We start from the raw sequence: 72089 nt of genomic DNA, 5'->3' as shown, positions 1-72089 counted from the left end.
CAGGTCTCCGCTGTACCAATCGATGGAGATACTCTCACCTCACTGATCAGTCTCGTCAGTAGCACTACTTAGAGGCAACTTATGTAATCATAGGTTCTATTACCAGTTAAAGCCATCTATCTTCATTTCAACAAAATTCAACATCAAATTTTACTAACTTTCCAATGTTCTGGTCTCGTCAAAGTTAATCTCTTACTTTCAGTATCATTTTAAGTAAAAACCTTTAGGGATATGGTACGCGAACTATTAAGAATTCGAAGGGGCTCGCCTCTGTTATTCTTATGGTAGAACAATTTAAAAAAAAAAACAAAATGTGTGCAATTCACACGTGGTAGAAGTGAAACCTTCCAAAATTAAAATACAATTATCCTAAACGTCTTAAGTAAATGTAAAATTTTGTCATTAGTAAATAATTGTAAGGTAGCGCCCTCTGTGAATTGATATTTTAATTTCACGTATAATCCTAAATTAAAATTCACTACAAGAGCTTTCATACACACGTTAGTATTAAAAAAAATCTCACAGATGGCGCTATATTAAATAGTATGTTGTATATTTATGTCTCATTCTTTGCTGGCTTCATCCTACACATTTTTGTATTTGTGTCTCTTACCTGTAGTTTTTTTTTTTTCGTTGCATCCGGTTTGAAATCACAACGATTCTAAAGAAGTTTTCACTTCAAAAGATGTACGGCTTCTAGCACTTCTTGTCAAGAACAATTCCATGAGCTCATCGCGAGCTTTGTCATCAATAACGCAAGTCTGGGCTTCGAATAAGGACACTAGATTTAAGAGTTCTATTTCGCTGAATGCTCAATCTCACTGAACCGATTAAAACAACTATCAGGTAGTACATGACATACACTGGGTAAGCAATAAACCATCGCATAGGATTTGTTCCGTACAGCTTTGAGTCAAAACAACAGAAACCTTTTATGAGAACCATCGTATAAAATTGCTGAATTATGAAGCTACTACTAATAGATTTCTTGACAAGAGAGCATTCGGCACCAGAATCCAAATAAAAATAATACGACTCACCAGATTGTTCTTATTTACCAAAAATACCGATATTACGCAGCTACCGGCACGTCGCTCCGCTCGGCCGGTGAGTAGTTGACCCATCGAGCGCCGACAGACTGTGCTTGCGTCCCATATCTCGTATTGGCTGCAGCAATCACGTGTTGATTGCGACATGGTCTTCCTGATTGTACATGTCCTCGTGTGATGGTTAACCTACAATCAAAAACATCCACGAGAACACTTGTTCCGCTCGATCACTCCTGACTACACTTTACGACAAGCTTTAAACTGTTTTAATACCATTTTAACCAAATCAAACAATAGGGTATACAAAGTTCACTATTCAGCAGCCAGAGCACGTACCACAGTCGTTCATCAAACTTCAAATTTACTCTGTACAAATCAGGCATAGCTTACAGGAACTCAGATCAAAGAAAACTTCCGAGTAAAAATATCTAACGCCACGGCTCTCCAGCCGACCAGCAATCGCAATTGCCCTCATGATGCGCATCCACCGCGTGAATCGCCCGTGTGCATCACCCGCTGACTACACACGATGGTCTTTACAGACCCCGACCTCCGCCAGAGCCAAACGCGCACCGCGCACCCACGGACTACTTGAGTTGCCTCAAGAGACACCGATTTCTACCGGGCTACGACTACGTAATAGCTACTGGTACGGTCGAACACAATACGGCCGATAGACTATCCTTACTCGAGTTTTCACCACAATTTAAGCTTGCTCTTCATCATCATCATTTACATCAACCTCGACTGGTATGTGTCATGCTGGCATTTTTCTTAGCCTATCATGGGGGTATTTGTAAGTACGTTTTGAATTTAAAGCTTTCAATGTGTAACGGTCACCATCCAATACTTAACGGCCCTTTAAACTTCGTATCTAATTTCGTTTGATTACGCTCTTCATTTTAATGTATGGACGAGCTCACAGCCCACCTTGTGTTAAGTGGTTACTGGAACCCATAGACATCCACAGCGTAAACGCACCACACACCTTGAGATAGAAGTTCTAAGGTCTCAGTATAGTTATAACCGCTGTCCCACCCTTCAAACCGAAATACACCACCGCCTCACGGCAGAAATAGGCAGGGTGATGGTACCCGTGCGGTCGATGGCACTATATGGAGCACCCGTCTGGTGCCACGTCCTTACCCACGAGAACGTCGCCGCGCTGCGACGCCGGCAGCGCGCGATCGCAGTCAGAGTCATTCAAGGATACCTCACAGTCTCCTACGAGGCGGCGCGCCCTAGCGCAAGTGCAGCCGGAGCGCGGGGGCTCCAATCTCGGCAGTCCGTGCTGGAGGCGTGGTCTCGTCGTTTGGCGGACCCGTCGGCCGGCCTCCGTACCGTCGAGGCGATCCGCACGGTTCTCGCGGACTGGGTGGGCCGCGACCGCGGAAGTCTCACCTCCGGCTACCTGTGCAGACTCACAAGACATTTTACCACCATGCAAACTTCTTACCGCGACAAATCTTACCAGCCACCACGCAAACTACAATTTTACGGGTTCCACCTCTCCTACATGATGTTACTCCCACACTGAGGAAGCCAACCGCGAACACTTGTCAAGCACGCACAAGCACGCACTTCACCGGAAAAACCTGCATCCGCCAGCGGAACCCGAACGCCGCCGCATCGCCAGACACGAACGCACCGGACGTCTTATCTTACAGGTCACGACGACTTCAGATGTGTCAATTTTTCTTCCCCACGGAAACTTGCTTGCTTTCTTGTTTGCTTGCTTGCTGGAGCCCGAAGTCATCGAACGTGTAGTGTTATTGGTATTGAATCGAGTAGATTCTAAAATTTCAGCGACAATTCACAGTCTCATGTCCTGGTTTACTGTACTAGTGCCATGTAACTCTAGCAGTAGTCATTAGCTTAAAAACGATTCGTGTCGGAACTACCCACTCGTCATGACAGATCCATTATTGCGATCGAAGTTTCACTTGAGATTTGCACTTGCCTTAATTTCTTGCAATAGCTTGTTACGTGTTGTATTTCCGTTAGTAAATGCCATGTGATGAAGTCGACAGTCAAACTGGGCAACATGAGCCAGAACGTAAGATGTGACGATTTCTTCGTGGCTCAGATCTTCCATCGAGGTAACAGAGACGTTATTACACGACTTACGTATGCTGCATTCACGCTCTTGTGGCGTACCACTACTAGTATTCTGATCTGCATCATGTTTTTTTGCTGTACTTCGAACATGTTCAAACACGTCACGCCAGTGAGAGTAGAGTCCTGATCTCACTTCTGATGTCAGCACACGTCAGGGATGGCTGAGCGGTAGGTTCCGTCATCGCTCGTATTCGATTGAACTCAGTTTAGTCAATAAAACTTTTCAATAATAATTATTGAAACTCAACACACACAACTTTCACAATGACAGGGTAAACCGACAGTTTCGTTGCATATACCGACAGACCGACTGACCGACTGACTGACTGACAGAGACTCACTGACTGAGACGGACGGTATTACTGTCTGACACGGAATGCCACGACTCTGTCCACGTACCGCCATTTTATACTGTGGCGTTACGGAGTCTACCCTTCATTTTGTGATATTTATCAAAAAAACATTTCATCATTTAAAATAATAATCAAAACCACCGTCTTAATATTACTAAAAGTCGTTATCCACGACAACTAAAAGTCGTTATCCACGACATATATATATATATATAATGTTGTTTTGATAAATATCACAAAACGAAGGGTAGACTCCGTAACGCCACAGTATAAAATGGCGGTACGTGGACAGAGTCGTGGCATTCCGTGTCAGACAGTCATTCCGTCCGTCTCAGTCAGTGAGTCTCTGACAGTCAGTCAGTCAGTCAGTCGGTCTGTCGGTATGTGCAACGAAACTGTCGGTTTATCCTGTCATTGTGAAAGTTGTGTGTATTGAGTTTCAATAATTATTATTGAAAAGTTTTATTGACTAAACTGAGTTCAATCGAATACGAGTGATGACGAAACTACCGCTCAGCCATCCCTGAACAAACGGAAAAACAAATTTTTTTTTTTTTTTAATTCCGGGCATTTTCATATTTATCAACCTTTTAAACCTTCTCTGGACTTCCACAAATAATTCAAGACCAAAATTAGCCAAATCGGTCCAGCCGTTCTCGAGTTTCAGCGAGACTAACGAACAGCAATTCATTTTTATATATAGAGATTTCTCCACTATTTAATGGATGTTATTATACATTTTAAGCATACATAAGGACAGACAGATATAGGGACAGAGAAAGCGACTTTGTTTTATATTATGTAGTAGTGATGAATAATCGAATAATTTTCAAAATTAAAACGAACGACACCGCAGGCTGCTACTAGTGCTGAGAATTGTGTCCGAAAGGCCTGTCTTTGACATCGACAAATTGCTTTCGCCGTATGAAGACCATATCGTCAGTACAATAATTATTGTTCGGTACCAAGAGATTGAAACTTGTGATAGTGTGTCAGACTGCTTGGGGCTCTGTTTTGATTTACATTCGCTATGAATATCACAGTATCTCACATTATCCCACATTTTTTGCTGGTGGTAAGAGCTCTTGTGAGTCCGTGCGGGTAGGTACCACCACCCCGCCTATTTCTGCCGTGAAGCAGTAAAGCGTTTCTGTTTGAAGGGTGAATCAGCCGTTGTAACTATACTGAGACCTTAGAACTTATATCTGAAGATGGGTGGCGCATTTACGTTGTAGATGTATATAGGCTTCAGTAACCACTTAACACCAGGTGGGCTGTGAGATCAGCCACCAACCAAAGCAATAAAAAAATATATATATTGCTGCTTTCTTTTTCAGTATATTTTTACGTTTAACTAGTCATATACGAGTATGTCCATACTTCGAAATTCATTGAACAGCTTTATCTCACTCAAACAATACGATCACGCATGACAAACATAGTACAGACAAGTACATAGTGGTCGCGAAACTTGACGAAATCTGTGGACACATATTTTATCTATATATTAATACGTGAAGCAAAAACTTTGTACCCCTTTTTACGAAAATTGCGCGGACGGAGGAGTATGAAATTTTCCACACTTACAGAGAATATAGAGAAGAAGTGCACAATGCTAATATTTTTTTTAAATAATGCATAAAAGATACATTAAATCAATAAAGAAAACATTACACACACTACATACCATGTATTTGACGCACACACGCATGCATACTATTTATTGTCAAACTTTTGTTCTTGACGTCTGTGGTCAAATTGAGAATAGATTAAATATGGTTTGTCTTTGTTAATATTTTTTATAGTGTAGTCTTGGCGAAATTTGTGATTATAGAAGTAAAAAATACACTCATAATAGTGTACAAACTAACAATTCGAATTAATTATAGTCGAATTTCGACTACTGCGGGACCTCTAGTACTCATAAAGGGACAAATAAATATCGCCCACTTTGAAGCTTGCAATTGAAGTAACAAGATAGATGGCAGCACCCATGTTGCGACGTCATCATCATGTTTGACACTTTAGAGCAATAAATTGCCTATTTCTGCGGTGAAGCAGTAATGCGGTTCAGTTTGAAGGGTGGGGCAACCGTTGTGACCAAACTTGAGACCTTAGAACTTATATCTCAAGGTGGGTGGCCCATTTACGTTGTGAATGTCTATGGGCTCCAGTAACCACTTAACATCAGGTGGGCTGTGAGCTCGTCCACCCATCTAAGCAATAAAAAAAATCAATTACGCTTTTTTTATACACAAAAAAAAAAAACCTGTACCTAATTTTTTAGAGAGTAGAGTCTAGAAAGTAGAGTTAATAAGAGCCTAAGCTCTGTTTGGAAAAAAAATATTTATACCCGTGAGCTCGAGAGAAAATATAAAATAACAGCTTCATATTTTTTCATCTATTATTTTATTGACATTCGACATTAATCCGAATTGCTTTTCAAACAGGAAAAAGGCGACAACATTCAGATTAAAGGATTACCATCTTCATTACACCTGCATATACCTAAGCATTTAAAATCTTAATCGTAAAACGAAGAAACCAAAACTCTACTGTCTAAAACTGTCTTCATTTTCAGTAGTTCAATATGACAGTAACCACAAATTATAAGTCCATTAACACAACAGTACAATAGCACGAATAACAAAGATATATAGAACAAAAGCGGTGCTAATAAAGAGCACGATCTGTTGTGGAAAAGCGCTGCTATTGTTAGTGAGAATGACATATTGTAGTATTAAGTTCACATGTAATGTGCTCACGAATTACCTACTCGCTTCCATTCAAGTGAACATACATCATAATTTGGTCATGATTGCAATAATTAGGGCACGTCTAATATTGTTGAGTTGTGTGTTCAAATATTAAGTTAAATAAAGGCATTTTCTGCTAAAGACTTTCGGTCAGTCATAATATTTACAATTAAAGTCGTTGTGACCTATCCGTCCTACCACCAGTAAATTAAGAATATATTTAAAAGCCTATTTGTTCACAGACGTTTTAAATAACTAACCAACAAAACTTATCTAACTTCTTCGACTTAAGAGCCACCGAGTTGAAACTTTAATACTAATCAGCCATAATAACTTCGTATTTTTTTAAAGATTCAAGTTCACTCGCTAAATATTTATGCTCAATAACGTGACACCTTTTAAGAGCTTTAATATATTCATGGACTTCGAAAAACTGACGACGAGAAAGTACGTAAATTCTTCTCTTTCGGAGATAATACTTTTCGGGGAAATTCGGTTGCGACTTAGCAAACAGTAGGCGGCTTTGAAGTTAGTTGCGTTAACGCAAACTTTATTAAAGTACAATGGAATCCGTCAGATTAGATGGTATTACGCAAATCTGATGCGGGTTCGAATTACGCTCGAATAGGGGTGTCACGCGCGCCACACATAACAGTCTCAAGTTCGATGCTTGAAAGTTTTCAATACAGTAAAAGCTCTATGCGCGGGGCTTCATGATATGCAAGTGTAGTGTTCGCTCACGCGGCCCGCACCAACTTGAAACCCCTTCAGGTCATTCAATCCCGTTTTTGCAGGATAACCGTCGGAGCACCATGGTTCTTAAGGAACGTGAATTTTTATTTTTTTTATTGCTTAGTTGGATGGACGAGCTCACAGCCCACCTGGTGTTAAGTGGTTACTGGAGCTCATAGACATCTACAACGTAAATGCGCCACCCACCTTGAGATATAAGTTCTAAGATCTCAGTATAGTTACAACGGTTGCCCTACCCTTCAGACCGAAACGCATTACTGCTTCACGACAGAAATAGGCATGGCTGTGGTACCTACCCGCGCGGACTCACAAGAGGTCCTACCACCAGTCTAAATGAATGTGAATCTCCATGATGACCTGGAGCTTGACTTAGTAAGTATTTACAGTCGGCATCATTTCGCCACTTTAAGACGGCACGACACGAAAACCGAATGTAAAAACGAATTTAGAGGATATGTTCCTAGGTGACAAAATAATGACATACCTTAGGCCTAGTTGTAATAAGGTATATTTTACTTTTTTATTAGTCCATTTGACAACGCGTTTACAAGGATATTAAGTTGGTTACTTACATATTAGAATCCTTTTTTTGTGAATGTGTACGTACCGATGTATCAATTAGATCGGCGAATAAAGAAATCTTTAGCATTTCTTTAGTGCGCGAATAGTTAAAACGCGAATGAAGGAAGCTCGAATAAAGAGCTATTGCTGTATATTTATACAAATTGCGACCAAATGATATACATCTATTAGTATATTTAAAAGACCTGTCGTGAGCTGACTCGGTTATACAAATCTGCCTATTTCTGCCGCAAACAATCGGACATTCCTTTGAAGAGTACAGAGCGACTTGGTGTTAAGTGGTTACTGGAGCCCATAGACATCAATCAAGTAAATACCGCCACCCACTTTTACATATAAGTTCAGTCAATTTTGTGATACAACAGCTGCACTACCTTTCAAACCGAAACGCATTACTGTTTCGCGACAGAAAAAAGCAGGATAGTGGTACCTAGCGGTGCGGACTCTCAAGACGCTTTGCCACCAGGAATACCACCATTTTATACTAGAGCTGTGTGCGTACGGTTTACCACCATTACTTCGCATTCTATTTTTATTTTGCTGGTATAATCTATATATTAATACGTGAAGCAAAAACTTTGTATCCCTTTTTACGAAAATTGCGAGGACGGAGGAGTATGAAATTTTCCACACTTATAGAGAATATAGAGAAGAAGTGCACAATGCTAATATTTTTTTTAAATAATGCATGAAAGATACATTAAATCAATAAAGAAAACATTACACACACTACATACCATGTATTTGACGCACACACGCATGCATACTATTTATTGGCAAACTTTTGTTCTTGACGTCTGTTGTCAAATTGAAATTAAATACCTATTGTTTGTCTTTGGTAATATTTTTTATAGTGTAGTCTTGGCGAAATTTGTGATTATAGAAATATAAAATACAATCATAATACTTACAATTATAATGAATCATAGTCGAATTTCGACTATTGCGGGTCCTCTAGTATTTATTAACACGTGTCGTTTATGTAGAATATTTTCTAAGAAACTTTGCCACACCCACATGCACGCCTTAGAGTTTCCCGTTTTGGTTTGAGGAAAGGTTTCGCTATACTCTTTATGATATGCATTGAATAGCAATGTCTCGGGTAAGCTGCGGCTTTGCTGTGTCGTCCTGATGTCTATGGGCGTATGCACTCACAATCATATGGATCGCATACTCGTCTGCGAACAGTGACAATAACAAAACTTGTGACCGTATCATTGTCAACGAAGAATTAAAGCAAACATGCAATAATTATTTAATAATTTAATATTATTTATAAATTTATTTATAACTAGCGACCCGCCCTCGCTTCGCTTCGGAAACATTAAAACACACATGAAACCAAAAAAATAAAAAATAAAAAAAAAGTAAAAAAAAGTAGCCTATGTTCATCAGGGACAATGTCGGCTTCTAATGGAAAAAGAATTTTTCAAATCGGTCCAGTAGTTTCGGAGCCTATTCGAAACAAACAAACAAACAAATCTTTCCTCTTTATAATATTAGTATAGATATAGATATAGACTAGCTGTACCCGTCCGCTTCGCTGGGCATTTAAAATTAACATTATTATTTCTCACCCCCACGAAGATTCTCTTTATTAACGCCCCCGCAACTGTTGTAGGGAGTCCAACAGTCATATAAATATTAGCCTATCCATTAAGTACATGTATTTTCTACATGGATACCAAGTTTCAAGTCAATCGGATGCATGGTTCAGTAGTTATAACGGAACATACGTAAAAACCACTTTAAATTTATAGTATAGATTTAATATTTAATATTATATATGAAATATTTTTTTTAAAAATCTTTTCAACACATTCGAAAAACGGTTTTTCTCGCTCATTATCTTCAAGCAAATGTTTTCACAAACGTTTCGGAGCGGACCGGTTCACTGTTTGACAAAAACGAGATGGAAAAAACAGTTAAGCGTGTCCGTCTGACTAGCGCAATCAGCGGGTTCCGTACTCAAAAACATTGGTTATTGGCAGCTATACGGCAGTTCATATATTTTTGACATTTTAATCTTCTTGGAGCATATAGTATATAATATGGGACATATAACAAGGCTGGATTGCCCTCGTATTACGTCTATGCGATACGCTAACAACCTAGGATCATAATATTAGGTCCTTACATATGAAATTGGCGTTTCGTACGGGAGGAATATAAAGTAATTTTTTGTTTGTTAAATATAGTTAATTAATTAAAGTATGCACCGTTGTTATCTATGCACGTCTGCCATCTCATAGGCAGTTCATTGATCCCTCTACTAAAAAAAACCATGGGGGCGAGAATCAATAAGCTCTTTGAAGGCGGTTTGGGCTGCCGCATCGGAGTTAAATTTTTTCTTGTAAGAAGTTGTCCAAATTCCGCAAAAAATGGTAATCTGTTGGAGCAAGATCCGGGGACTACGGAGGATGTTGCAGACATTCCAATTGTAGCTCATTTTTTATTTATTTATTTATGATTGAAGTATTACTGGTGGCCCGGAGGCCTTTCCAGTTTCACCTGTCATCTAACTTAGTGGTTGTTTGTTGTGCAGTGTGTGGTCTTGCGTTGTCGTGAAGCAGCAGTGGCCTAGAGCGATTGATTCGGTTGTTTAGCAGCTAGTTCTTCCTTCATGGTTTGCAGTTGCTGTCAATAGATATCTGCCGTAATCGTTGGGCCAGATTTAAGAAAGCTGGAGTGAACTACACCGGTTCTAGTCCACCAAACACTCACAAGTAACTTTTTCTGAGTCAATTTTCGTTTAGCGCAGGATTTGGCTGGGTCTCCAGGATTCAACCATTACGACGGGCGCTTCCGATTATCGTACAGTATCTACTTTTCATCACAAGGGATGAATGATTTAAAATCCCTTCATTATTGTGTCGGTAGAGCAAAGTAACACTACAGTCGACAGTTCGATTTACTTAATTCATAAGGTACCCATCGTTCAAGTTTTTTTACTTTCTCGATTTGCTTCAAGTGGATAAATACAGTTTTATTACTTACTAGCTGACCCAGCAGACTTCGTAGTGCCTCAATCGATAAACAAAAGACCTTAACTTTTGTATAAAATAAACTTAAAACAAACAAAAGGAATCCGTTCGACGGGGGACACATCAAAGGAAAAACAAAATTGTTATTTTTATTTAATTCCGAGCCTTTTCATATTTATCTACCTTTTAAACCTTCTCTGGACTCCCACAAATAATTCAAGACCAACATTAGCCAAATCGGTCCAGCTGTTCTCGAGTTTTAGCGAGACTAACGAACAGCAATTCATTTTTATCTAAATAGAAAATTTCGAAGTGCTTTGTGATGGATCTGCTTCCACAATAGCCTTTAATTCTTAATTTTTCAGTTTGATCTCCGGCCGTTTACGGGATTGGTTCTGAAAGTCGAAATTTCCAGAACGAAAACGTTGAATCCAAAAACGTCCCGTGCTTTCTTTTGCAACACCAGTGCCTTACTCATCATTAATCCTTCGAGCTATTTCTGCAGCACTGGTATCACGGTAAAACTCGTACTCTTAAATATACCGATATTTATTTTCATGTTTTCCATTGTGCAGTAATAAGCGACGTTGAAGAAAAGAATAATGAAGAAAAAACAAATGAATGACTGTTTTCAAAACTCAAATGTACCAGCTAAATGAATTAATAAATTTGATTTTGGAACTCTTAACCAAAGAGATGAGATATTTCAGATCAAAGTGATCAGTACGACAAAACGCTAATTTCACAAGAAAGGACCTATTATAAGTTACATCTGCCCATGATAAACAAGAAATTGTTAAGCATTGTTCCACGGCCCAACGTCATTCAGAACTTGAAGTATTTATATAAAGTAGAGGTCTCCCGGTGGTCGAAATTCGACTATAATTAATTGATATTATAAGTTTGAACATTATTGAGGTTCTATTGTCAAAGACTATAGTTCTACAAAATTATAGTTCTATAATTATTCGGAGATTTCGCAAAGACTACACTATAGACAAATAATTAAAGACAAACAATATTAATCTATTCTCAAATTGACCGCAGACTTTAAGCAATAACAAAAGCTTAACAATTTTCAAAGAGTATATTTATATGTATGTGTTGTGTCAAATACATGGTAGTTTATGTAATTTTTTTATTTATTTAATGTATTTTTAAGCATAATTTTATACAAATATTAACATTCTGCATTCGTTCGGCACGGTCACGGACTGATTTTATATGCGGGCGGAATGTCATCGATGCATCCAGGGTAACGCCCAGGTACTTGACCTTCCTGGCCCAGGGTATGGGTTGTCTAAAGAGAGTAATCGGGGGTGTGAGATTCCTCCTCCTAATCCGGGAGGAAATCCGTGTGGAGCTTCTCCTCTGAAATAGCACCGCAGTACTTTTCGCTGGGTTGATGTCTATGCGCCATTTTCGGAACCACTGTCCTAGGGCTAGGGCTGCGCTCTGAAGCTTCTTCGCGATTAGGGACTTATTTCTACTAGAATAGTAAACAGTCGTGTCGTCGGCGAATAAAGCTAAATGGGTCGGCGGCGACCGGGGAATATCGTTGACGAATAAGCTAAATAGGAGGGGTGAGAGGACAGAGCCTTGCGGGACTCCAGCTGTGAGAGGTCGTGGGGAGGAGCGGGTTCCCTCGACTCGATATCGAAAAGAGCGGTTCGACAAGAAGTCCCGTATGATGAGCACGAGACTATCCGGCACGCCCATGTTGAATAGTTTGAAAATCAAACCATTGTGCCAGACTTTGTCGAACGCTTTTGCGACGTCGAAGAAGAGAGCTCCCGTGTATAACGGTTTTGGTCGATTAAGCCCCACAAGAATGTGCTCCGTGAGGCGGTGCACCTCTTGAACGCATGAGTGATTTGTACGGAATCCGAATTGTTCATCGATGAGAATGCCCTTGGATGAGACGAAGTCTCTGAGGCGTTTGTAGAGCAGACGCTCATATAGTTTGCCTAGAGACATGAGGAGGCTAATCGGGCGGTAGCTCGTCGGATGATTTTTTGGTTTACCGGGTTTATGTATGCCGATAACGTCCGCTTCTTTCCACACCGCGGGAAAGATACAGTTCGCCATAGCGGCATTGAAAATAGATGCCAACATCACGATGAGTTGGACGGGTAGAAGTTTAATAACGCGGTTAGATATACAGTCGGAACCGGGAGCCTTGCGAGGACGTAGGTCTTTGATCAAGTCTTTAACTTCTATCGGGGTGACGGGTGGTAACGCATCCGATGGTGGCAAGGAGGCTCTGCGTTCTACCTCACTGTCTACTAATTCTACATGAACAGGGTCCACGGATTGAGTGCTGGGCGTGCACTGGGTTTGCAATGTATCGGCCAGCAGCTCTGCTTTTTCGTTATCATCGAACGCCGCGAGTCGGCCTGAGGGGCCTACGAGGGGGGGCATAGTTACTACCGTATCCGATTTGAGAGTACGAGCTAAGCTACGGTAGTAAGACCTTTGGGAGGGCGCGAGTCCTTCTAAGAAATCAGACCATCTGGCATCTCGGACTTCGGCGATGCGAGACTTTACGTCGCGTTGTAGGGCACGCATTCGAATACGATTTTCCGCGGTAGGATACCTGTCGTAGGCGCGTATCGAGGCGTTCTTAGCTCTAAGGAGTTCCCTAATATCGTCGGACAATTTGAAGCGGTGAAGGAAGTCCTCCGCTACAACTTGTTTCGATGACCTATCTAATGTCGAGGTGATGTGAGACGTTAAGATGTCTATGGCTTCAGCGGTATCCTGAGGAGACGGGATAGAGTCCGGGTTAAACGGGAGTGATGGTGGATCAGATTCAGCCAGGCTGATGCCCAGCGTGTGCCAATCCACCACAGTCCTCGTGACGGGAACGGAATCGGGAGCGCGACCGAGCTTCATAACGACGGGACGGTGGTCTGAATCTAACTCTGAAACTACTTCGATCGAGTGTAAGCGCAGAGTTACGTTTTTTAATAACGCTATGTCGAGTATATCCGGGCGATGCGCGATATTTAGCGGGTAGTGAGTCGGGGTTAGCGGAGCGACGATATCGAAGGCGAGATCATCGACTAACGCGTCAAGCCGCCTGCCATTCGGGGTTGTGGTGTGTGAGTTCCACCTGATGTGTTAACAATTTAGGTCGCCCGCCAGAATGACAGAGCTCCCCATACCGAGCAGCGCCTCGATATCACTGCTTAGAACGATCTTATCCGGTGGAAGATAAACGGACGCGATAACGATCGGCGCGTGTCCCGTCAGTGAGATTCGGCACACTGATGCTTCGATATTAGCGAGCGCGGGAGGATCGAGCGGGACGCAATGCAGGGCTCTTCTATAGTAAATGACGGTACCACCACCACGGGCAGAGAGCCTGTCGTTCCTGACCATGTTATAGTTCGCGATTTTAGGGTCACGGCGCGCGGGCTTAAGTAGGGTCTCCTGCACTAAAAAGATATCAATTTGATGGTCACGCAAAAAGTCAGAAACCTGATCACGTTGATTTGCGAGACCGTAAGCGTTAAAAAATCCTATCGTTACGGATAGGGGCTTTATTCTACTTATATACGCCATTGATTACCGGCGGAGTGAGGGGAGGACGTACGTATTTAATGACGCGTATACGTCGGCGTATTCCTGCACAACGGCGATAAAGTGTTGTGCAGTGGAGGCAGCGCGAATGGCGTCACCCAAAGCGTTAACGCGCTCAAAGTTGATCGACTGAAAGAAGTCGATCGCTAAAGCGAGATTTTCGGACGCGGTCGGAGGGCAAGTCGCGGGAGAGGGACGAGTCGCGGGGGCGGGACGAATCGCGGAGGAGGGAGTTGTAGCCGTGTTCGTGTACGGCAGCGGTTTTGCCCAGGCCGAGACACTGGGCACCGCCGCCGGAACGAACGCTGGCTTAGCCTGCGACGCAGAGGGTGCCGAGGCTTTGATGTCTGGGCCGGAAGCTCGGAGGCGGTTTTGGCGGGCGACGCGGCGATTTATTTTAGGGGCTCGGGGGCAACCACGGTAATTCGCGGGGTGACCCTGTGTTCGACACAGGACGCAGCTAGGCGGTTCCGTCGCGGTTTTTTGGTCGCGAGCGCAGAGGGCCGTGGCGTGATCGCCCAAACACTTAACACATCGGGGGCGCGCGTGACAGTTACGGGAAGAGTGCCCGTACAATTGACAGTTATGGCACTGGCTAGGAGTGCCTTTTTTATGGGGGGCTTCGACAGCGATACCAGAGAGCCTACAGACGGTCTGTGTGTTAAAGATTTTCTTACCCTCGGGGGTAGGCTGGAGAGCGACTAGAACCATATTATATGGCTCCCTACCGCGACCGGTGTGCATACGGTGCACAGAATTCACTGGTAGGCCTTGTTCTAACAGGTCGGCTTTTACGAGCTCTACATCTAACTCTTTAGGGATTCCGCGTATTACAACGCGGAGTTCGCGCTCCTCCTGGAGCGTATACGTATGGAAACTTATACGCTCCTTACGGAGGTAAGAAGAGAGGGCCCTATGGTCGTCGGGTGTTTGAACCTTAATTTGAATGCCGTTCGCGAGGTTACGGGCATTCGTGAAATTTATATTTTTGGCCTTAAGGGCTAGGCAAACTCGATCCCAAGCTGCCTTCTCCTGAAGGATAACCGGGGGAGGGGTCTGGGTTTTATTTTGTGCCACCGGACTCGGCGACGGAGTGGCAGGGGCGGGGGCGCGACGCGTTCACGGCTTTGCTAATTTTAGCGGCCGCGGGAGCTCGAGACTCCGCGGCACGCTTCTTACCCTTCTGTACCAGGGTGAATCCATCCGTCGATGAGGCGGGGGCGAGGTCGACCTCCATGTCCGAGTCAGAGTCGGAGCACGAGGAGGCGGGTGCAGGCGACCTACGAGCAAGTGTAGGTCTTTTAGAGGGCGCGACGGAGGCCGCGGATGATCGCTCAGCTGAAACGATGGTCACGGCGGACGACGCAGCAGCTTTTCTCGCCAGTATAGGCGACACGGGAGCGGCAGGCACGACAGAGGCTGCGGTGCTCAATGCAGAAGCTCTGCACGCAGGTACAGGCGACGCAGGAGCAGCGAGCGCGGCGGAGTCCTCGAGAGGGCTCGCAGTGTGATTGGCCTTGAAGGCCAGAAACTCCGAGGCGAGCTGTGGGTGGCGAAGTCGGAGGAATTCCGCGAATACAGCGTCCATGATCGCTGAGTACCCAGGTGGGGCGGCCCCGGGTCTTGAAAACACTCGCCTTGCGGCGAGGCCCCAACTTCTCGGACCTGAGCGGTTCTATTGAACACAGGTGGCAATGCGGCGCGATTACTACAGGACAAAGAAAAAGCACAACAAAACAGAAATTACGAAAAGAAACAAAACAAATAAATACTTGCAGGAAACCACTTTGTCGGCAAATTTTCCACGAACACAAAAATAACTAAAACAAAACAAATAAAAGCTTCCAGGAAACACACTTGGTCGGCAGATGTATCACGAACACAGGCCGCGCGAACAATGGCCGGGCTAACAAAAGCCGGGCGAACAAAAACCGGGCGATCGAGTGGACGATGAGCACGTCCGCACGTGACGGGTGCCTCTATCGGAATGAGGAACAAACTACGCACGGTTATCCGGCCCCAATTAAGGATTCCCTGAGTTATGGGCATCAGAGACTAATAAACTTATATATGTTCAAATATATACATATACCTATAGATAATAAACACCCAGATAAATCAACTTGTTGATCACACAATGTTTTCCTGATGTGGAAATCGAACCCACGACCCTTGGCGCAACAGTCAGGCACGCTGTCTACTTCATCACCAAGTCAGTATATCTATATGTTAATAAGTGAAGCAAAAACTTTGTATCCCTTTTTACGAAAATTGCGCGGACGGAGGAGTATGAAATTTCCCACACTTATAGAGAATACTCGTATAGAGAAGGAATGCAGAAAACTAATTTTTTTTTAAATTATGGATTAATAATACATTAAATCCATACATAAAAAACATTACACATACTACCATATATTTGACACACACATCTATGTAGACTCTCTGTATATTGTCAAATTTTTGTTATTGCTTAAAGTCTGTGGCCAAATTGAAAATAGGTTATAATATTGTTTGTCTTTAATATTATTTGTCTATAGTGTAGTCTTAGCGAAATCTGTGATTATAGAAGTTTAATCCTCCTCCTCGAGTCGTGTTCCTCATGTCTGAGGGTCGTGACCACCATCACCCATGAGCTTCAATCTTAGGATCTTTTTCCACTTTCCCCTGTCCACGGCGTCATGCAGCGCGCTGTACACTGTACTGTCCAAAGCGGTGCGGATCTGAAGTGTAATAGTCTTTGATAATAGAACCATAATAATGTACGAACTTATGATATCAATTAATTATAGTCGAATTTCGACTACTGCGGGACCACTAGTAATGTAATTAAAAAAGAGCGAGAATAAACCGTAAAATTGTTTTAATTATGGCGTTCGAAGGTATTATGTTGAGCTTGTAAAGAAAAAGCTCGAATTGGTTACCAAAACCCATCCATAAGCTACAAGCGTATTCTGGAAAAAAACTCTCAGTATGATACTACAAATACAACCCAGAAAGTACTTTAGAAAATTCTAGAACAAAACTACGCCTTGATAGAGTTTGTATAGTGCACTGTAAATAAGAGTACCATAACTGGATATTTAATTGACATACCCGCTCCCAGAAATAAGAAATGGATGGATTGCGTGAAAGACGATACGGGTAAGAAGGGAGTGAGCGAAGAAATGGTAGATGATAGAAGAGTATGTGAATGATGTAATTAAGGTTCAATTTGGTTTGCGTACTATCCGTAAAGAAAAACTGTGTGTGGTTGCAACGACATTTATTGTGCGACTGACTTCACTTTTGACAAGTAAAAATATCGTAATTAGCAAATAGTATAAGGTTAGTAACAACAGTATGGAAGGAGAAAACATGTCGCACTGACCCCAGCTGACTGGGAGAAGAGCAGGATAATGATGATATCCGCTCCCAGTACTGTGTGTATTGTATGTGCATCAATAAAAAACTAACCATTAGACCCAGCAGTTTCTCGCCGGATCTTCTCATTGGGTCGCGGATATGAGCTCGAAGTCTCAAATCGCATTTCAATGAGTTTCCCTGTACAAACATTACGATAAACAAAATAAAACAGATCGATCCATATAAACGAGAAAGTTCCATGATATCTCTTCCCCGCAGGGTACTCTCGATATCCAAAATTGATCACCTGAAACCCCACCGTGCAAACGTAAAAGAAAACCAATCATTCGAAACCCAACCTTGAGTTAATAACGGTAAAGGTAATAGCGCCGGCAAAATATAAGTTTGTTTCGACAGAAGTCTGTTTACCACAGGTGTTCGGAAAGATTGTTAATCGAATGAAAATTGTTAGGCGAGTTTTAGTTTCGTTTCCTTTTTATAAAGAAAATTTGTACGTGTAAGTAATACATATGAGTCGACTATTATCAAAGCCGGCAATGTGACTTTTGGACAATTATTGGTAAATCAGAAAAACGAATTATTGACTTTGTATTCCATTGGCAGTCACAAAACTCTTCTGAACGACATCTTAGATAAATAACAGGTTAAGTATTAACCTTTAATTAATGCAGGTTTTGAACCGTATTCTTTGAAGGAGACGATTATATTCAAATCAATCTGTATTGACATATCAATAACATTTTTTTGTCCAAATGCACAGATTGCCACCTTTGATAATAGACGACTCATATATGTAGTGATAGTAGGACGTACCTTGAGTCTATTGTATGAGTAGGTATAGATTCCCAACGATTAGCGAGAGTGAGAGAGAGAAAGAAGAAAGAGAGAGAGATAGTTTTTTATGTTTATTGCATAGTTAGGTGAACGAGTTCACAGCCCATCTGGTGTTAAGTGGTTACCGGAGCCCATAGACATCTACAACGTAAATGCCGCCACCCACCTTGAGTTATGAGTTCTAAGATCTCAGTATACTTACAACGGCTGCCCCACCCTTCAAATCGAAACGCATTACTGCTTCACGACAGAAATAGGCAGGGTGGTGGTACCTACCCGCGCGGACTCACAAGAGGTCCTGCCACCATGATGGTATGTGGCATGTGGCGTGGTACCTGCCCCTGCAATTTCTGAGCTACATGAGCGACGATAACCACTGACCAGCAGGTGGTCCGTACGATCGTACAAAGTAAATAAAGAATATCTGTCTATATATATAAAAAGGAATTGCTGTTCGTTAGTCTCGCTAAAACTCGAGAACGGCTGGACCGATTTGGCTAATTTTGGTCTTGAGTTATTTGTGGAAGTCGAGAGAATCGAAATTAAATAAAAATAACAATTTTGTTTTTCCTTTTATGTGTCCCCCGTTGGGCGGATCCCTTTTGTTTGTTTAAAGTTTATTTTATATAAAATCTGAGGTCTTTTATTCATCGATTGAGACAATACGAAGTCTTCCGGGTCAACTAGTAATAAATAATAATAAAAAAACTGTTTTTTTGATTTGGCAATGTTCATTGGTGTCCATAGGTTTCATAGGGTCAATTCTGCCCCTCACTTTGTGAGATGAGATCGGGACCTCAATCTTTAACGTTGAGACGGACGTTAAACGCAAGTCTGCTTATATTGCAGGAAACACAGTGCTGGGCAGCCAGTAATTATTCTTCTTCTTCTTTTTCCAGTGCCTCTTCAATCCTGAAGGTTGGCCGTTAGCTTCCTGTATTCCTTTCTGTCAGCAGCCAGCCGGAACAGCACGCTATTTCGAATTTGCAAGTTTCATTTTATTAGAACCATACAAAAGCTTTCCCCTAATAATGGATTCTATCAAATATTTGGTCCACCGAGTAAAATTTGTAAGCGAAAAATGTTTCATTAAATTTTTATATTCGTAAAATATTAAAATCCTTCCGGCGAAATTCCGGAGCTAGTGGACCGCGGTTATTCAAATTTTTACGTCATCATTTCAAGCCAGGCGCCCGATTCTACTAAGCAAACTCACTCTGACGCAGTAAGGAATCCGCGCTGAAAGTACAGACTACATAATAATAGTACTTATAAACATATGTATTGTAATGAAAACTTCTTTAACATAGTTGTTATTTGAAACTGGATGAAACAAAATGGCGACACTAAAAAGAGAAACATATGTCGGAATAGTTTATCTGTGTTTATCTGTTTTTATTCTGACAATTTCAAATGTTTTTTTTTTATTGCCCTTGTAGGCAGACGAGCATACTGCCCACCTGATGGTGAGTGGTTACCGTCGCCCATGGACTTCAGCAATGCCAGGGGTAGAGCCAAGCCGCTGTCTACCGCTAAATGTGTAACTATTATGTCAATGTTGAGCAGTGTGTTGTCAAGAAAAATCAGATGTTAAACATTCCGAAAAATAAATAAAATTCCTTTCTGAAACACTTAAGGAAGTATTATTTCTATCTACTGCGCCATTACACGCTTAATCACTACATAGTATAAAACAAAGTCGCTTTCTCTGTGCCTATATCTGTCCCTATGTGTGCTTAAATCTTTAAAACTACGCAACGGATTTTGATGCGGTTTTTTTCAATAGATAGAGTGATTGAAGAGGAAGGTTTATATGTATAATTCTTCCTATTCGTACACTCTTGACAGAGTGGTCGTGGTCATGCATCAGTCGGATACGACCTGCTCATGACTCTCGTGGGAAATTAGTGCAGTGGTTTCCCGTTGCCTTCTGTACCAGCATTTTAGGGGGTATTTGATCCCCAAGGTTTCTGACGCCTCTTCCGTACAGGTTGTCCTGACGGGTGTGTATGGTTATACCGCCATTGCTCGGTCGCCATTGCCCCGTTGGTTTTCTAGCAGGGAGCACCACAGCAACCTATTGGTCGCCGCCGCCATCCGGCGCGTGCGGGTGGTGTTGACAATAGGGCCGGTGAAGGTAGCATTCCGATCTCCCCTTACTCCCCTATATGTATAATAACATCCATTAAATAGTGGAGAAATCAATAATAAATTACAGTATCCGAAGCGAAGCGAGGGCGGGTCGCTAGTATGTATACCTATATAATTTAGTGAGAGCATGAAATAGAACATTTCCTAAGGTCTTGCTGCCACTACATGTGAAATACAATGTATTTTTCTATTTTTCTGCAATGTTAAACTTCGATTTGTTTATTAAACAAGTCAAGTTGGTTTTGCATCGACCAAAATTCCGAAGACAGCATTACAAGAGCGACGAATTGAAACAACTTATTATTTAAAAAAAAATCAAGTACAATTAATTATCTAAAAAAATTGTGATCTAAGATAAATGACCTCGTAATACTAAGTGTACGTGAGTTTATCAGTATAAATAATACTATAAATACGAACAAATAACATAAAATAGTAGTGGTACTAATTTCGCCTATTTCTGAATTAATAACAGTTATTTAACTAGAGCTCTTAAATCAACGGTTTTCTTTCAAAATTCTCACTGATAATATTGCGATACGAAGAGAGAAAATCATCGCGGGCACTAAGATATTTTTTAATATTATATAGTTATTATTAAAAAAAAAAAGAAGATTAAGAAAGTATCTAATTTTCCTCTTGCAACACCATTAAAGGAAGCGGAAATGAACGCCCGAAGGCGTCCGTGTGATCGCGGTAAAGTCGGACCGTCGCTAATGTACCCGGGAAACGGATTATTATGATTTATACCCCTTCGCTTGATATCTGTTATCGATATTCGTGGTTTTCGCACGATCCTCTACGAATTTAAATAAAATATCGATTCGACCCAGTCTTTTTTCGACCAAGCGTTTCTGAAAATTAGCTCATTTAATGACCTGAGGAGTTTAAGTATTCTGATATGATATCTTTTGATGTATATTTTTTTTCTTTTTCTTTTTTGCTTAGATGGGTGGATTAGCTCACAGCGCACCTGTTTGTTAAGTGATTACTGGAGCCCATATATATCTACAATGTGAATGCGCCTGTAAAGTAGCTTCCTTGTTTTTTGTACGTTATTACAAAGTGAAGTCGTAAACTGTGTGCATTACTAATAAAAATCTTACGTTACGGACGTTTTTTTCCGGTTAGGGTACCCCTCCGCATCGTCCCCTAAGGAACTTCGTTCCAAAAAACCTATCAATTTATTCTACGGAAGATAAGGGAATTTCTCTTTAATACGAAAATAAATTCTTAGGCGTCGGCTAAAGGGCGTGTGTAGGTCGATGTTCACCTATAACTAATGCTCTGAATTCTTCACGTTCGCGGTTTGGCATTTAAGGTCTCTTCAACGTATACAGTGCTCGCTTCGGGCATATCAATATTGCAATAATTGTTCCGTTAAAATACTTCTTCTAAAAAAAATTATTAAAATTAAAAATAATAATAATCTAATATTTAAAAAAAAGGCATGCCTGCTAAGTTTCTTGCCAGTTCTTCTCAGCACGAAGGCTAGTTTTTGTGAATTGGCGGTAGTTCTTTTTGACGTTCAACAAGTATGTATGTACTTTACTTTATAGGTATATGATGTACTTTCATTTACGTTGAATAAAAAAATTTGATTAAAAAAATTTTTGACTTAGAACAATTTTTTACTTTGACTTTGTCTTTGACTTTAAATCATAGACCTATTATATACTTCAGTGCTTTAAATACATTCATTTCGTAGGTATCAATAACTGATGCCAGCGAAATAAATGATTCAATTTTTAATCTCGTCCTGAGTATACGTTCTTAGCTTATTATTAAGAATGGTTTTTGTTACGATCCAAGGGCCCCAGCATAGATGGTGTCGCTAATGGTGACGTTAATAAAATCAACATTAATCACATAGGAAATTATTATTTTAAGAACTTTGTTCGCGTATTGTATAATCAAACCTCCCGCTTATCCAGTCATGTTTCTCGTGTCTGAGGGTCGTGACCACCTCCACCCCAGTCTCCGGCTACACGGAGGAAACCGTGGACGGGGGAATAAAGAGTGGTGCGGCTCAGACCAACAAATTAGGCTACTCCCTCGCAAACTTCTTCAATTTGTCAGTAATCAGCAGTTTTTCAAAATTGTCTCCGTCTTTCCTTTTTTCTTTTCCCTGCCTGTGCTGATAGCTTTAAGAGGCTATATCAGCGTTACCCTAGCGTGTAGTTGAGCTCTAGGTGCTCAAACCGGAGGTGTTGCTAACATTAACCCTAGCAAGAGCAGTGCTTCACAGAATTTACCACCGGATCGGAAACGCGACCCACTGAGAAGATCCAGCGAGATACTCAATGGGCTCGTCTTTCCAAACAACGTGTCTAAAGTACTCCAGGATTTGCTTGAAGCAGATACTAGAAAGCCTTGTTTTAATTTTTAACGTCTTGAGTGTAGCTAGCTGCCTTGTTATTAAAATTAATATTTGAACCGAATTCCTATGCGAGAAAGCTAGTTCCTAAATGGAATGTAATAATTACGCGCAATATTCAAGTTTAATATTTGAAGCACTCCGGGGCTTTGTTTTATCGTTCAAGCAGAGTAACTTAATAAACTTACCTCGTTCATGCGTTGTCTATTCCTTTACGAAAATATTTATAGGGCTTCAAATGTTTAGACCCTTATTGTTTTATTTAAAACTAACCGTACTCGCCCACTTTGCTGGGCTTTTAAAATTAACATTATTCTTTATTCTCATTATTATTACGGAGTCCAACATTAGCCTACCCATTAAGCACATGTATTTTTTACATGGATACCAAGTTTCAAGTCAGTCGGATGCATGCTTCAGTAGTTATAACGGAACATCCGTAAAGACCACTGTAGATTTATATATTAATATAGATTAAATATCTTCATTATAGTATCGAAATCTATTCGGATATTCAGCACCGCTTGCTCCTACTGCAACTTTTATTGCTATATGATGCTAATTGTTTTTTTCGGATAAGGAGCCGAATTTCATCCGAAGTGTCCGCGGCTATGGGGTACTTGGGGTGTGTAGGACTAAGGATTTTTAGGGCCCTATTCACCAAACGAATGCCCTCGCACTCTCTCACCTGACATCCGATCTTCTTCTTTTTTTTTATTGCTTAGCTGGGTGGACGAGCTCACAGCCCACCTGGTGTTGAGTGGTTACTGCAGCCTATAGACATCTACAACGTAAATGCGCCACCCAATAAGTTCTAAAGTCTCAAGTATAGTTACAACGGCTGCCACACTCTTCAAACCGAAACACATTATTGCTTCACGGCAGAAATAGGCAGGGTGGTGGTACCTACTCGCGCGGACTCACAAGAAGTCCTACCACCAGTAGCAGATCTCCGCCCGGGGTCAGAACCCGATCAGAGTATAGGGGTTCCCGCGGTCAACACTACAATCAGAGTCATGGGGCCACCCCTAGGACGTCGACCGTGGTAGGGCGGGCGTCCTACGATGCCTGAACCCACGCTATTTGACATTTGTCGGGCGCCGATCAAATGCCATAGTGTGCGATGTAAAATATTTATCGTCATGTACCGTATTAACGAGTGGCAGAGTCGCTTTTTGGATGGATCTTGTAAAAACAAAAACCTTTTATTATTTATTTGCTTTCATGATTAAGTTTCATTTCTAATTTATCGTAACTCAAGTTTTTTTTTTTTCTGTAGTAAATAAAAAGTTTATAGGTAATAACGTTCTAGGGCTTACGTCTTGTGGTAATTTTTACTTGGAATAAACTTTTTCATTTTGAAGCCGCGTGGAATGATTCAATTGTATTTGCTCTCTAATAGGTACGTTCTGGGATGCCCTTGACATTTTTTTAATGAATATCAAAAAAGCCGTCTAGTATTTCGGCCTATTGTAAGCGGTTTTGTTTTTTACTTTTTTTATTGCTTAGATTAGAAAGTGAGCTCACGGCCCTCCTGGTTTTAAGTGAATACGGGAGCTCATAGACTTAAACAACATAAATCCCGTCACCCACCTTGAGATAAGACTTCTAAGGTCACTGTATTTACAATACAACAGCTGCCCCACCCTTCGAACCGAAACGCATTACTGCTTCACGGTAAAAATGGGCAGGGTGGTGGTACCTACCCTATCACAAATTTTACTTATTTCTGCATTAAGGCAATCAGTTTGCGGTGAAATTTAGTTGCTATTCTAATGCGTACTTCTAACTGTATTTAGATAAAAAAAAAGTGGCTACAATAACGTTATGTTACAGGATTGAGTAGCTAGCCAATTAATACAATAGACGCAGTAACGCGTCTGTCTAGAAAAAAAAACACGTGTGGCACTTGAGGACTGTCACGGTAAAGCTATTGCATAGCATTTTTTATCAACTTATGCAATTATCAACTTATGCAATTATAATTAGACAATAATAATTTAATATTAAAACAATAATAAAATAAGAACACGCTATATTTATAAACATTAACTAAAGCAAAACACTAACTGTCCCCTTCACACTCATAAGCTAGACCGCGCGAGAGAGAGATGGGCAGACTTTTCATGTTGCGCACGCAGTGCGACGTCACGCCGCGCGCTTATTCACAAACACTACATAAGCGCAACGTGTGAATATGTTGAACGCGAGCTACATGGTAAGCGGAGAGGTGTTAGGTTGTTTTCGTTACGGAATTTCTTGATTCGGTCGCGGCGCTGAAAGCCCGCGATAAAATCTATGCAATAGCTTAAAACGCGTTAGCTTATTGATGCTTTCGCTCCGAAATCGGAATTATTCAGCCGCTTCTGTGAGTAAAACGATCTCTGGATTAATTACCCAAGTCATTGACTCGCGCGACGATGCGCGAAGAATGCTCGTCGCGGTCGTGTGTGCGTTAAACGAGGGTAGATTATCATCGTAAAATCCAATTGCGTAGGCGTTAATAAATTTAAGTGAGTAACTTTGTGTGTCGACGCGGCAATAGCATCACGCGCTCCCCGTGGATGTTGTAAGCCAAGGTATTCACCGAAGAATAGGTATCAGTGTGCTTAGTGCGAGTTTTTTAACGTTCTCGATAGCGTAAAAGTTAGCTCATATTTGTATGGAATGGGGTCGTTTGCGTGCGTTTGCCGCTAGAACTTTTACGATATCATGAACGTTCAGAAACTCGCACTGAGCACACAGTGTTCTCTAACTATTATACCAGCCTATATTCAAGTCGCCGTGGCCTAAATGATAAGACGCCCGGTGAATGCGTTTCGAGCGATGCGTGGGAGCGGGCGTTCGAATCCCGCGGGCAGGTTTTTTTTATTCCCCGGTGAAGGTCAAGGGGCGACTTGAGGGGGTGAGGCCGCGCGGCGCGCTACCAGCACTCTAGCGCGCTGCCGTGGAGTGAATAGAGCGACCGGTCGACGGTGTATCGCGTCCCGACCCGGCAGGCTGGTTCTGGTCCAGCGGGGTATTCCGGGACACCAGCGGCACCGTCTGGGCGGCCCGACGGGCTGCCGTACCGAGACGGCCGACGTTTCAGAGCCTTCGATTCGCCTCGAAGGCTCCGTCGGCTGGGCGTCCTTGGGGTGAGCCGCGCCGTCTGGTTGTAGTGTTGACCGCGGTAGCCCCCCTACCTCATCCGGGTTCTGACCTCGGAGGGGATCGGACGTCGGGTGTAAGAGTGCAGGGGAGTCGTTTAGTGGGTGGGTCCTAAAATCCTTGGGCCCGCGGTCTGCTCACAACACCATGCAGATCGTTGAGTCTCACATACCCCGCGCGCCCCTTTTGCGCGGGGACCTCGTAGGAGGTTCGGCCCTCTACCCGAAAAAAAAAAAAAAAAAAGGTTTTTTTTATTGCTTTGATGGGTGGACGATCTCACACCACCACCTGGTTGTTACTGGTTACTGGAGCCCATAAACATCTACAACGTAAATGCCCCACCCATCTTGAGATATAAGTTCTAAGATCTCAGTGTAGTTACAACGGCTGCCCCACCCTTCAAACCGAAACGCGCTACTGCTTCACGGCAGAAATAGGCAGGACGGTGGTACCTACCCGTGCGGACTCACAAAAGGTCCTAACACCAGTAATTACACAAATTATAATTTTGCGTGTTTTATTTTTATTACACGATGTTATTCCTTTGCCGTGGAAGTCAATCGTGAACATTTGTTAAGTACGTATTTCATTAGAAAAATTGGTACCCGCCTGCGGGATTCGAACACCGTTGCATCGCTAGATACGAATGCACCGGACGTCTTATCCTTTAGGCCACGACGACTTCATTCACGTGTAAGGAAAAACACTCAATTCTCAAACTTTAATAATAGTTACGCGAACGAAACATTTGTTCTAAAAGTAAATGATCTAAAACAGGCGCTCTTTATCAGAAGAATCGATATCACCTAAACAGCTCAAGATAGACCGACTAGTGATGTTCTGTATCGTGAATTTAAGCTTTGATGTTTTATTTTTTTCGTCACTTAACTGATTATGTTAATATTTAAAATACCATCAGGTTAACAGATCGGTGAAGGTTGATGACTCTTCGGCTTTACTTAAATTACTCTAATTACTTACTTACTCTAATTAAATTATCGGACATCACAGACATCACCTTCAGACAGAGTTTTAACTCTAATCTATAAAACTTTCCTACCTGCCTATCTTTCTTCAGAGTGTAACAATACCTCACAATTACACATACAATTGTCTTGTTCGTATATGTGAGTGTCGTTCGCAAACATCTGACTTCGAAGCTCACGACGCTTTTGAACGCATGCGCCTGTTGCGATTGTTAAAGCTTTTTGTAATGTTTAATATACTGTTACGCTCTGGGGTTCGGGATAGATAAAATTGCACTGAAGTATAAATTAAAACTGTATTCAACACTTAGAACACAAAACACTTCACAAAAACTAAAAAATTCTCAATTCGCTTCTTCCGCTTCGTTTCAGGTGGTCCGTTCGCTGTTTCGCTTCTAGTAGTTCCGATTACTAACTGGCTGTGTGCCATCTCTGCAACGCTTGTATAGCCGATACCACATCCCAAGAGTTATCGAGAATATTCCACAGATTTCGAGTATTGTAGTTCCGGTATCTGACAATAGATGGCGTTGTACTTCTCGAGCGCTCTAGATGCTACTAGATCGTTCGGTATTCGTTCGACTATTCGGCGATACTCTTACCGACGTAACAATACCTATGTATACAGCTTATGTCTTCTGTTTCAAGATTTTCTCTGGCTTTTGTTTGAACTATGCTTCTATTTATTCCTCTTGACCATCTGCCCTATACGTATAAGTATTGTGTAATCAATTACGGTGTGCGAAATTTGACGTAGTCAATACGATAACGAACCTGAATCATCGCCTTGAATAGAGCTCCAACGAATGACCCATAAAGAAGTTCCTGGTGGCCCAGATGTCTTTTGAGTTTCAACAGAATAAGTTGGCGAGCACGGGCTCAACCAGGCTTGGCTAACAGCCTTCCGAGCGCCTGCGAACCCCTAACAGCTTAAGGGCTGCCTGCTGCTTCGCGAATGAATTTACTACCGGTTTTTTTTATCTTTGCCGATATGTGATTCACCTTAAAAAGCGAACCCACTGATCCACGTCACTAAAACGAACAATGACTATACAAAATCGCCATCTATTGTTGACATTATCAGTCCGAAGCACTCGTGATCTCCTTACACTGCGACGCTGAACTTCGTTTAGATAAAACGTACTGAACCGATTCGCAGATTAAGCTCCTTGTGTTTATAGAAGTATGGTTTGTTATTTGTTGTACGTATTCGCGGGATATTTTACTCCGATCATATAAAAGTCAAACAGTCCATCTCAACAACAACTATAATGTGTACAATATTAAAATATAAACCATAAGTAAAGTAAGCAACGCTAGGCACTAGAACATACAAAATAAAACTAAAATTACGTTTTTACATTCAACTTAAATCGACGCGCGCGAATCTTGTTGCATGACGTCACGGGACACCTGCGCGTTCGGGAACTCCGATCGCGTCCGATGACGCCCGAGTGCGACCGAACGTTGCACGCTACAGAAGCGATATTCTTTTCAGACTTCTCCGTGTTTTGATGTGCATGTATGTTTAGGCTACGCATGCATATATGAATAATATAATGTATATGTATATAATGCGTTTGAGACGTTTGCGAAGCCGCAAATTATTAGACTAATAATATCGTAGTACAAGTACTAGCAGACACGGCCACACGTTGCTGTGGCAAAGATTTTTGTTTCTAAATAACACGTGGCCGGCTATGCTAAAACCAAAAATTAACAAATTAAGAACAATTGGATTTCACTGTATTGCGTTTACTACGAAATAAATTTCAGTACTTTAGCCTCAGCAACACGTGGTGCTTGTGCCATTAAATTGTAGCTTATGTGAAACGTTGGTATTTTTAACACAGCGCCATCTATGAGATATTAATGTCAGACAGTATTACAATTTTCTGTAAGAACTAATTTAAGGAGCCATCTGTCTTAGACTTATGAAACTCACAATTAATAACAATAATCAACATAAGAAATCATTTTATTGTTAATTAATAAATATTGCAACCATTAATCGAAATAAAAACCATCCTATGGCCTAAGTTGGAACCAACCAGATATTTAAAAAAAAAGAAGTTAAAATCGGTTCAGTAGTTTTGATGTCCATCGCGGACAAACAACGTGACACGTTATTTATATATATTAAATGATATACCATAAATAGACATACCTAGTCAGGTCATAAGTATTGTCACACAGTAAAAACTTTTCTTTTAGAATGCTGGCCACAAAAAAGTTTATTGAATTCGAATTTCGAATTGTTCGTGAAAATAAAAATGTATACTATTAGAATTTTACTCATTTTTAAATATGGAGTGGACGCTTAGAAAAGACCGTGTTGCAGTTATTGCGTTGCATCGTTGCGGTTACGCGCCAATTCAAATTTTTAACATACTGAAAAATTTGAATATAACCAAAAGATTCGTTTATCGTACCATCAAACGATACAATGAAGACTCTAGTGTAGATGACAGATCAAGAAGTGGTCGCCCTCGGTCTGTTAGGACTCCAGCAGTGATAAAAGCTGTGAAGGCGCGAATTCAAAGAAATCCCAAACGTAAGCAGAAACTGTTGGCCTTTCAGATGGGGTTAAGCAGAACCACGGTGAAAAGGGTGTTAAATGAAGACTTAGGGCTTCGGGCATATCGAAGAAAAACAGGACATCGTTTGAATGCTCGTCTAATGGACCTGAGACTGAAGAGATGCCGCGCTTTGTTGAAGCGGTACGCGGGAAAAAAATATCGGGAAATTCTTTTTTCGGATGAAAAAATTTTTACCATAGAAGAGAGCTACAACAAACAAAATGATAAGGTGTACGCACACAGTAGTGAAGAAGCGAGCAACTGTATTCCGCGTGTCCAACGAGGTCATTTTCCATCCTCGCTCATGGTATGGTTGGGAGTTTCTTATTGGGGCTTAACAGAGGTACATTTTTGTGAGAAAGGTGTAAAAACGAATGCAGTTGTTTATCAAAATACAGTCCTGACGAACCTTGTGGAACCTGTTTCTCATACCGTGTTCAATAACAGGCACTGCGTATTCCAAAAAGATTCGGCGCCAGCTCATAGAGCGAAGAGCACACAAGACTGGCTGGCGGCGCGTGAAATCGACTTCATCCGGCACGAAGACTGGCCCTCCTCCAGTCCAGATTTGAATCCGTTAGATTACAAGATATGGCAACACTTGGAGGAAAAGGCGTGCTCAAAGCCTCATCCCAATTTGGAGTCACTCAAGACATCCTTGATTAAGGCAGCTGCCGATATTGACATGGACCTCGTTCGTGCTGCGATAGACGACTGGCCGCGTAGATTGAAGGCCTTATTCAAAATCACGGAGGTCATTTTGAATAAACTTTAGTGTCATAAGAATCTATGTTTTGTTAAGTTCATTTTGGTATATGAATGGTTACATAATGAATAAACTTGTTTCAATTATTTTACATTAAACATGTGACAGAATTTATGACCTGACTAGGTACATATTATAATGATATTGGGTACTTCAGATTAAATAAACAATAAAAGGCTAAATTGCATTTTTTGTTATATGTATAATGAGAAAACAACATTTAAAGCCCTTAATCGAATAAAATTTATGTTTTTAAACAAACTGAACTTTCTTTTTACTGAATGTCAAACTTCACTGAATGATACGTAAGAAAAATCCTTTTTAGAAAACTAAAGAGTTTTAGACTATGAAGGTTTTTCTTTACATAAATATGTGGGTTTAATCTAACCAAACATAGTCAAGTCTTGAGAACACTTTTTTTTCTAATTTATTTTTTATTTTTTTAATGGCTATCGACATGTCATATGAATATAAATCAAGACTATAATGTAATGCCATTGTTAACAACAACATAAACAACGCATAGTTTTAATTATAACTTTAGTCAATAATAAACTAAGAACTTCGTTATTAAGAGGTCCACTGGGGGAAAACATAGCTAGAAACTATTAACAGAAAACCCAATGGATTGAACTCTTAAGACAGTGAAAACTTGTGCAAATGTGTTTTACTATGGAAAGATTTATATACGTGTGACCAGCGAGAATTCCCAAACTGATAAACTTTATAGACTTGTTAATAAGTTAGAAAAGTTGATATGTAATTTGATTAACTTTTTTTTTTGTTAACATCAATAGTGTACTTTGTAAATTGATTTAGGTTATGTGTGCCTGTAATGCCATTGTGTTGGAACTGACCTCTGGTCTGAAGGCGGGCGTTCACATTGTTATTGTCATGATAACATGATGACTGTGAGCTAGTCTATCCATTTATAGCTATATAAAAGAATAAGGATATTAAGTCGAGTACCATAACATAAAATATATACATATTGTTACGCCGGTAAGAGTAACGCCATCTATCGCCGAATAGTCGAACGAATACCGAAGGATCTAGTAGCACCTAGAACGCTCGAGAAGTACAACGACATCTATTGTCAGATAGCGGAAATACACAATACTAGACTTTTGTTGAAAATTCTCGACGATTATAGGGATTACGTCTCGACTATAAAAGCGTTGCAGAGATGGCACGCAGTTAGTAATTGGAACTACTCGAAGCGAAACAGCGAACGGATCACCTGAAGCGAAGCGGAAGAAGCGAATTGAGAATTTTGAAGTGTTTGTGAGTGTTTTATGTGTTCTAAGTGCTAATACAGTGTTAACTTGTACTTTGGTAGATTTTTTTATTTATCCCGAACCCCAGCGTGTAACAATATATTTACACCCTAAAGCGCGGAACGTAAGTAAAACATTCGTCACAGTAAAACTTCAATAATTAACAAGTTCCAAATTAACTTTTCCGTTTTTAATTTTAACAATCCTAATTTAAAGTTACGATGTTGGTAGATTTTTTTATATTTTTTATTGCATAGATGGGTGGACGAGCTCACAGCCCACCTGATGTTAAGTGGTTACTGGAACCCATAGACATCTACAACGTAAATGCCGCCACCCACCTTTAGATATAAGTTCTAAGGTCTCAATATAGTTGCAACGGCTGCCCCACCCTTCAAAACGAAACGCATTACTGTTTCACGGCAGGGTGGTGGTACCTGCCCGTGCGGACTAACAAGAAGTCCTACCACCAGTAATTACGCAAATTATAATTTAAATTAAAACTAAAACTTACGTTGTAGCTATATTAACGTCACGTGTCATTTCGTGGAAGTAAATATTTAAACATTTTCATTGGAACGGCCAAAATACACGCACGAGTGCCCGGATTAGCTGAGTCGGTAGTGCAGTAGTTAGCAGCGTGGACTGCTGCGCTGGGGGTCGTGGGTTCGATTTTGACATCGGGTTAACATTGTATAATAAACCGGTTTGTTTGCTCTTTGTCTGGTTGTTTAAATTACATACCCGATCCTCTGATCCGAATGGTAAACAGTCGACGTCGCCCTAAACACGTCATTACGGATCCTCCCGATCCATTAACGGTGCTTTTAAGTACCACAAGCACCGGTCACCGTTCTCGCCGAACCCGTGGCTAGCGACGAAGGGCTCGACGAACGAATTAACCCATAGACACGGCCTACTGAGTTTCTCGCCGGATCTTCTCAGCGGGTTGCGTGTGCTATTCGGTGGCAGATTCTGCGAAGCACTGCTCTTGCTAGGGCCCGTGTTAGCAACATTGCCGGTTAGAGCCCCGTGAGCTCACCTATACGTCAAAGTGAAGCAAATATTTGCATATTTGCATAGGTAGGAAAAAAACAGGCTGTTTATTATGTATATATTTAAACATGCATAAGTGTATTTATCAGTAATCGGTACCCATAGTACAGGGAATACTAAATTGGGGGCGAATGACCGTGCATGATTTGTTCCAAGTTATTATTATTAGGTATTGTTATTACATGCAAGGCACAACTTTAGTGCTCACTAGTCGCTGGATTTTCGGAAAGTTGTATTATTACACAATCACAAAATTTTGATTTAATAAGAAAAATTTGCACCTTGTAATAAAATTCCCCTGAGAAAGTATTTTGATAGCTGATATTTAATAACACAGGCTTCATCTCGTTTTGTTTTGTATTAAAAGATAAATTCTCTACAATATCACACAAGTGTCAATGGTTTTGCTCGCTCGCACACCGGATATTGAGGCCCGGCTCGGTTGTCGTTTGAATTTAGAACAAAAGGAACACAGGCGCCCCCCGGTGATATTGAACGAAAACTAAAAGGGAGGAGGAGAGGGTATTCTGTGAGCTTTCGATAATTCATTTACGTCACGTTTACAAATTGGCCGTTTGGTGATAAATAATTGCAAAGTTAGACGCCGTCATCGACTGTGAGCGTCTTCCTAAGCCTAAGTACGTAAAAACTGCAAAACTTTAACAGAGTTTTTGAAGTGAAAACTTCTTTAGAATCGTTGTGATTTCAAACCGGATGCAACGGAAAAAACGACAGGTAAGAGACACAAATACAAAAATGTGTAGGATGAAGCCAGCAAAGAATGAGACAGAAATATACATACTATTTAATACAGCGCCATCTGTGAGATTTTTTAATACTAACGTGTGTATGAAAGCTCTTGTAGTGAATTTTAATTTAGGATTATACGTGAAATTAAAATATCAACTCACAGAGGGCGCTACCTTACAATTATTTACTAATGACAAAATTGTACATATACTTTAGACGTTTAGGATAATTGTATTTTAATTTTGGAAGGTTTCACTTCTACCACGTGTGAATTGCACACATGTTTTTTTTTTATTGCCTTTGTAAGCAGACGAGCATACAGCCCACCTGATGGTAAGTGGTCACCGTCGCTCATGGACGTCAGCAATGCCAGGGGCAGAGCCAAGCCGCTGCCTACATAATACACCAAACGTACACAAAATCAAATAAGAGATTTTAAATGTAGTAAAAGTCAATTAAAAATTCAGACTTCGTCGTGGCCTTCGGGCTTGGACGCGTTTGCTAAGCACGTATTTCATTAGGTGAACTGGTCGCCTATCTACGGAATTGGATACGAATGCACCGGACATCTTATCCTTTTGATCAAGGCGAATTCAAATTTAGTATGATCGTTTGTCTACAAAAGCAATCTATCTTCTATTTATATATATAAAAAGGAATTGCTGTTCGTTAGTCTCGCTAAAACTCGGAAACGGCTGGACCGATTTGGCTAATTTTGGTCTTGAATTATTTGTGGAAGTCCAGAGAAGGTTTAAAAGGTAAATAAATATGTAAAATGCTCGGAATTAAATAATTTTTGTTTTTCCTTTGATGTGTCTCCCGTCGGACGGATTCCTTTTGTTTGTTTTAAGTTTACTTTATATAAAAGTTTAAGTATTTTATTTATCGATTGAGGCACTACGAAGTCTGCCGGGTCAGCTAGTAAAATAAAAAAATTCAACTGATTTCTCTAGTGGTAGGACCTCTTGTGGGTCCGCCCGGGTAGGTACCACTACTCTGCCCATTTCTGCCGTAAAGCATTAATGCGTTTCGGTTTGAAGGGTGGGGCAGCCGTTGTAACTATACTTGAGACCTTAGAACTTATATTTCAAGGTGGGTGGCGCATTTACGTTGTACATGTCTATGGGTTCCGATAACCACTTAACACCAGGTGGGCTGTGAGCTCGTCCACTCATCTACGCAACAACAAAAAATTTCCATAAAATGCCCGGTAGCTAGATTAAATAAAGTATATGGAATTTGAGAATAAGTCCTCGAGCAAGGTGTGCACGGGCGACATATCGTAATAAATTTATAGTCACTTTTCGTGTGGAAGTATCTTGTGCTATTCCACGTTTATTTCGAAAGAAAGGTGTTTATATTTCATCGTAGTACTATTTTGATGTTGCCAAATCTAGTTTTTTTTAGGCAACCTACAATAGCTGTATTTGAAAATTGTTGGGATTCACTGTTACCTAAGGAGAGAGCAGCTCCACATGATATGCTAATAATCTTTGTAATTTTCATTATTAACACATTATGGATCAATGATCTATCAAAATAAATCAATATTTTAAACACAATACATATTAAATAAAGAAAAATTAATACACAAAAAATATAATAAAAAATATTGCTATATTACACAACATGTAAAATTAGATCATTTGCATACCATATTAATATACTTAAATACTCACATGCAGACGATAAATCAATGATCTGTATTAGTTAGCATCAGTCCAAAGTAAACTTTAAAATATTTCTTAAAAATAATTCACACCCTTCCTATTTAATCTGATTGACGTTAAGATGATGAAGTATCGTGGAAGAAAGCACATTAATATGTTTTTGCCATGGCGAATGAAGCCTTGAAGCAAACAATTTATGAGATAGAAAATACTTTGTTTTGTACAGCAAAATTGTTTGTTTTGGTTCGATCTGATTATCTTAAGGACCTTAGCCCAATTCATATGAAGGTTAAATAAGGACAAATTTCTTGAAGAATATCTTTCTGATAACAGTATAGTTATAGTAAGTTATCTGTTAAGTCGTCGTGGCTTAAAAGTTAAGACGTCCGGTGCATTCGTGTTGAGCGATGCGCCGGTGTTCGAATCCCAAGCGGGTACCAATTTTTCTGATGTAATACGTACTTAACAAATGTTCACGATTGACTTTCACGGTGAAGGAATAATATCGTGTAATAAAAATCAAATCCGCAAAATTATAATTTCCGTCACTACTGGTGGTAGGACCTCTTGTGAGTCCGCACGGGTAGGTGCCACCGCCCTGCCTATTTCCGCCGTGAAGCAGTAATGCGTTTCGGTTTGAAGTGTGGGACAGTCGTTGTAACTATACTTGAGACCTCAGAACTTATATCTCAAGGTGGGTGGCGCATTTACGTTGTAGATGTCTATGGACTCCATTAACCACTTAACACCAGGTGGGCTGTGAGCTCGTCCATTCATCTAAGCAATAAAAAAAAAAGTTACCTGCCATAAAAGCTCATGAACACATGCTTCACTATTATGTGAATGCGGAGCCTATCCAACTCCAAAATAAACATTTGTTCAAGCACAATACCCAAACGCCGTTTAATGAAGCCCGTGACGGCGAAAACTTAAGTATTTGATACATCGGGAATATTACTACTGCAACTTAAAAAAAACGTGAGATTAAATCGTAAAACAAATTTTAATTCTAGGTGTTGGTTGCACTTGAAACATAAAAAAATTGCCCTTGTAGGCAGACGAGCATACGGCCCACCTGATGGTGAGTGGTTACCGTCGCCAATGGACTTCAGCAATGCCAGGGGCAGAGCCAAGCCGCTGCCTACCGCTTAATACTCTCCACAAGCCTCGTTTGAAGAAGGACATGTCATAGCGCTCGGGAAACACCGTGGAGGGGAGCTCATTCCATAGCCGGATGGTACGTGGCAAAAAAGATCTCTGGAAACGCACTGTGGATTATATATATTGTTGTATTATTTAAGATTTTCTTGATCGTAATTTGGTTTATTTGTTTATTTATTATTATTTCAGCAAAGATGGTGCTTAATATTAATAAATGTATCACTATGTCCTGCTAGTAAAGCCTACAAAAGTATTAGGCATAAGTATAATCTACATAAAAACATTAATCTTAAATTATAATTATTTAACTCTATTCTAGTTTATCATCTAAATTATCTAATGTAAATATTAAATACATTTAAAAACATTTTATTGATTTGGAAGATGAACTACATTTATTGATTACATTTAGTAGTCAATGCATATTAAAAAATCGTCTCTGTCTGCTCGAGGCCATCCTACTGTAGTCATTTAGGGGACCTCCCGCTGTAGTTCTGGTTGTCACGTCATTTATGTGGTTTTGTTTAATTACAAAAGTTTAATTCACAAACAGAAAATAATTGTGTTCAATTCACCCGATTAAACCTTAAGATGTTTTCAACAATAATAAGTTTGTACGCGAAGCGTCTTAGTTGTTATCGTACCGTAGCTTTCAAACAAAAGGAGCCTTGTTCGCGGCGGAAATAGCGTTTCTGGCCTTCTTTGACGTGCCTCAATCTTCCCTATTGACTTACGAAACTAGAACATTCTACGGGTGTTTACGGTGTGTTCCGCGGCTCCAAAGTTGAGTGTTTTCATTTCAGGAAATTAGTTTTAAATTCTGTGTGGTATTGTTGGCATGCAATAGGAGGTTGTTTACTTTATAGTTAGTGTCGAGTTTCTTAGAGCATAGATTATTTTTTACCCTACCTAATCGAGGAGCCTCAAGCCTCGAGAAGGAGCCGCAAGGAGCTATTCCGACATCACCCGACTGGTAGGCGAGCTTGCGGAAGAGATTGTGCTAACATCTGCCCCAGCAAGGACAGTACTGAATCTACCACCAAATCGAAATCGCGACCTACTCAGAAGATCCTGTTGGACGATTTTATTTGAGGGAATAGGGCTCTGGAGGTGAAGGGCTATTTTAAAACACTGACTTCAAGGTTAATATATATTACAAACACTACACTATTACACATTTACAATATTTTATGTTTATTAAGCCCTAGAATGTTTCACTGTCGCTGGGTAGATGAGATGTACATTGTCATCAGAAAACAATCATCTGTTATAACATTTAAATAAACATTCTTAAATTCGAAAACTGTCACTTCACATGTGACAAGTGTTGCCTGCCAGTATTTACACATTCAAACTCCAACAGATCCGGCAAGAAATTCAGTGGGTTATTATCTATGAATTAGTTCGCTGTTAGCAAATTCTTTCAGGTCAAACTCTTGAACTCACCTTCCACGTTCACACGTAGCTAGAATAGCCCTTTAAACTTAGTAGTCTATTCGCTAGTGCGAATGCACAGAGGAAAAAAGTAGAATATAATTTGAAGGTAAAACCTCTATGTACTACTATGCTATTATCCTTCACGTGAAGCTAACAGGCATTTTGGTCCGAAGTGTGGAACAATTGTTTCTTCTAGTAATTGATTTAGTCTGCTATTAACCAATAAACATTTAGAAAGAATTGAAAAAAATAGTTTAACGATTTGATTAGATACTCGAAAGTATTTTCGCCTTTTCCCGGATCGGACCCTTCTAGACCCTCGTTACAGAGTCACGTTTGAAAAGAATTCAACCCGAATCATTCAAACAACAGGGGGGCTATAGAAAAGTAAACGGCGCACGACGCCAACGAATCAAACGCGTCGATTTGAATCGCGCCGCGAAAACAAACGATTGCATTATTTCAGTACAGGTGCGTAGTCAGATATAATTTGATTTAAACCCTACAGAGTTTCTGTGGCGGCATTTATATGTACTAGAGGTCCCGCAGTAGTCGAAATTCGACTATAATTAATTGGAATTGTAAAAATATTATATTAACAAAGATAAACAATGTTTAATCTATTCTCAATTTGACAACAGACGTCAAGAACAAAAGTTTGACAATAAATAGTATACATGCGTGTGTGCGTCAAATACTCGGTATGTAGTGTGTGTAATGTTTTCTTTATTGATTTAATGTATCTTTTATGCATTATTTAAAAAAAATATTAGCATTGTGCACTTCTTCTCTATATTCTCTATAAGTGTGGAAAATTTCATACTCCTCCGTCCGCGCAATTTTCGTAAAAAGGGATACAAAGTTTTTGCTTCACGTATTAATATATAGATGGAATCGGGTAACTACTAAAGAAAAAAAGGATTGTGTGGTTTTATGGAAGGAACCACGGTAAAAGTGAAACTTTTTTCACGTTATAGACATTTAACTCTGACAAACAACATTTACGTTGAACACTGACAAAAAAAACAAAATAGCGTGGATCACTGGCACAAATGAGTAATAGTCTATACACTACACGGTCAGCTGCTGCGAACTATAGGCGCCGCCATATTGGCCTTGGCTGCTCTGACGAGCGCCTTTCACTTTATCCCTACTCCGCGGTCGACCGTCACGCGACATGCAACACACAGACGAAAAAGTTTGAGACGATGTAATGAAAGTTTCGCTTTAAAAAGAGAGATAATGGTAATACTTGAAATTTCAAGCATTTTTTAATGCAGGGCATTCCCATTTCATTGATTTTCGAATCAAAAAGAGGCTTTTTTTATTGCTTAGATGGGTGGACGAGCTCACAGCCCACCTGGCGTTAGGTGGTTAGTGGAGCCCATAGACATCTACAATGTAAATCCACCCACCTTGAGATATAAGATCTAAGGTCTCAATATAGTTACAACGACTGCCCCATCCTTCAAACCGAAACTCATTACTGCTTCACGGCGGAAATAGGCAGGGCGGTGGTACCTACCCATGCGGACTCACAAGAGGTCCTACCACCAGTAAAAGGCTCAATAATAATATTAGTTTCATAGATAACTATTATCGTATGAACTAAAGCGAAATATTTGTGGCTGGCTGTCATTGAATACAATTTTTTTGACAGATGCCTGAATCTCGCTAGCGACCTTTTCAATGTAGACGCTTGCAGCTCTAACACTGGGAGCAGGCTTAGGGACCCCGGTAACCGTACTCGTCGAACTCGACAAAGAGGTCGACGTGCAACCTAACCCATGCATCAGCCCGAGGCGGGAGTTTCTCGTCGGATCTTCTCAGCGGGTCGCGATTCCGATCCGGTAGTAGATTCATTCGCGAAGCAATTGCTCTTGAGTTGTTAGGTCGCTCGGGCAGTTGTTAGCAAATCCCACCCTTCCTGGCTGAGCCTTTACTCGCCCACCTGTCTTGGTGAAACTGGAAAGGCCTTCGGGCCACCATTAATCTTTCAATCATAAAAAAAAACATTCAGACCATCGGTCTATCGAGCAATATCACCCGCTCGTGGAAGAACTTTCCTATGTATTCACAAATACGTCATTCGTTTCAGCTTCCGCTTTATTTAGATTAGAAGCAGCTATGTTTTCCTTAAACTTCAAATGTTATACCACTTCACAGGCTTCAACCATAAACAATATCACTACTTCTACTACTACTTCTACAATAGTATAAAACAAAGTCACTTTGTGTCTATACCTGTCCCTATGTATGCTTAAATCTTTATAGCTACGCATCGGATTTTGATGCGGTTTTTTTAATGGATAGAGTGATTGAAGAGGAAGGTTTATATGTATAATAACATCCATTAAATAGTGGAGAAATCAATAATAAATTAGTTTTCGAAACGAAGCGAGGGCGGGTCGCTAGTACTTTATGTGAGAGAACCTAAATACGTCTCTGCATCGAAGGTTCGTAGATTCAATCACTCGGCCGATTTTCCCCGGTGCGTGAGACGATATCTAAAGTCGAAGCTTTTCCAATTTGTACAATTACCGTATTTGTTACCTTGATAATAATGTTAACAATCGTTTGTCGACGCGATTAATAAAAAATTACGTTTTTACAAAAAGAAATTCAAAAGATGTTTCTTATGATAGTGACCATTGGATTTTTATTACTGTTTAGATGGGTTCGACCACTGATCACTTAGCCCGCCTGATGCTAAGTGTTCATTGGAGCCCATAGACATCAATACGTTAATGCCGCTCCCATCCCTGAGACATGAAGTCTAAATCTTATTTGTTTAATATAAAGGCTGTCCCAAATCGGAAGCATTACTACATCGCAGCAGATATGGGCAGGGCAGTAATAAATACCCGTATATTTGCCTCTCCTCCGAAGCAATACAAAAAAGAACAGGTGGAATCGGTGTTATTATTGAAACCGAATCTAATTCTAAGCTCAATTCTTCCAGTAAAGCCCAGAAGGCTGTTGCTATGCTGAAGAATGAAAGGAGTAGCTTGAGTTTGAATGTCTCTGTCCAATCTCAGACTAAAGATTTAAATGACATTAGTTGGTTGACAGAAAGAGGTTTTTTTCTTAGTCCCGCAGTAATCGAAATTCGACTATAATTAATGATATTATAAGTTTGAACATTATTATGGTTCTATTGTCAAAGACTATTATACTTCTGTAATAACAGATTTCGCTAAAACTACACTATAGACAAATAATATTAAAGACAAACAATATTAATCTATTCCTAATTTGACCACAAACTTTAACAATAAATAAAAAAGTATATATAGGTAAGTGTGTGTGTGTGTGTCAAATACAAGGTAGTGTGTGTAATCTTTTTTGTATTGATTCAATGTACATTTTATGCATAATTTTAAAAAAATATAGCATTGTGCACTCCTTCTCGACATTCTCTATAATTGTGGAAAATTCCATAATCCTCCGTCCGCGCAATTTTCGTAAAAAGTGTTACAAAGTTTTTGCTTCACGTATTAATTTATAGATAAGTTGTTTCTTAATAAGTTGAGTTTGTTAATTTTGACTTTCTTCGATCTATCGTCGTCGGATGTAGCGTAAATTGGAGAGTGGCGAGCGAAAGTAAATCAGCCCAATAACTGAGAAGATTGGTTTACGGCAGAAATAGGAAAAATGCGACACGTTTTTATTGCTTAGATGGGTGGACGAGCCCCATACAAGGCAAGTGATTACCGAAGTCCGTAGATATCTACAACATAAGTTCCGCCATCCACTTTGAGACAAGAGTTCTAAGTTTTTTACAGTACAAAGGCTGCCTCAGCCTTCAAACCAAAACACATTACTGCTTCACAGCAGAAATGGGCAGGGCGCTAGTACCTGTCCGTGCGGACTCACAAGACGTGACGTTACTACACGATGTTATTCCTTCACCGTCGAAGTCAATCGTGAACATTTGTTGAGTACGTATTTCATTAGAAAAATTGGTACCCGCCTGCGAGATTCGAACACCGGTGCATCGCTAGATACAAATGCACCGGAAGTCTTATCCTTTAGGCCACGACCGTTCAAAAATCCATTGCGGTCTTAAAAAATGTCTGTAACAACGCAGATACTTGACCTAGTGTCTCAAGGTATATCTTTTTTTTCCCTACCTAAGCTGATAGCCTTGAGAGGCTATTTCAGCGTAACCTTAACTAGTAGGTGAGCTCACGGGGCTCAAACCTGATGACGTTGCTAATACGAACCCTAGCAAGAGCCGTGCTTCGCAGAATCTACCACGGGATCGAAACGCGACCCACTGAGAAGATCCGGCGAGAAACTCAGTGGGCTTGATCTATGGGCTCTAGTGTCTACTATACAGCAGGTGGACCATAGGCTAATAAGGTAAGGGTTAAAAAAAGACAGTCCAGTTTATTACAAAATATATTCATAAAAAAATACAACATTCAATACATTCACATCACTTAATAATAGCGTAATTTTGTAAATTAAGATTCTTCACAGAGTATATTATGAAAACGACCTTCACTCGTGACCGTAGAGCAGGCTTTTTTTTAAATTCCAACGACAAATCGGCAAACGATTTAACTCTTAAACAGCCATGTAGGTCACCTGTACCCTACGCGGAGCACTAAAGTAATTATATCGATTCCTCTCTCCGATCTTCTTACTAAGGCGCCGGAACATCTAGGATACTAAGACCTAAGAGACTATTTCTCTATTTCTAACCAGACCAGACTATTTCTAAGATACTTAAAACATATATTAAAAACAAAAGAAGGCAAAGTTAGGCAATCCAAGCGCTCAGTAAAAGAAATTGACATAATTACTTCAGGTCACCAATTCCCTACGTGGCGATTCATAATTCAGAAGTTCTCGGAACATTCCCAGCAGTGGCGTAGCGTGGTGGGGGCGGGGGGCAGCCCACCCCGGGCGGCACTTTTTAGGGGGCGGCAAAATTTCACAATAAATAATAAAAATATTTGAACCATTTCATATTTTTATCGCAACTACAAATTTGGACTGATTGAACTGGCAACACCGACTGTGTGTGTGCAAACTTTTTTATTTAAAATCTTACCTGTAGATATAATGGAAAATAATGATGACTGCTCTTGCCAAAAAAAATATAGAATTAATGTATCAAAGTGAAATACCTAAATAAAAGGGCGTCAAAATTGTCTTCCGCCCCGGGCGGCTGACACCCACGCTACGCCACTGATTCCCAGAGCAACGAGCGTGTCAAAATGCAATAATTAACATTGATTTTGATAATGGCACTTCTAGTTAAGAGAGAAAAAAATGCCGCGTGCACGTACAAAAACTTGAAAGCTCGAATCGTATTGAAAGCTTCCCTAAAAACTATACAAGACGGACGTGAGGACGGATTATATTACCCAACTTAATTAGTAGTTTAAAATTATTAAAGATTTTTATTGTCTATATTGGAAGGTATAGGTTTTTTTTTTATCTTAAATATCAATGAGAAAATTTGATAACGAATCATTCGCATCGATGTCATACAATAGTAAGCCTTAGTGTAAACGGGAAGAGCTTTAAATTGAATACATCGTTAAACTTTTAAAAAACTAACACAAAATACACAAGTTTGAAGTTGGCAATTTGGCGAAAATACGTTAAGAATTATTATTTTTAACCTTGCTATTAAATAATGTAAAATAAATTGCATTCAATCGATTGAGTGACATAAGTACTTAAAAGTTTTATTTATTTATTTTGTACTTAATTCTCGACAACATAAGGTTGAAATTTCTTACTGGTAATTTAGCTTTATTCGTCATTTCGAGAGTATTTTTTTTAACGTAGGATTTATTACAAAGAAATCTTAAAATGTTATTAAAAAATATAAAATTGAACATTACATACGATTGAAATTTTACAATTTTAAATCATTGTCTTATTTAATTATGATTTTTACGAACACACGTAATAAACACAATAGTAATTGAGGTGATTTCACAATATAAGAATTCTTAAGTTATCAATTAAGTTCATTAAATACTGACAACACTAGGCCGATGATATTTTTGTGTTGCAAAAATATATTACCTATCATATTAATCTTATTGTGCAGCGCAGATTATTTTTAAATTAGTATAAAAAACGAGTTAAATCTAATAAAAAAATATACAATAATGAGGATACCAGTCTAAAATAAATTTTATATCTTAAAATCGATATTCAGACTTCTATTCATCAAATCATATTTGTATTTTATACGAACGTACGCCTAAGTACTCGTAAACATATACAAAATTAGTGCGTAAATGCAAATAAAAATATAATTCTAATTGCAATACGTTATTTTAATATCTTACTTTACTTGTAAACTGTACTTTTAGTTCATATACTCGGATAAGAGATGGCGGTAGTGTGCAGTTTGAAGTAAACGTTTGCGAGGCTAATTTTGATGGCAGCCAAACGTTTGCCAATTTAATATTCGTTTTTATACTTATTATAATATTCGACGTATCGATACGTGAGATTTGATGAAATTAATATCGCATTCCCAAAGATTTAACTGTAGACACAATAAAAATTACAATAGGTCTCTGTTCGCCTATCTTTTTTTAAAGGAATTTTATGACCTGGTAAATTAGACCTATAAGTCAAGTCTTATTTTTTTTAATTTATATGCTTATTGTTATGTAAAACGATATTACGGAGTGAAATTAAATGAGATGGGATGAAATATAATCTTAGTAAAATGATGGTCATTTACTGAGACTTTTTCAGTGGACTTTTTGGAGGATCTCGAGAAGTTACGTCCAGCGGCTTTGTTTTATTTTCCCACATTTGTGCACTTTCACAGACACTAAATAGTTAATAAACCACCGTTATTACATATTTAAGTCCGAAGAAACACCAAATAGACAAAATAAAACAAATCACACAACTTCACTGCTCGCGTTCCCGCCAAAAAGTATGTCCGCCTACTGAATTGTGTATTGAGGGCTTCTTAATAAAGCATGATGGCTCCGTTGACTTTTTCCTCTAGTGCTGGTGCTATCGTGTCGGCGTCCCGTCCGTCGGCGGTGGCTATCAGTATGCAGACGTCATTGACGAAGGCGGCTATGGCGGCCGCAACGACCAACCTGGAAGACAATGAATTTGCGAGGAATAACATTGTGTAATAAATAAAATACAAACCTGCAAAATTATAATTTGCGTAATTACTTGTGGTAGGACCTCTTGTGAGTCCGCGTGGGTAGGTACCACCACCCCGCCTATTTCTGCCGTGAAGCAGTAATGCGTTTCGGTTTGTAGGGCGCGGCAGCCGTTGTAACTGAGAACTTAGATATCTTAAGGTGAGTGGCGGTATTTACGTTTTAGATATCTACGGGCTCTGGTAACCAATTAACACCAAGTGGGCTGTGAGCTCGTCAACCCATCTACGCAATAAATAAATGATTTTTTTTTATTTCAATCACATTTCATTCATTCGAAATTCTATTGGAATACGTTGATGTAAAATATCTCACCAGAAAGAGATACCCAAGTCCGCCATGCCTTCCGAGGACCAGGTTTGGGCTAGGTCAGCGTCCGACATGACGTTGTGCTGCAGCCTCAGGAAGTATTCCGTCAGCCACACAGCTATGGCTCCGAGGGTGAACACCACTGAAAAGATACAAGGATTGAGTGAAGGAATCAATGAATCAATCATCTTACATTTTTTCTGTTGTAGAAGTCGACCGATTGAACCGGAATTTGAAGGTTTGATTGTGCACCCTTTTCTTTCTATTCCTTACACGATCAACGTTCAATTAGAACATCGGAATAGTTGTATGTAGTTTTAAATTTGTCTACGATTCGCGAAAACCGAAGGAAATGGAATAAATTTAAAATCAATAAAAAAAAAATTAAAGGTGAAAAAGGTCTTTTGTCAGCACTAGTGGTCCCGCAGTAGTCGAAATTCGACTATAATTCATTGAAAATATAAGTTTAAACATTATTATGATTCTATTGTCAAAAACTATCCAATTGTACTTTTTTGTATTTAATGTTTCGCATTGTTTCTTTTGTTGGTGTACAATAAAGAATACTATTACTCTCTCTCTCTCGCATATAGGAATTGACGTTTAATCGAAGCAACATCGTAAGCATTAGTGATCATTGAATAGACTTACCAGCCAACGTGTTCCCAACTAGGAGAGGTTTGGGGGAACATCTCGTGCGGGCCGCAGACCCTAGTGCCGCTAATACACACGACCCGCCCGAACAGAGCAAGGCTGCGCCCAACAAGGCCGCTGTGCCACACCACGCCCAGCGACGAGCTGGATGATTACCGGCTTTCACTGTAATACAAGGAAATGGATAAAAAATTTAACTGGCTCTCCAGTAAGACATTGTATTTTCACTGGTGGTAGGACCTCTTGTGAGTCCGCACGGGTAGGTACCACCGCCCCGCCTATTTCTGTCGTGAAGCAGTAATGCGTTTCAGTTTGAAGGGTGGGGCAGTCGTTGTAACTATCATGAGACCTTAGAGCTTATATCTCGAGGTGGGTGGCGCATTTACGTTGTATGGGCTCCAGTAACCACTTAACACCAGGTGGGCTGTGAGCTCGTCCATCCACCTAAGCAATAAAAATAAAATAAATTGTCACGGAGAATTATCTGAGGAATAGTTTGATGAGCCCGTCATTGTCTTTTACCATCGTGGCGTCAATCACTGGAGCAGAATATATACCTACTAACTGAAAATACTGCGGTTTCTCAAAGTGCGTTTCCAGAGATCATTACATTTTTGGCCTCTACCATAGAACTTCTCTACACAGTAATACTTGAGTGCTATGAAAAGTCATTGAAACTGAGATTGATAAAGAGTCCTTAGCCATACCCACTTACCATAAACCAAGACCATAATCTCATTTGCCTTGGAAATTAATATGCTATAATGTAATGGTAGCTAGGATTTTTTTTAAATACTTCCAGCCGGTTGGAGACTTAAGCAATTATTAGCAGCAAATCAACATATGGACCAATAGATATACACAGGTCTATATGAGGTCCGCGGGTTTCTATTATTTATGGCAATAGAAACATCAAAAAGCTTTTACTTAATTTACTTAAATAGGCCATGATTATATATTATGATTGGAGTCTAGTATAAACAGACTAAAAAAAAAACTTCAGCAATAATAATTTAAGAGTGTTGTACACTATATAAATTATGGTAAATGAGCTAAAAAAGATTCCGTTTTGTGGGGACATCTCTGTTAATTATTTACAATGCAGTCATAAGTTATGTAATTACATTTAAAAAAAAAGCTATTAAATACAGTAACTAAAAACATTAGACATTTAACAATTCCAAGCTAAAATATAAAGACAAGACATACACATACAATAAACTAAATTTATCTTTAACGATTGAACAGAAACGGAAGAGCTTAAAAGTATTTTTTATAGCAAAATAGACGGTAGTTATCCACAATACTAAAATGTCGACGAACAAACCACCTCAATCGTCCTTGACCATAAAAACTGTACAGTATTCAAAACGTGGGAAATAACAACGTGTTATTACAAACAATAATAAACGCGAGTTTAAACCTTACAAATAATTCTAATTAATTAAACTAACTGCGACCTAGAACGTAGCCCAGAACCGAATCGGCCTAGTGTGACCCTGTGTAATATATACACAGGTCGAATCGATCAATATTAATTGTGAAACTTTAATTAAAATATTAGGAGATTAAGGCGTGTAGCTTTAGTCTGCAGTATTGCATATCTGTCATCATGTACTCAGATTTGAAGGTTTTTTTTTATGATTGAAGGATTACTGGTGGCCCGGAGGCCTTTCCAGTTTCAGCAGAACAAGTGGGCGAGCACAGACTCAGCTAGAAGAGGTGGGATTTGCTAACAGCTACCCGAGCGCCTCCGAAGGAGACCTAACAACTCAAGAGCAACTGCTTCGCGAATGAATCTACTACCGGATCGGAAGCGCGACTCGCTGAGAAGATCCGGCGAGAAACTCAGCGAACTGATGCATGGGTTAGGAGATTTGAAGTATACTACAGCCTGTATATGAATGGTATTAAAGCACGTGTCATGGGTTCTAGTTGTTCTGTTGTTCCGACGAGTTTTGAACCTGAGTAAGCTCTACCTGCGATGGTTTTACCTCAAACAATCAACGTGGATAATAGAGGTTCGCCTTTCGAATATAGGCGTCACCTCCAGAATGCTCTGTAATACTCAGTGATGGATTTAGACTTGCCGCCCTAGGCGCTGTTTATAATATTTTAAATAAAAACTTTATAAATATTTTTTATAAATATAAACAATGAACTCATTTTCAAAGGGGACTGTCTTTACTTTTTTCGTCTCTGAAATTTTGGCATTTCAAAAATTTTGCCGCCCCTCAAATCGTGCCACGTTAGGCCCGAGCCTCACGGGCCCAGGCGTAAATCCATCGCCGGTAATACTATACATCACTCACCGCTTATATCATAATTCCTCCGGCCGTAAGTGACGTTCAACTCCCTGTGGCCCTCGAAGAGGCCAAAGTTGATTCTGCCGTCAGTCTTTAGGGGGAAAGAAGTCTTTCTCGCTCTCGCATCGACCCAATGAGTCGTGCCCAACGATCCCACGATCAAAGCTATACACAGACACGAACCGAAAAACGTAGCGAATATCATGGACCTCTTGAATAGATTGAGCTTCATTTTTTTTTTAAATCGATACACTTTTCACCAAACAGTTACTGATACGTTCGCTAGATGGCGTTGTGTCACATATTCTCAACTTTACAAGTCGTTTTTTTTTTCTTTTCTCGTGCTTATTTTCTAGCTATTGAACTTGTGGGATTGTCTCCGAGATCCATTCCATTGTTTAATAGTTCGCTTGCCATCAATTTTTCCTTCGTTCCGACGTTTCACACGACGCAACGCGTAGAAAGATCTGTAACAATTGTATTGTGACATGTAATTGGTATTTTTTTTTAATGACATTTAAACGCGCTGGGTTCACTAGTTTAGAGATCTTTTTTTTTACATTCATTACAAGACGAGTCTTTGGTTAATTTAGATTTGGTTACTGGTGGTAGGACCACTTGTGAGTCCGCGCGGATAGGTACCACCGCCCTGCCTATTTCTGCCGTGAAGCAGTAATGCGTTTCGGTTTGAAGGGTGGGGCAGCCGTTGTAACTATACTGAGACTTTGGAACTTATATCTCAAGGTGGGTAGCGCGTCTACGTTGTAGATATCTATGGGCTCCAGTAACCACTTAAGACCAGGTGGGCTGTGAGCTCGTCTACCCATCTAAGCAATAAATAAAAAAAAAGGATAAAAATAAAAAGATTCCATTTTGATTGCGGATTACGCCGGTGATCAGTCGCGTTTTGACCGACGCTAAATACGCAAATGGAATATACGCTTTTATTGATAAGTCACGTGGGCTAAGAGTTAACAAACCCGAAGTAATCCTTAAATTACCATCAACCACATGAACATTCAACTGAATCGAATAGGCAATGTTAGAACTCGAACAAACAAATATTTCCTATTGTTTATTAACGAAACCTAGTTTTTTTTGGAACGAAGTTCCTTATCGCGCGTTGTGAAAGGGGGCTAGACGGAAAAAATTCATACGAAAAGTTGTCACGACACTTTTTAGATCCGTCATTCTGACCAATCAACGTGTAGGCGCTTATCGCGTGACATTGCTCGTATCCGATTGGTCCGCGTAATGAGTACAGTTTCTCGAGATAGCGTTTCAAAAATAGTAATTTAGTTCATAGTATTGTTTTTTTTTCTTCATAATGCCGTAATTTATTATTATAACTTAAAAAAAAATTACAATTCCTTCACTATTTTTTTTTTTTTTTATTGCCCTTGTAGGCAGACGAGCACACGGCCCACCTGATGGTGAGTGGTTACCGTTGCCCATGGACTTCAGCAATGCCAGGGGCAGAGCCAAGCCGCTGCCTACCGCTTAATACTCTCCACAAGCCTCGTTTGAAGAAGGACATGTCATAGCGCTCGGGAAACACCGTGGAGGGGAGCTCATTCCATAGCCGGATGGTACGTGGCAAAAAAGATCTCTGGAAACGCACTGTGGATGACCGCAGTGGCTCCAGGTAGTACGGATGAACTCTACTCCGATGGCGGGCGGTGCGATGGTAAAAACGAGATGCCGGTATCATCTCGAACAATTCCTCAGAGCACTCCCCATGGAACATACGGTATAAAATACAGAGGGAACCAAAGTCCCTCCGCAGACCCAGAGGCTCCTAATTAATCGAAAGGAACTTCGTTCCATCCGGGTGTCCCTTGACACCTCTGAAGTTTTTTTATTGATTAGATGGGTGGACGAGCTCACAGCCCACCTGGTGTTCAGTGGTTACTAGAGTCCGTAGACAGCTATAACGTAAATGCACTACCCACCTTGAGATACAAGTTCTAAGGTCTTAGTTACAACGGCTGCCCTATCCTTCAAACCGAAACGCATTACTGCTTCACGGCACAAATAGGCAGGGTGGTAGTACCTACCCGTGCGGACTCACAAGAGGTCCTACCACCAGTGAAGATGAAACTATTATGATTTTCGTATTCCACCATTCTGCGTATTTCGGCCGCGACGCAGTAATGCGTTTTGTTTGGACGAATGGAACCGAAGTTATATCAATCAAGTCTCAAAACTTTTTTTTTATTGCCCTTTTATGCAGACGAGGATACGGCCCACCTGATGGTGAGTGGTTACCGTCGCCCATGGACTTCAGCAATGCCAGGGGCAGAGCCAAGCGGCTGCCTACCGCTTAATACTCTCCACAAGCCTCTTTTAAAGAAGGATATGTCATAGCGCTCAGGAAACACCGTGGAGGGCAGCTCATTCCATAGCCGGATAGACCCATAGACCTCAAGGTGGACGTTTATAGTATAATGATCTCCTGGGGTCTGATAGCCACTTAACACCGGCTCAACAGTAAGCTCGTTGACCAATCTAATACACATTCACTCGTATTTTAATACACATTCACTCGGACGCTAAAATAAAATTTGTAAAAAATTACAACGCCTGACGTCAAAGCGTCCTAACGCCGCGACAGAGCGCTGCGTACTTATAGCGCTGGGGCACTGTTTGACGGTATGTTACCATAGTAGTACAACACATCTCGGCGTCATAGCGCGGCGTCAGTTTAGCGCTCTGACGCGCGCTAATTACGCGTTCTGTTTGACGAAGGCTTAAATAGTCTATACAATCTCGTAAACGAAAGTTTCTCGAATTATATTAGTACGTTTACCGAATCTCGCAACTAATTAATTACGTTTTTTTTTTCTTCTTTTTACGTAATAAATTGTCGGGGAAAGCGATATCATTACGCGCGCGTTGTATTCACTCGTTTTCATTATCAATGCTATTCGTTGTTTCTAAATAAAAATAACGCTAATGAAACTTCAAGCATTTGTTATGCATAATAATTAAAAAAAATATATATACACATGTCGTCCGCACAGTAATGCTAATTACTTTACTAAGAATAGTCAGAATTAACTGTTAGAAGTCTAACGGTTATAAAAAACTGTTTAAGAGGGCATTCAGGAGAATTCATAAACAAACTTTTGACGCACAATGCCCTAGACACGTCATTTCGGATCCTCCCGATCCACTAATGATGCTTTTGGGTACCTCAAGCACCAGTCACCGTTCTCGTCGAACCCGTCCCTTGCGACGAAGGGTTCGGCGAGTGAATTAACCCATAGACACGGCCCACTGAGTTTTTCGCCAGATCTTCGGGCAGTGGTGGTAGATTCTGGGAAGCACTGCTTGCTAGGGCCAGTGTTAGTAACGCCTCCTGGTTTCAGCCCCGAGAGCTCACCTACACATTAGGATTACGCTGACATAGCCTCTCAAGGCTATCAGCTTAGATAGGAAAAAGAAAGAAGTACACAACACATTCCGGCTGAAGCAGCCGAACGGGGCGGAGCTATCTGTTGTTATTGTTGTACACTTGAGATTTAATAATTGGAATTATTTTTTTAAAGTGAATCTTAATCACTGTCACTATGGAAGGCAATAAATAACAATGAAGAGACGAGAACTGACAAGACAACAAGAAAGAGAAAAGATAGAAAACAATGGTGATGTACATATATTATGTATATGTTGTTCACGGCTAATATATTTCTTGGGGACGATAAGTTTCTGCATATTACTGCAACAGTAGGACAACTTTTAAGCAATCCAATTGAGAATTCGAATTCATGTCTCAAGGTATCAATGTGCCGCGATCGTAGCTTGCACCAGGTCAGCCGTGAGGTCGCACACTCCTCTAGTTCTACAATTTTTATACATATACTAGCGACCCGCCCTCGCTTCGCTTCTGAAGCATTAAATTATATTATTGATAGGCGAAACCCGCCATGTTGCGCGCGGTACGACAATAACTGCGGGTGACGCCGCGGGGCGAAGCTAGTCTAAAAAAAGTAGCCTAAGTTACTCCTTACATCATCAGCTACCTATTAGTGAGTCTCATCAAAATCAGTCCAGCCGTTCCAGAGATTAGTCGAAACAAACAGACAGACAGACAGACAAAAATTGTAAAAAATGTTATTTTGGTGTATGTACCGTATAAATATTCATAATAATATGCATGTAGTAAAAAGCGGTTATTTCAATATTACAAACAGACACTCCAATTTTATTTATATGTATAGATATAAAGATAAGCATTGACAGTTTGTTTGTTCCAGAAAATCTCTTAAACGACAGAGCTGATTCTGATTACTCTTCATTTATAGGTAGAGTACACAGATCATAGGTAGATAAACGAGACAGGTTAGGAATTACTTAGAGTTGCCGCGTAAAAAGAAAATAACCAGAATAAAGATGAAAAACTTGAAGAAATGTGAATTGTTTTTGTGACACACTTTTGTTAGCTTCTACAGTGGGGTAATGGAATCTTTGAACGTAATTTTCACCACAACTAAACTAATTTAATTTGGTTGCTTAATTAAGAGCATTACTTAATTTTTGAACTGCATATATTTTTTGTTGTTCTATATAACTTGGCTAATATCCTGAACGGTATCAATAGGATGAAAAAAAAAAAGTTGAAATCAATAGTTCGATTTTGCTAATCGAGCTAATTTTTTTTTTGTAAACTACCTACACTTACTGATGTTTTCTTTTCTGTCAAGGTCAAATATACGTTAGAACCATCTCAATTAAAATTCAGGGTCGTTGAATGAATACCAATAGATTGACGTAATCCCCCGACAAGAAAATGGTAATTTCTAACGTAAAATTTTATTGATGCTAAAATAATTTCTAACTGCCTCTGGTTGAATTGAAATTTTTATTGATCTGAAGAAAATAATGATTAAATATCTATTATAGGTATCCTCAGTTTAGAAGTTTAATACGTTTTTTTACAGAATGTTTTAGTGTTTTTTTTTATTGCCGTATAGGCAGACGAGCATACGGCCCACCTGATGGTGAGTGGTTACCGTCGCTCATTGACTTCAGCAATGCCAGGGGCAGAGCCAAGCCACTGCCTACCGTTTAACTCTCCATAAGCCTTGTTTGAAAAAGGACATGTCATAGCCCTCGGGAAACACCGTGGAGGGCATTCGTTCCAAAGCCGGATGGTTCGTGGCATGCCTTCTACTGTTTTTAGTGCTCTCAATGCCCATCTAGTTTATGAAGTGTTTATCGCAGTATATCGGGCATTTTATGTACTTAGCATGTTCTGAGAGCCATGCTTATACCTGAGCTGAAATCCCACAAACAGATTTTCTTAAGAAATACATTATAATTTTTTTCCTACCTAGATTGGTAGCTTTGCGAGGCTATGCCATGGTAACCGAGCGAGTAGGTGAGCTCACGGGGCTCTAACCAGAGGACGTTGCTAACACTAACCCTAGCAAGAGCAGTGCTTCGCAGAATCTACAACCGGATCGGAAACGCGACCCACTGAGAAATTCCGGCGAGAAACTCAGTCGGCTACATTCTTCTTAACACGGGTTCTCGAAGCCATTTCGCAATAAATACAAGTATCGTGTAACAAAAATGACTAGATACTAAAGTTGGCGATAGTCACTGGCACCCGGCCTATCTCTCTATACAACCCAGTTCAATAGTATCTATTTTACAAAACAATTAAAATATCGACTTCAAGTATCAAGTTGGCGGCATAAATGTTGTGATTGTGTCCATTAACCAATTACTAGAGGCCCCGCAGTAGTCGAAATTCGACTATAATTAATTGGAATTGTAAGTTTGTACACTATTATGATTGTATTTTTTACTTCTATAATTACAAATTTCGCCAAGTACACACTATAAAAATTATTAACGAAGACAAACAATATTTAATCTATTCTCAATTTGACAACAGACGTTAAGAACAATAGTTTGACAATAAATAGTATGCATGCGTGTGTGCGTCAAATACATGGTATGTGGTGTGTGTAATGTTTTCTTTATTGATTTAATGTATCTTTTACGCATTATATAAAAAAAATAGCAGTGTGCACTTGTTATCTATATTCCCTATAGGTGTGGAAAATTTCATACTCCTCCGTCCGCGCAATTTTCGTAAAAAGGGATACAAAGTTTTTGCTTCACGGATTAATATATAGATTATTTGATGTTCGTCTGACATAGAGTAACAAAAAAAAACCAATGTTCAGACAATATAATATTGACGTTTGATTGAATATTATAAATGGATCGTAAAGTATCAAATTATTACTGAGAATACCGGTGCAAAGCGATAACGATCGTGACTAATCGAAGACGATTGAAATACTAAATTATACGTTATCGTTAAGAGGAATTCACAATGTACCATGTGTTGCGTTATCCGTGAACAACACTAATGAGGTCTTCGCCATAGTTTCCGCCAAACCGAATAAGTGAAAATCTTTTACGATATTAATCAAAAACGTTTTTAGTACCTACTAATAATATTTTACGGATGATGAGATATTTTAATATAAAATAAATGCCTTTTTTTTTTGTTCATGGAAACACATCACAAGCTTTTGCTGTTTTGCCTGTATTAAATTAAAGAATTAATATGTACATCTCAATATATAGTTTGAGGGGTGAAAGGCTATTTGGTTTAAGCGACACTTTCTCAACTTTACAGAAGACATACATTTCAAGTCTAGGAAAAAATATCATACATAACCTATAACTTCTTTAGCTGTTTGATCGGGGTAAATTTAATTGAAATTCAATTAAAAACATCCAACTGTTGAGTTGGTAATACCAAATAAAACGCATCTTTAATTACAAAGATAAATGTCGCGTATTAAGCAAAATGACGCTTACAACAAATTGCCTTTCACCCCTCGATATATAATAATTCTTCTGTCCGTGTGTATATCAGTGAAATCTTAAACGGCTGGACCGATTTTAATGACATACCCGATCCACTAACAGTGCTTTTAGGTACCTCAAGCACCGGTCAACGTTCTCGTCGAACCCGGCGCTTGCAACGAAGGGCTCGGCGAGTAAATTAACCCACAGACACAGCTCACTGAGTTTCTCGCCGGATCTTCTCAGTGAGTCGCGTTACCGATCCGGTGGTAGATTCTGCGACGCACAGTCCTTGCTAGAGTTATTATTATTAGCAACGTCGTCAGGTTTGAGCCCCGCGAGCTCACTTACTAGTTAGGTGAATCTAGTATAACCCCTCGAGGTAACTAAAATAGGTACGGAGAAAACAAAAGATGAAATTTTTTGTGTGTTCCCCAATTGTGTATTAGTAAAACAAAATACATCTACTGGAGGTTTAATGAAACCTTGACAGTGCTCATCGCGGTTACGGCCCGTGTCAACTGACCCACCAGAATGTTTTTAAAGCAGACTTTTAATTAAACCGCAACTTTTAATAAAGTTACAAGCTTAGTTACGCCTTATATTGTTTTTACAATAATGTATTCCGTCGGACGTGACATGAGCTCGCACGATACGATAAAACTATTCTCACAATTAAAACCAGTTTGCTCAGTGCGAGTTTTTTAACGTTTTCGATAGCGTAAAAGTTAACTAAAATTTGTATGTAGTTGGAACATTTGCCTACGTTTGCCGTTAGGGGCGCTGTTCCAACTGCATACAAATCCAAGTTAACTTTTGCATTATCGAGAACGTTAAAAAACTCACACTAAGCACGCAGATGGGCTTATTCTGGAAGACGTATTTTTGGAACGAAGTTCCTTATGGGGCGATGCGGAGGGGCTTTTTTTTTTTTTTTTCCGGGCCTCGTGCCGAACCTCCTACGAGGTCTCCGCGCCTAGGGGGCACGCGGTGTATGTGAGACTCAACGATCTGCAGGTGTTGAGAGCTGATCGCGGGCCCAAGGATTTTAGGGCCCACCCACTAAACGACTCCCCTGCACTCTTACACCCGACGTCCGATCTCCGTCCGGGGTCAGAACCCGTTCAGAGTAGGGGGGTTCCCGCGGTCAACACTACAACCAGACACGCGGCGCCACCCCGAGCGCGCCCGACCGACGGGTCGTCGAGGCGATAGTCGACGACCAACGACGTCGGTTTCCGCGGTACCGCGGCCCTACCAGGCCTCCCGGGCGGTGCCGCTGGTGTTCCGGAATACCCCGCTGGGCCAGAACCAGCCTGCCGGGTCGGAACGCGATACACCGCCGACCGGGTTGCTCTTCAACAGTATGTTCGGCGACGACAGCGACGACGAAAATGCGGACCGCATCGCAGTCCGCAGCCGTCGACGCGCCATCCCGTCCTCCTGGTGCCAGCGCGCTAGAGTGACGGTAGCGTGCGGCGCAGCCCCAACCCCCTTAGGTCGCCCCGTGACCATCACCGGGAGGAGACTGCCTCCTCATAGGGCTGGAGCTGGACAAACGCCCTCCTCCAACCCCCGGCCCGACGGCGGCGGCACGGCACCGAGAGAGAAGAAGAGCTCTCCCTCTCCCGTTCCGCCGCCTCCTTCTGCGAGATGGTGGACTCGCAGAAGTCGAGCATCGCCTGCCAGGACTCGTCGGTGCCGAGCATCGTAGCCACGACGGTCGGAAGCGACAAGTCCGGTCCTATTTTTGCAACGAGGACGCGGCGCTGCTCCGCGAAAGCGGGGCAGTACGCGAGCGTGTGCTCCGCCGTGTCCTCGTTGCAGCCACTGCAGTGGTGGCACTTCGGCGTCAGCTCCCTCCGGGCGACGAGGTGCAGGTAGCGACCGAAACAGCCGTGTCCCGTGAGCACCTGCGTCGCTCGGAAGGTGAGACGTCCTCAGTCGCGATTCACCCAGTCCGAGAGGACCGGGCGGATCGCCTCGACGGTCCGTCGCCCGTAGGGCGGGTCCGCCAGGCGGCGAGACCACGCCTCGAGCACGGCACGCCGAGATTGAAGCTTCCGCGCTCGAACGCGACGCGGCTTCCCCCCTGGAGCGGAGATCGCATCGCCACGGGTAATCCGCAGCGAGCGCCTCCGCTTCTAGGTCCCAGGGAGGCGTCCCAGCTAGCACGCACGCCGCCTCGAACGAGACGGTGCGGTATCCACGAACCGCCCTGACCGCAATCGCGCGCTGCGGACGTCGCAACGCCGCAACGTTGTCGCGGGTCAAGGCGTGGCACCACACGGGAGCCCCGTACAGTGCCATCGACCGCACCACCCCCGTGTAGAGGCGGCGCACCAGTACGTCAGGCCCCCCGACGTTCGGCAACAGTCGACTCAGCGAGCCGGCGGCCGCCATCAATCGGGGACCTAATCTCTCAAAGTGAGTGCGGAAGCTCCAAATGCGGAGGGGTACCCTAACCGGGAAAAAACGTCCGTAACGTAAGATTTTTTATTAGTAATGCACACAGTGTACGACTTAACTTGGTATTTTTTGTCGTTAATAGTTAAAATCCGAAATTCATTAAATCGTAAAACGTTGTGTTCGAAATTCTCATTTAACATTGCTGTATCGTCACGCAAGGATGCGCTCGGCCGCTCTTAGGACATCTGCATAAGCATGTGGCAGATATGACGGTCCGAAGGTCAATATTAATGGCAGGCACAACATTTTTGTTCGACCCAGAACTTTAAAGTGAAATTTCACATTTCACACACACATACCTAGAATACTTAATTGATAACGTATTGTACGGGTGATGTTGTGTTATAAATTAATTTAGTGGTTATATTATTTCAGAAACGTTTGAAGCACAATAGTTTTCTTTAGGTCATTAGCCAAGTAGTAGGTACGCTAATCCAAATACAGCGGCCTCAGACTTAAATACTTTGTGATGCACAGGTCAGCTTTTTTTTATTGCCGTATAGGCAGACGAGCATACCGCCCACCTGATGGTGAGTGGTCACCGTCGCTCATGGACGTCAGCAATGCCGGGGACAGAGCCAAGCCGCTGCCTACCGTTTAATACTCTCCACAAGCCTCGGTTGAAGAAGGACATAAGCAGCTCCATCGTGCCGGATATTATAAATGCAAAGCTTCAATGGTTATTACAACATCAATCAAATCGAGAATACGAATATTTCTAAATATATCATCATCATCATTTCCTGCCCTTCTCCCAGTCGCCTGGGGTCGGCGCAACATGTTTTCTCCTTCCATACTCTTCTATCATATACCATTTCTTCGCTCACTCCCCTCTTACCCATATCGTCTTTCACACAATCCATCCATTTCTTCTTAGATCTATCTCTTCCTCTATATCCTTCCACATTCATAGTTAACACTCTCTTACCAACCGCATTTTCATTTCGTCTCATCACGTGTCCATACCATCCCAAACGCGCGCAATATTTCTAAATATGTATTAGTGGAAATAACGTCAATACAAGACACTTCGGTATCTTCCCAACACTGTGGTTTAGAAGTTTGTTTTTTCTAACGAAACCGATAACACACAATACATTTAGCACGTTCATATTCAAGTATAAACGGCAGATTTTGCTGACTTTATAATATGTATTATGACGCATGTTTCAAATACGCAGGTTTTCGATTATTGTTCGAGAAATGAACAAATCTGTTCGAGCATCGGTACCTAATTGCTGTTATTTCGTGTAACACGCTTATTAGATTCGCCTGTATGCATGTGTACTTGTTAGTGTCCGTATGTGCGTAATGGAATCTTTGATCTTCGTTTTCGCCTAGTTCTTTTTTTGTCTACCTATTCGCGCTGGTAACCTAAGGGGCTATTCCAGCTAAGGCCAGACGGGTAGGTTAGCTCACGGACTCAACCCTAGAGAATTGCTAACAATGACCCTAGCAAGAACATTGCTTCGCAGTATCTACCACCGGATCGGAATCGCGACCCATTGAGATGATCCAGCGAAAAACTTAGTAAGTTTTTTTTTTTATTGCTTAGATGGGTGAACGAGCTCACAGCCCACCTGGTGTTAAGTGGTTACTGGAGCCCATTGACATCTACGACGTAAATGCGCCACCCACCTTGAGATATAAGTTCTAAGGTCTCAAGTATAGTTACAACGGCTGCCCTACCCTTCAAACCGAAACGCATCACTGCTTCACGGTAGTAATAGGCAGGGTGGTGGTACCTACCCGCGCGGACTCACAAGTGTCAAAATGAGACTTAACAGCTCCTTCGCGACTGCATCTTCAATTAATTATTGGATAGTCGTTGGTAGAAATAGATATTACAAGTTGCACCAACGCGATCTTCCTAATACAACAAAACAAGTTAGGTACATGAAAATAATATTTTCCTTTTCGCATCTCAATACGGATTTGTGTGTCAGTACGACTTACTATCGAGTCTAGTTTAGAAATTACCACATCAACAACAATTTCCTGTTCACTTACAAGTTACTGGTCGATAATGTCGCCTGGTCTACGCAAACTCGTTCTGTAATGCGGGTCGTGTGTATTTAATAGATGCTCGAGGCACATTTAAATGTACCTACATTAGTGAGATTGTGGTCTTATTAATTGTCGTCGATGGCACATTAACCAACCGCTCGTACTGGTTAGTTATCACTTTCGCCATGGAGGTCAGTACCGCTATTGTAAGGGGATAAGCGGTGTAAGAAAATAGCGTAAGAAAATAATTTTACGGTAGGCAGCGGCTTGGCTCTGCCCCTGGCATTGCTGAAGTCCATGAGCGACGGTAATCACTCACCATCAGGTGGGCCGTATGCTCGTCTGCCTATACGGCAATAATTTAAAAAAAAAAAAAAAATTGCGCGTAAATATGGATAACAGACCGCAAAGTGTGTCTCGTGGAACACAATGTGGATAGACGCAGCGATTCTGGGTAGTAGAGATTAAATCGGCCGTAGTAGAGGGTTCTGCGATGCTAAATTGAAGAAGTCTAAAGCTATTTTTCCGTAAATTGCCGGAGGACGATCTTAAGGAGTCATCGGGGCCCAAAGGATAAGACGTCCGGTGCATTCGTATGTAGCGATGCACCGGTGTTCGAATACCAATTTTTCTAATGAAATACGTACTTAACAAATGTTCACGATTGACTTCCACGGTGAAGGAATAACATCGTGTAATAAAAATGAAACCCGCAAAATTATAATTTGCGTAATTACTAGTGGTAGGACCTCTTGTGAGTCCGCACGGGTAGGTACCACCGCTCTGCTTTGTTCTGCTGTGAAGCAGTAATGCGTTTCGGTTTGAAGGGTGGGGCAGCGGTTGTAACTATACTGAGACCTTAGAACTAGATGTCTATGGGCTCCAGTAACCACTTAACACCAGGTGGGATGTGAGCACGTCCACCCATCTAAGCAATAAAAAAAATACAAAGGGAACAAAACGATCCAAGTTACCCTTGAATCCAGTCCCAGAGTCTACTAGTAGTTGAAAGTATGAGCATTGTACCGAATCGAAACGCTAGGAAGAGCTGAGGCGTGGAATCACCGATATTGATATCCACGCAAGATCAAAAGCTTTTATTTTCTCAAATAACCAACGTACACCAAACTGAAACTTTCGTTTCTATGCACCGATTTAGACGCAATGACACCAAGCTATATTTCAAAATGATTAAGACGCTATACAGTGGATTTTTAGACCTTTGCATTTAGCAATATCGAAATGCCAAATTCATCTTCGACAACCTTAAACACGTAAAAGCTCAAGTGATATTATCGTTAGAATTTGAACATGTTTTTCGGTCGGTAACCTTTAGGGGGTATTTAGGTGCGCGATTCGCGTCTGTTTTATTTTCTAACATTCAAAACGAACAGCCTTTTCAATTATGCACGCTTAATATACAATACAATTTCTTAAATCTATACATATAAATAAAACTGGTGTGTCTGTTTTTAATATTGAAATAGCCGCTTTGTACTACATGCATAGGAATATATATACGGTACATACACCAAAATAACATTTTTTACAATTTTTGTCTGTCTGTCTGTCTGTTTGTTCCGGCTAATCTCTGGAACGGCTAGACCGATTTTGACGGGACTTCCACTGATAGGTAGCTGATGATATAAGGAGTAACTTAGGCTACTTTTTTTAGAGTAGCTTCGCCCCGCGGCGTCACCCGCAGTTATTGTCGTTCCGCGCGCAACATGGCGGGCTTCGGCTATCAATAATAAAATTTATTGTTTCCGAAGCGAAGCGAGGGCGGGTCGCTAGTAGAGAATATAATTTATTTAATAGTTTCCAAACTAGCATCAAGAGGAAAAAGCGTATCGGTAAAATTACTTAATGAAACCGAAAAATCGAAAGTCCGGTGAAATTTCTTTTCGTTCTTTGATTAAAGACTCACGACAAATACACCGTTTAAGCTTTGCAATGAGAATTATTTACCTTCGGCCGTCTGGTATAGTGGTAAGTGACATGGTCACTACACAAGGGGGTCGCGGGTTCGAATCCCGCCAAGGGAGGATATTTGTATGATAAATATAAAAATGTCTTTTCCAGGGTTATGGATGTATATTAAAAAATATATTTATGTGTATAATAAAAATATTACATTTATTTCCGTTATCTGGTACCTGTAACACAAGTTCTTTACGAACTTACCACGGGACCAGTTAACGTGGCGTGGTTGTTAGTAAATATTTATTTATTATTATTATTACCTTTAAAATTTCGCCTGACGTTTCAAGACCTCACCAACATCGGCAATTACATAAACACAAGTCATTTATTAATTAACCGGAATAAATGAACACGCACGGTTAACTATAGGCTTGATGTACAGTTAAAACTGTTAGTTTGAGTTCCACAACGATCGTTCTTCAACTGACGGTATTGTTTCTGTTAGGGCAACATTCTGTTAGCGTCGATTAGTAACAGCTACGTAACTGTGTGAATATGATGAAAGTATTCAATTTGGAATACGATGGTATCTCGGTGACCTTCTCTTTGTTCGAGCTGGATAGTCATCTGAATTCTTTATTCGGTCGAATGAATGTGGTATGATATTACCAATGTTACCAGATACATGAATTGGTTTTAAATCAGCGATAATATTGTGATTGGAGATATATTTCTCGAAATAGTAACGTCACCGGCACGGTGGACTCCGACAAAAGCTCAAAAAAACGTTACTGTGATAAAACCGATGCCACTGTTTTTTTAGCCACGCATATTTTAATAAAATGAATTCATCATTAACATGTCAGCCTAATTTAGATTCTTATGACAGTAATCATTTGTATTCATAGATCGGCGTAGTGTGGTGGCGCTTATCGGGGAATTTTCTTTGGAAGGAACTATTACTAGTGACATGGAAGCTTTTCCAGTTTCACCAGGACAGTTGGGCTAGCACGGGCTCAGTCAGAAGGGGTGGGATTACAAGGGATACTGCACGCGTAATCTTTGATTGTAATCATTTTTGAATTCCTTCTAGCTTTATTGTACAATTGTCTGTATTTGACATTGCAAAATCTGCATTGGGCAATCCATATCTAATGCATAATTAATTGTAGCTAAAATTCTCAAGCTATGTTGATTCTGATTGTGCTAACACTGGATAGCAGATTAGATTATCCTTGGCGGATAGTTTGGCCCGCAGTTTCTCCTCTAAAGCTGAAAATTTCAAAACTATCTCTATCTAGCTCTCTTTATCCCCTTAATCCAATAGCTATCAGTATGATTACCGCAATTACTGTATATCACCCAAATTTTTACTCCCGCCTTCGTAAGGTAAACAAATAAGACTTGAAAACGCGTCGTACTTTTCAGTTTTAAGGACGGTGCAGCGGTTTTACATTAAATCTGAGACTACCATATCTTATGATTGTCCACGGGCTCAATCAAACATAAATACGATAAACACGTTTGTCTATTACATCGTTTTCCTCCTTGCGTCGATAATCCTCAATGCTGAGGATCGTGGCATCATCTAACAACTTTCTCCTGCATTATCTTGCGCCATTCCTGCCTATCCTCGGCTGTTTGGATAGCTACATGGACTGAAGTGCTGAGAGTGGAGCCTCTGGGCCTTCTTCCGCATACCTTGCCTGTTACCAGCAGCTTCTCCAAATTGTCACCTCGTACGTCGCCATTACGTCGTAATCTATACTTCTATACTAATATTATAAAGAGGAAAGATTTGTTTGTTTGTTTGTATTGGATAAGCTCCGAAACTACTGAACCGATTTTAAAAAATCTTTCACTTTTGGAAAGCTACGCTATCCCCCAGTGACATAGGCTATATTTATTATATTTTCAAAAAAATTAGGGATCCTTACTGAAACTCCTATAATGTAACTCAATGTTGAAAAAAAATTACCTAAAATTCTTTACATCGCGTGCGCTACTTCCCAAGCGAAGCCGGGGCGGGCCCCTAGTCCATAATTATAAAAGGGCCGATGCGAATTTTCTTAAAGTTATTTATCATCACAACGAAAAGAAATGCAATAGACAAATCCAATCATTTAGAAATTCGATACGAGATCGCTTTCAAACAAGAGCGAGCCGAAATTACACTCGACCGAAACATTAAATTACCGGTTAAGTTTTCACCGGTAATATTTTAAGAGAATACCCACATAATGGCTTGTAATAATGATATTTGAAGAGAGCGCGACTCGACCAAGCCCGATAGAGCGTGGAGTTATGCAACTAGAATCAAAACTGCAGATAGGAGCGCAAACGTGTGCAAAGTTATTTTATATGGAAAATAATTGCAATACTCAGCATTTTTAATACTTGAGAAGAACTTGACGGGCACTATTTTTAATACGCTTTTATTAGCTTCAGACGTATGTATGTTTGTAACGGAATCTTTGAACATGATTTTGACCCCCTTCAAAACGTCGGATTAACTCGAAATTTGGTATACTTATTAAGGACCGATGACAATTTAATATTAAAAACAAATTGAAATTCAACTAAAAAATCGAAAATAAATGTTAATAAATTTGAATAAAAAAAAAATGCAAGAAAAAAATATTTTATTGTAAAAAAAGCGTGGATCAGTACTTCTAAATATTTTATGAACAGATATGAGTAGAAGGGTTATTTTGACCACCCCACGCTTTTTTACAATAAAATCATTTTTTCTTACACTATTTTTAATTCAAATTTATTTTCTATTTTCTAGTTGGATTTTCTATAAAAGCGTATTTTGTTAGTTTTTTTTAAACTATTTATTTTGTTTATTGTATTAGCTTAAATAGACAAGCGTCTAATAAATTACGAGTAAATGCCGCTTTAACGCATAAAACCGGAATCTTGAGTTCGGTTTTATTCTCTTTATAAATTGCTTTTAAGTCAGTAAGCCAGTGATTGCCCGATGTAAATCCGACTATAATATCTAGATTTAGATTAATTATAATACAAACATTCTTTTGTTTTGTAACTGATACATACCAAAGCAAAAAAATTTCTTCCAATACTTTCTTCTTTTTCTCCACCTTATCACACTAGGTGGGGTCGGCACAGCTAATTTTTCTCTTCCATTCTCTTCTATCAGCCGTCATCTCAACACTCACTCCTCTCTCTCTCTTTCATATCGTCATTCACACACTCCATCCATGTCTTCTTCGGTCGACCTCTTTCCCCTCCACCTTGCACTACCATTTCCATACATCTCCTAGTCACATGCATCTTCTCTCTACGCATCACATGTCCATACCACGCTAACCGTCCGCTCCTTAATTTGTTGCTTACCGGGGCCACTTTCACACTTCCTCTGATATACTCATTCATTCATTCATTCACTTCCAAAACTTTGATACACTACATTATACTACATTCATTCATTCACTTCCAAAACTTTGATACACTTAAACGTCGTCTATAGTTAGAAGACAAACAAAAAGTTAATCGATCAACGGACAATGGAGAAAATGGTTGCGTACTGTTTGTTGTTTTTGCCGTTTTGTCTTCTTTTTTTAGGAGGGATGTTGTTAGCTACTACAGGAATGCATCTACTACCGGATCGGAATCGTGGCCCGGCGTAAAACCGGAGGCGGGATGATGTATAGATTAGGTTTCACGTCGTTAAGAGTACCGGTGCCACAGTCCGTGTGTCTTCATCTATGGCTAGAGCTGTAGGTGTTTGATGACAGTGTCAATGGATCTACTTGTACTACTGTCTGTTACGAAGCAGTTTCTCTTATTGGTTGGGATCAGTAGACGAAATAACAATCCATCTAGTATCGGACCTTAGACATCAAAACCACACCAACCACATAAACCAGGCCACAGGGTTTCACGCCTCAATTCTGAAACGACTATCCCACCCTTCGCACTGGAAGGCTTGATTGCGTTACTCCAGAAAAGGAGGATGATGATAGCCCTGGTAATATGGTCTGATAAAGAACCTACCACCCGTAAATTCCGGTTAGCGATCCCAGTATGCTGTTATAATACCCTGATAATATTGTTGCTATCTCCGGCGAATCCTTCGCCTTTGACGGCACCCATAAGCGAAATTTGGGGCGTTGCTAATCTATGGTATTCACAAATGTTTGGAACGGGCGCTGTCAATCGACTGTTCGCAATATACCAACGAAATCGCGTGTAAATCACTATCGAACCGGCAGTCGCCTGGGCGATTCTGATGCAAGTTGCGCAACGTCGCGTAAAACGATTCAGAAGCGTGACCTCTTCCTCGTCCGTACCACTGTTGTTTACAGCCGGTATGAATTACATCTGTCCATTGTAATACGATCTTAGGGCTACCCTAACTATGGAAACTTGTTTAGATTTATTCCTTGAAACAATGTATCATAATTGTAACAATAACATTGTACATATTTGTAATTTACTTTCAAACTGTTAAATTATTAAGTATAATTGTAGGGTAGTCATAGAATATAAAAATATGCTTTTATTGTGTACAATATCGAAAGGGCTGGTAACATTTTTAGGTGTTGCTCGCGGATACTGTCAAATGGATTGGTTTCTGCCACTTTTTGTCGCCTAGATGTTGGAAAATTGGTTAGCATAGACATCACAGTGTGAATTGCGTCACCCATCTTGAATCTTTACGTGTTAGTAATTACACGAATTAATATTTTTGCGGATTCGATTTTTATTACATGATGTTAGTCGTTCATTGTGGAAGTCATTCGTGAACATTTGTAAAATGTGTATTAGATTAAAAATTTTGGTGCATGCCTGCGGGATTTCAATACCAGCAAAGTAGTATCGCTCGAATTACCCACTGAGTTTCTCGCCGGATCTTCTCAGTGGGTCACGTTTCCCATCTGGTGGTAGATTCTGCGAAGCACTGCTCTTGCTAGGGCCAGTGTTGGCAACACTCCGGTTTGAGCCCCGTGAGCTCACCTACACGTTAGGGCGAAGCTGATATAGCCTCTCAAGGCTATCAGCTTAAAAAAAAGTGGGAGCTCGTAGATTTTTACGATGCGAAGTCGCATCGCAGTTTTGTGTACAAGCCCAAAACTCGTGGTAGAATTTTCTTTGAATGCATAAATATCCTCAATGTCGTTGGGCGTGTACAACTACATGTACATTAAAAAAAAGAAAATATTTGAGAAAAAACAAACAAAAAAAAGCCCGCTGAGTTTGTTTCGCCGGTTCTTCTCAGGACTGTGGCTTTTTTTGGAACCGGTGGTAGAGTTAACATTGTTATTTGTATTTTGACATTCAACAAGTGTGTCATACTGACATCTAAGTTGAAATAAATGATTTTGAATTTGAATTTGAATTCTACATTTTTGGGCGAGTTGGTTAACGTACGAGGTAGTATCAGAAACAAAATTCAACTTATGTACATAGTTCTTTTTTTTTTAACATCAATAATCATGGTTAACTTTGCAGTGTGTACACAATCAAAGAACAATCAGACCATTTAGTGGAATTTTAATTTGGGATCTCGACTTTAATATGTGTGAAGGGTACTTTCGACTTTCCAATGCGTTTTGTCTACGCTACACTAGTACAGTAAACAAACTATGCTCATTATGTAGAAAAATATAATCTGTTACGTATTTAACGTGATGTTTTTGGCGTTTTGTGTTTTGGCTATAGGAGCCTATGCCTTAAGAGAGGCGTGCGAAATATCGCCTCACAGACGACTGCCGACTAAACCCCATCGAGCTCCTCTACATTGGCTGCGGGAACCCCAGTATCTCCATGTGTGCATCATGGGTCCACCTTCGCCTGCTCCCCTGAACCCCAAAGTTATGTTGTGCGGTATCTACCACTGGGAACTTTTTTAATTTATCTAGGCTAGAGCTAGCAAATATTTTTCATCCATTCATTTCCAAAAATGTTAACAACCTTGACAACTGCATGAACTTGAATGAGGTTTTCAGTGATATAAGAATTGGCTTATAGGAGAATTTAATTGTTTTAAGCTGAAGAATAAAATAAGAACACTCTTGTTTGACACAAAGGTTTCACAAAAAATTATAAAAACTTTTGTGTGGTATAAGCTTATGTAGTATAAAACTTAATAATTCACTAATGTTAAACTCAATGTGCAAATCTGGAATTTGTTCCCCGCCATTTCATTTTTTTTTTTTTATATTTTCTAGTGTGAATGTGGATTTTTTTAAATATGCTGATTTTGACTAAAGAAGAGTGCCACCAATTAATTTATGTGAGTCCTCTCAGTACTTTGGCTCTTGAATTCTTTAAATTTGTTAAAATCACCCTGAGTCTCAAATAAATAATATACATTATTCCTTTTTCAAAGTAGGTTAAAACAATTTAGTCCAGTATGACTTTACAAAATTGAAATGTATGTCAATAATCAATATAATATGAAATCAATAACAATAAAAAACCAGACAATTTCTGAATGTCGATTTGAAGACCATGAATGATCAAGCGTTAAATTGCTCGAGTTGCATGTCCAAATGACGCAAACGGCACCAAAAGTTGTGCTCTGTTTTAAGTGCCTAAATGAATTTTTCATGTATTTTATTTTTATTTTAGAATTCTATTCTGATGTTTATGTCAAACAATACTTACAATGATGTAAGTAGTGTTGAATATTATTTTAGTTATTGTCTTTTTTTATTTTCCATATTAATCTGTAATAAAAAATTTTATTGCCTTTGTAAGCAGACAGCATACGGCCGACCTAATGTTAAGTGGTCACCGTCACTCATGGACGTCAGCAATGCCAGGGGCAGAGCCAAGCCGCTGCCTACCAAATGATTTTTTATTTATTACTAGGATGGGTGGACGAGCTCACAGCCCACTTGGTGTTAAGTGGTTACTGGAGCCCATAGCCATTTATGATGTACTTAACCGACCTTGAGATATAAGTTCTAAGGTTCAAGTATAGTTACAACGGCTGCCCCACCTTTCAAACCAAAATGCATTACTGCTTCACGGCAGAATTAGGCAGGTCCTACCACCAGTAAAATTATTCAATACAACCGTATATAAACTATTTTCTGAATTTCTCTACATTCTCCTAAATATTAATGTTCTATTAAGTATGTCTTCTCCAAGTTAAGATATTAGTAAAAAAAGAGATTAAGTTTGTAACCGAGGAGATTGTTTTTTAAATTTTTTTTTTTTCAATATTAAAACTTAACCATTTCAATTTTGTTCACGATTTCAGAATAAAGTTAAGCATCACATAATCAATACAATCTTCTTCTGACTATAAGTATTTATTTCGGGTAAAATCATCGTTCAACGTTTTCCAGTTCTGTGTTAAATGCAAATTCAATAAAACTTTTTAGGTCAAAGTAACATATTAAAACAAATCTAGCAATTGTATCGAAAAAAGGATATAATAAAACGTAACAAGCTGTAACTCCTTTCTTTTTATTAATAGGAAAAAATACGCTTACGAATCATTGAATTTCAAAAGCTGTTATCCTTAAATACCAAGTAGGTACTTACCGGGTAGCGGCCTTGTTTCATTCAAACTTTCAATTCAGGATGCTAACTTGTTGACACAAAAAACATCACAAATTCTTTTAGTTCAACAAACAATAAAAACCTAGGTAATTTCAAAATTTATGTGTTATCTTCGGTTTCTGCTGTTGATTATAATTTTTTTTTTTAAAAACAAAAACTAACACAGCACGAACACTCAATCAACCCGCGGCAACGTCATTAAAAATTTAGAGTCGACTCTTGATTCTTGTTTGATCAACAAAGTCAAATGGACAGCCGACATTCAGAGAAACATGACAATTAACAAATTTGAAACGTCAAATAGATATTTTTAAAGGGATTCTATGACCCGGTAACTAAGACCTTTAAGTCATGTCTTAATTTAATTTATATTCACAATCTTATGAAAAATGATAATATGGGAGTGAAATGAAATGAAATGAGATGATTAATGATGAAATTAAGATGATTAAGGTTGAAATATAATCTTAGTAAAATGGTGGTTATTTACTGAGATTGGTTCAGTGGACTTTTTGGACGATCCCGAGAAATTACGTCCAGCGGCTTTGTTTCATTTTCCCACATTTGTGCACTTTCACAGATATTAAACAGTTAATAAACCACTGTTATTACAAATTTAAACCTGAAGAAACTTAAATAGACAAAATAAAACAAATCACACAACTTCACTCCTCGCATTCCCGTCAAAGAGTCTTAAATAGATTAACGCGTCAATTCGCTTATATAATGCACTAAGGTCAATTCGGAAAGCAACTTAAACGAGCTCACTGAAAATACATTAAATTATAGTGAAGGTAACCATTTAGGTTGACGGTTCCATGGGCCAGATATTATAAAGTCATCCTGAATAGACCATACATCTTCACATAAAGTTGGTCTAGGATTGTGTCGTTCATACTTGGCAGGCCCTACCCTCTTAAAGCTGTAAGAATCCTTCAGCTATAAGTTGATGCATTAAAAAACTTGCATACATTCTATCATGAGTTACGAGTTCCGTTTTCGCTCACGCGACCCGTACTTACCATTCCCTCAGAACTTTGGAATCTGGTTCCCTTAGTTTAGCCAACAGACCACCGTGATAGGTCAGGTATATAAAATAATCACAATGGTCTGGATCTCTAACCTATTCGTAAGAACATGAAGACTACGAAACGCTTTTTTAGGACTGCAATGCCAGACGATTGCTCCCATATCAATTCCACTGCCGACTTCACCCTAACCTAGCCCACGCAGCAGCCGGCAAGTGACGTAACCTTGCTCAGACACGTTTGGGTGGTTCCACCTCATTCACCCTTGTTGTCAAATAAACATTTGTAAGTAATGCGAGTGATATTACTCCGGTAATATTACTCTACGATGTAATGCAACATCACACATTACGCGAAGGAAACAAACATCACACTATCACCCAACATGTTTCTTTCTTTGTCGTGTAATGTTGCTTAGTACACGAACGGAACCGAGCGAGCGAGACAGACCGATCGACCAAAATAAATGAGCAAGCGACACGGAATTATTCATAGTGATTTTGAACCGTATGCCCTGGCCGCTAGGTACATTTTTATACCTATGGTACGTCTGAATTTTAATATAGGTATTTGTGTTTATATTTTTCATGCGGCCAGCCAGTAGTTCCCCGCAAGTAGTTACTTAATTTTTAATTCGCAACTTTTGTAAAATCGCTAGTCGCTCGTAATTGTTTAGTAATATTTCATATTAATTTCTGTGTTTGAATTACTTAAGCACTTGTATGAAGATAGTTTTATTATTTGTTTTAATGCGTGTTTAATAAGTGAAAGAAAGAACGGCGTCTAAATGAAAGTACAGTCCTCTTTGAATGCATTTTGAGGAGACAGCGCCGAAACAATGGATATACTGCTCTCGTATATTAACATTATTGTCGAGCTCAATTTGCAGTCTAAGTCGCCATATGAAATCCGTTCATCCCGCAATAAATTATATTAAGTAAAAAATAAAATTATTATATTATTAAGTAAGTCAATCTCTGTCAAGTAATATAACAGTGTATTACAATACAAAGTTCATACTTTGTATTGTAATACACTACTGTAATGACACACCCGAATCATTACCTAAGTGATGTGTATGAACACATCACTTAAGTAATGATTCGGGTGTATAGATACAATGTATTCGTCGTCACAGTATCTATTGAACGCACCGAGTAATGTTAAGAGTGATGTGTAATGTTTTCGAGTAATATCACCTGTCTGTAAAAGTGATGTCATATCACCTTACATTGGCAAGTGATGTTTTGCGCAAGTCTATTGTCAAATAACAATTAATAGGTTCTGCACATAGTAACTAAAATACTTTTTAGCTGCGGTTTTTTTATTGACAAATTAAAAAAATATTCACTCTACATTTTGGTGATGGTCATCTGAGCTAAATTAAAAATTTTATATGTACATATCAACAGGCTAACCATGAAATTCCACAACTCTGATATTTACGGAAGTCGTCGTGGCTTAAAGTACAGGGTGGCCCATAAGTCCTTTGATATGAAAAAAAATTTATTAAAATAAAACTAATTACATTATGAATTAAATTTTTATTTACATAAAAAGCTTAAAAAACGGGAATTATTTTTTGAAAATAACATCTCCTAAATGTAATCCGTTGCGATCACGGCACTCTTGCAAACGACGTCTAAAATTGTCGATGACTGCGCGGCACGTCACTGCTGAAATGCTTGTCATTTCTCTGCGGATGTTTTCTTTTAGGGCCTCAATTGACCGCGGGTTTGTGTCGTATACTTTAGCCTTAAGGTAGCCCCACAAAAAAAAATCCATCGGGGTCAGATCTGGACTACGTGGAGGCCAGGAAATGTCTCCTCTCTTAGAGATAACTTTGCCAGGAAAAAGTTGACGGATAACGGGCATAGCAGTGTTAGAGGTGTGAGAAGTGGCCCCATCCTGTTGAAACCACGTCCTGGCATTAAAGCCTGAAAAGTTTTGCAATTCTGGTATGAAAAACTCTTCGATCATAGCCACATATCGCTCCGACGTAACAGTAACTGCGCGCCCTCTGCCATCCTCAAAGAAGTAAGGCCCTAGGATACCATGGGCTGACATAGCGGCCCAAACAGTCACTTTCGGACTATGTAAGGGCTTCT

General features: G+C 40.1%; 1 protein-coding gene across 1 annotated transcript; it reads right to left on the bottom strand.

The window, feature by feature from the left end:
* Positions 1-42131: 42131 nt before the first annotated feature.
* Positions 42132-69211, bottom strand: LOC101740081 (uncharacterized). The gene is made up of 5 exons (XM_004922034.5): positions 68936-69211; positions 48185-48645; positions 45870-46037; positions 45225-45360; positions 42132-44837 (listed from the first exon to the last, which is right to left on the bottom strand). Exons 2-5 carry the CDS (start codon positions 48408-48410, stop codon positions 44702-44704), a joined length of 666 nt encoding a protein of 221 aa, XP_004922091.1. The 5' UTR covers positions 48411-48645; positions 68936-69211; the 3' UTR covers positions 42132-44701.
* Between the last annotated feature and the right edge of the window lie 2878 nt (positions 69212-72089).

This window comes from Bombyx mori, chromosome 26 (genome assembly GCF_030269925.1).
Source record: "Bombyx mori chromosome 26, ASM3026992v2".
NCBI classification, from domain to species: Eukaryota; Metazoa; Arthropoda; class Insecta; order Lepidoptera; family Bombycidae; genus Bombyx; species Bombyx mori.
This window is presented reverse-complemented; position numbering and strand designations above follow the sequence as displayed.

Coding starts and splice junctions, on each gene's coding strand:
- LOC101740081 (XM_004922034.5), bottom strand. CDS start 48,410: ATGAAGCTCAATCTATTCAAGAGGTCCATGATATTCGCTACGTTTTTC. Junction 46,038..48,184: donor GAGGAATTATGATATAAGCG/GTGAGTGATGTA, acceptor CTTGTATTACAG/TGAAAGCCGGTAATCATCCA. Junction 45,361..45,869: donor AGTTGGGAACACGTTGGCTG/GTAAGTCTATTC, acceptor GTATCTTTTCAG/TGGTGTTCACCCTCGGAGCC.